General features: G+C 42.0%; 2 protein-coding genes across 4 annotated transcripts; both read right to left on the reverse strand.

Moving 5' to 3' along the window:
• Positions 1 to 7,345: 7,345 nt before the first annotated feature.
• On the reverse strand, positions 7,346 to 18,175 carry LOC140521138 (mucin-16-like). Of its 3 annotated transcripts, XM_072635894.1 has the most exons (7): positions 16,788 to 18,173; positions 15,687 to 15,814; positions 15,501 to 15,568; positions 14,897 to 15,066; positions 12,635 to 12,976; positions 10,904 to 10,983; positions 7,346 to 7,696 (listed from the first exon to the last, which is right to left on the reverse strand). In XM_072635894.1, the coding sequence occupies exons 2-6, from the start codon at positions 15,795 to 15,797 to the stop codon at positions 10,913 to 10,915; spliced, it is 762 nt and encodes a 253-aa protein (XP_072491995.1). In that variant the 5' UTR covers positions 15,798 to 15,814; positions 16,788 to 18,173; the 3' UTR covers positions 7,346 to 7,696; positions 10,904 to 10,912. The 3 variants fall into 3 exon arrangements, with proteins under 3 accessions (XP_072491995.1, XP_072491980.1, XP_072491987.1); XM_072635879.1 differs by having other exon boundaries at positions 15,687 to 18,173; XM_072635886.1 differs by lacking the exon at positions 10,904 to 10,983 and having other exon boundaries at positions 15,687 to 18,175.
• A 33,940-nt stretch (positions 18,176 to 52,115) lies between these two features.
• On the reverse strand, positions 52,116 to 58,589 carry LOC140508364 (mucin-16-like). Its single transcript, XM_072616240.1, has 4 exons — positions 58,357 to 58,589; positions 53,395 to 53,519; positions 52,672 to 52,712; positions 52,116 to 52,305 (listed from the first exon to the last, which is right to left on the reverse strand). The coding sequence occupies exons 1-4, from the start codon at positions 58,523 to 58,525 to the stop codon at positions 52,116 to 52,118; spliced, it is 525 nt and encodes a 174-aa protein (XP_072472341.1). The 5' UTR covers positions 58,526 to 58,589.
• Between the last annotated feature and the right edge of the window lie 13,500 nt (positions 58,590 to 72,089).

Raw genomic sequence — 72,089 nt, forward strand, 5'->3', positions numbered from 1 at the left:
CCATAATGGCGAAATGAGCGTTTGGGAATGTGTTCATTGAAAATACCCCTAAGAAATTGCCAACCTTGTATTGTGCTCATTGCTGCAGATAAGTCATCTGGAGTTTTACCTTTTTCCTCTATTTCTTCAAAGTTGTATGTGAAGGTACCTTGTGTAAATGTGTTTCTTTCGATTCTTGGGTCCTCTAATGGAGACATGTAACATTGTGAGATAACCACCAGGAAATTTGTGGAAGGTGGAATCACATATTGTCCATGAAGAGAGTAATGAACCCATGCTGCTAATTGAACATCTTCTTTGTGTTGAATGTATGTCTTTAGATACCGTCAAGTATATCTACCATATTGGCCAATGGAGAAATTTCCAATGGGTTATTTTCAAATATCTCCCAGATAACTAGTGACTCTATTATGAGGTCATTGCATCAGCTGCGAAACGTGGAGGTTTACCCTGTGCATGTATTACGTCAAATTTTCAACTTCCCTTATTTGCCACAATGTGTTTTTTTGAACTACTAAGGTCCTCAAATGAAGGACTCTTACAGAGTGAGAAAACACCAGGAAACTTGTAGAAGGTTCAAGCTCATGTTGTCCCTGAAGAGAGTAACGAAACCAGTGCTGCTCAAGTAGTGCCTTTCTTGTGTTGATTGTAGGTCTTGAGATACCTTCAGATATTTCTACCCTATTGACGAATGGAGAAATTTCGAATGGGATATTGGAAATGTCCCAGATAACTACAAACTCTATACTCAGGACATTGCTGCAGGTATAAAAGTGGAGCTTTACCCTTTACATATATAGATCTAAGTTTTCCATTTAGATGTCTTCCCAAAATGTGTTTATTTGCTTTCCTGTGGCCTTCATTTAAAGAAGTCTTATATCTAGAAAAAACCCCAGGAAATTTGTAGAAGTTTCAAGCTCATGTTGTCCCTGAAGAGAGTAAAGGGAAACAATGCTGTTAAGGTTATATCTTCCTTGTGTTTAATGTATGTGTTGACGCAAACCAAAACTCAAGCACTTGCTGTATATATTGCAGTGGTAATTTCATTTGGATTATGGGACTAAGTGACTCCATGTGGAGGTCCCTTCACAATTTAAAATTCAGATTCATTAATTTTGCAGATGACTGAATTGCTCAATGCTGTGTAATCTTAAGAATAGAATTCAAAATATATTTCACAAATTTTTTAAAAGCTCAATTGTCAGCAAAATTGCCATTAATAAGAACGTAAAAGTTTAGTGTCTCATGGTCTTCTCCTTTAATTTAGTTAAAAACAGTCCAACAAAGATACGTTCATTGGAAAGAAGAAACGTTTTTGAGTCATAATGATACAAACAAAATGAAAGTATCACATTGAGTAAATCATGTGACCATGAAAAAATTCACATAATCCTATGCCAAAATTAAATTGCTTCAAAGTACAAAGAATGAATTTATAAGTCCATGTTCACTGGAGAATGAAGTGTATGTATTTGCCTCCGAACACAGTAACTCCATGTTGAAGTATGTAAACCACTTCCATTAAAGCACAGAAAAAGGAAAAACATTGAGAAGTTGAAAGCAGTTCTTATCAGAGACCTGGAAAAGAAAAATAAGCAATAAAAATAGGCAGAAAGTACAAAAGAATAAAAGCCAAAATATAAAATGACCAAATTTGGGACATTCTACCTCATGGGAATGACTGCGATAAAGGAAGGAAACTTTGATTTCTGCGTTTTTCCTAGTGAGAGATTTTGTGATATCAGAGGGGAAACTGCCACAACAGGAAAGAGCAATTCTTACGGTACTTCTTCTTTCTATATCCAAGGCTTGGGGCAAGGCAAAGGTATATTTCTACAACTCTTTACCTTTTACGAAATAGCAGGATCCTCTGCTAATATACTTACCTCCAATATTTTCTTAATACGTGCTTGAATCTGCTCCTAAGGCTAAGTATGACTCCAGTAATTTGAGTGTCAACTTAATATAAGAGCGTGATTAGTGTGATATGAAGTATGAAGGCCACTAAATTAGGAAAAACTCCTAAAAGTATGAACTGTTTCTCAATGAAGACTTCAAAATTCATTTGAAAAGTGCTCTAAATCATTACCGATTAGAAAAAGGAAAATTAAAACCACATGGAGACATCATCTCAAATCTATCAAAATGAAGGAAAGGGAAAATGAGACATGTTAGAGCGGATGTGGAAAATTTGGGTCTTGAATACACTGTTGGTGGAACTGTGAACTCATCTAATCATTTTGTAGCACATTCTGGAATTATGCCCAAAGGGCGATAAAACTCTATATACCATGTGAGCCAGTAATAGCACTTGTAGATGTGTCACAAGGTGATCAGTTTAAAAAGAAAAGAATCTATATGTTCTAAAATATTTATACCAGCTCTGTTTGTGGTGGCAAAGAACTAGAAATTGAGGGGATTCTCATCAATTGGGGAATTGCTAAAGAAGCTCTTATGTATGGTTGTGAAGGAATACTTACATTCTCTACGACATGATGAGCTGTTGGAGTTTGAGAAAAACATGGAAAACTTGCATGAAATAATGGAAAGTGAAGAGAGCAGAACCAAGAAAACACTGTATATAATAATAGCAATAGATTGAAGAATAATTGTGAACAACCACGTTATTTTGAGTACTGTAATTAATCAAATCATCTATAAAGGAGCTAGGAAGTAATAGGCACTCTCACCTCCAGAGAAAGAACTCAGAAATGGAGACGCACATAGTCTAATTTACATATGTTTATGGTGTATAGTTCTACACCATATTTATAATTGGTAGCCTTCACTAGTTCAGGGTAAGAAAGGAGGAAGGGAGACAGTTTGGAAATTGAAATATAACAAAAATTGCGTCAATAAAACTAATTTTGAAAAAAAAAATTTCCTGTTTGCTCCACCTGTTTTCATTTTGCAAATTGCTGTGGCCAGGAGAATATGATGAGACTAGGTTAGCACCACAGGTGTCGTTGCTTGCTACTGCTATCTTGCACGTGTTATTTTCTGGGTCCAGAACAGCTCAGTGACATTTTTATGTTAATAGAGTTTTGACTTTTATTTATAAACTCTACTCAGTTTGAATCATGTTTCTAGACTATATCTTTAGCAGATCCTGAGGCCAACAGGGCAAATTTGTGTTACGGCCTATATTTCTGTTTTGTATTTAGATATATATTTGATATAATGATATATCAATAATTTTCCTTGGTATAGCGTTCTCCTTTTTTCTGCAATGTCCAAGACACAGATAGCTACTAATAATGTCATGACTCTTCCATCATTCACAGGATCATTTGCTAAAAGGAAGGTGCTTTCAAGGTTATTTATCTAGCTTAAACCCTCTCATTTTAGAGAGGAGGAAACTCAGACCCAGAGATATACAATTATTTGCCGACAGTTATTCAATGAGTAAACTGTAAAAGCAGGATTGGAACCCCAGGTTCTCAGATTCCAAATCAATCCATCTCCCTTTCCATTGTGCCACACTGCCCTCCGTCCATAAAATAAAAGAGTATTTGAACAAAGAAAACCCCCAGTCCTCTGGTAAGGAAGCTAACAAGTGTTAGAGTACTGGAAGCAAGGGATGAAGACTGTACTTTGATATAGCTACAGCCCATGCAATCCCTGAAGACTCTTATGCCGACTCCCACTCTGACAGATCAATCAAAGAGCAATGGTGTCTACATCTCCTCCTTGGATTTTGACCATATCTACAGCGAGTCAGTTGGTGATTGTCTAATTGCATTGGGTCAAAATCCCTACAATCTGCTTTCTCCCAAGTTTCTCAATTGAGAATCCTATATTGAACTAGCCATAAAGTGCCTTTTAGAAAAGAATATTTACTACTGTTGTAGAATAAAAAGAGGTCCTTTAAAACGCTCCCCCCAAAACTCTGTTACATACTTTCCTACCATTACATAGAGAGAGTCAAGGAAAGTGGACTGAAGCTAAGAGGTCACATGTGGCAAAAAGATAACTCACCATTCCCATTTGCTGGAAACGCCTTTTCCTTCTATTTTTGTCAGGATCAAGAAGTCTTCCACTGAGAATGGGAATCATTTGTATTCATCTGTTATTGACTCGCCTTATGGCTAGCATACCAGTGGACATAGCTTCAAAGACAGGAGCAGTCTGTAGGGGAGACCTGACCAAGGCCAAATTGAGCTTTTTCCTCATTCCCATGTAGTTCCTGCTTAGGGTATTCAGGAAAAATATCTCATTTTCTTTACTTTCTGGATATCAATCTCTTCTCATCTCACCGCATAATTATGAAACGTAATTGGAGTTTATTGGTCAGTTTATAGGGAGCAGAAATTAAGTGGTAAAAGTGATAGTGCAATGCTAATCCCTGATACTGTTGATATTGAGGAGGTGGTAAGTATCACTAGGTGATTGATATTTAGGAGGAGCATATAAGAATTATCCCAATTTCTTGAGGGTTACTTCTAGAACTCAGAGAGAGAGGGGAGAGAGAGGGGGGAGGGAGGGAGGGAGGGAGGGAGAGAGAGAGAGACAGAGACAGAGACAGAGACAGAGACAGAGAGACAGAGAGATGTAGCCATGTTCTGGCCATTTTACTTACCAATTCTTATGAAGTTAGTGTGGGGAAAACGAGCCTGAGAGCCAATTAAAGGGCTATACTAAGCAGACACCCAAAGAAATGGTTTTTGACATGGGAGTTATTTAAGAATTACTTGTCCATGTGCAGTCAGATATTTAGCTGATTAAGGAGATGGTCAGAAAGAAGTGGCAGGTGATGCAGTAGCTAAAATCTGGCCTTAGATACTTAGTAGCTATGTAACCCTGGGCAAGCCACTTACCGCATTGTGCCTCAGTTTCCTCATTTGTAAAATGATATGGAAATGGAAATGGCAAGCCACTCCAAGATCTTTCCAAGAAAATCCCGAATGGGGTCAAGAAGACTCAGACATGATTGAAACGACTGAATAACAAGAACAACGACAAAATCAACAGAAATTAGAAGAAATGATACAGACGATGAGACTGTGCATCGAATTACAAGAGCTCTAACTTGGACTATTCAAAGGAATGATTGCAGTTGTAAATGAACAAAGAATAGATTGACTCTGATTTTTATAATAAAAATATTTAACCAATAATAAGAACAAAAGAGCCTAGAGATTGTGTTAGAAGCAAATACTTAATCTTTCTGACAAGCAGCGAATATCAGCAAACATTTAATCTTTTTATCAAGCAGTGAAACGCTACTGCCAAGAAAATTGCCAATCTAGTTACACAGTTTGGAGGATGGTAGGAGTTTATGAGCATTACTGTCTAAAAATTCATATGAGAGATGAAAAGAAGCTTGCAGAAAACTTGGCATGTGACCCAACTAAACTAGATTTTCTCGAACAACATTTCCATAAGAATCCAGAGGCACCAAAGAAAGATAGCTTTGATGAAACAGATTTTACAGCGTTTTTTTATTAATCTATTCTTGCCATCATTGGTGCCAGAGCTACTGAATACCAGACGTGCTGGTCTGTCCAAATGGCAATGAAACAGAGGATTAAGTGGAAAAAAGCATATGGATAGGATTAAATTCCTATTATAATCTCAGTTCTGGGGGTGACATTTGTTTTCTTTTCAAAATTTAATATTTTATTTTTTTCCCCATTACATGTAAAACAATTTTAAGATTCTTTTTTATTTCAAATCCCCAAACTCTCCCTTCTTCTCTCCCTTCCTTCCCCAGCCTCAGTGAGTAGGCAAACAATTTGATAAAAGTTGTATACGTGTAGTGGAAGGGGAATAAGTTGGAACGTTAGGGAATACTCACCCACACTTAGGGAGAAGACTGTGGACTAGGAAGCCAGTTAAGGCCTTGGAGAGGGAGGTGTCAGATTGGTAGGAGGTAAACAAGAGGTGATGTCACAGAATCCAAAGAGAGAACAGGAAGGAGGAGGGGTTGGCTTTTAGAGCCACAAATGATTCAACAAACAATTATTAATATCTCATTATGTGCCTGGCACTGTGCTAAGCACTGCGAATGCAAAGAAAGAGACACAAACTGTCCTTGTTCTCCAGGAGCTCCATAGTTTAAGGGCCTAAGAGGGAGGGACATGATAGAAGACAGGGAAGACTAGGGAGGGGTGATCAGAAGCAAACAGCTTTGAGGAGGGACAGAGTCAAAGGAGAGATCAGAATGAAAGGGACACAGATGGCTCTGGAAGACAAAGTGATGTTGGTGAGCTTGCACAGCTGACTCAAAACAAAGCCAAGTGTAAAACATGTCATCATTTCAATGATATCATCGATGTTCTTAGAAAACGAAATTCCCACACAAACCAATACAAAAATCTCCCACTAACTACTGCAACTGTTTTTCTAAGGGATTTTTTTTGGAAATTAACCATAACAAATCACAAATTTCCCAGGCCGCTACCCTCCTGATCGAGCTTTCTCATGATGTTGAGTTTGGGTAGAATGGTGTGAGGAGGTGAAGTGTGGCTTATTCGGGCTGGCCGCTTTGTTAATATGTTATTCTAGGGTTCAAGAGGACCTAGATCAAAGAAGACAGCCAGAATTCTGCACTGATGCTAGTGTCTTAATACATTCCCCTTCATCTGCACCAGAAACAATGATTCCTGAGCAGGACAGAGACTAAAATGCCAAAGTTTGTTTTGGCAAGTCGACCTAACATGCTTATGAGTGCAGTCTGCAGGGACCGTGTTTCTCTCCTTGGATACAATGGTTTCATGTGGCTGGGTAAGACTGACCTGATGTCAATTTGAGGTCTAAACCTCAGACTGTTACAGCCAAAGGTGGCAGTGGAGATCCTTCTTATCTCATCTCTGAACAGCCTGCCAAGGGCAGAAGAATCCAGTAACCCAAACTGGAAACTAGCCAAGCTATAGCGCCCTATACGACCCCTCGCCATGCTTTGCCCAGCTCTCCCTTTCCTTTCTCTTCCTCCCTCCTATGCATCACCCTCATCCTGCCAATTGGCTTCTTTTTTCTCTGATTCGGAGGGGACCTCAGGACTTTATGGACCCTCTGGTGACAGGTCCCCCATGCTTCACTTGGGAACTTTTGGTGCTTGAGCCTGGGTGAGGGTGGTTGCTCCTAAAGAAGGAGAAGCACTGTCCACTTTGTAAAAAAGCTAAGCCAGAATGGTGTTGGAAAAAGGCTCAAAACATTTCACAGAGTCACATTTGTGTTGCAAATATACAGACAAAAAAAAAATCATTTTTCGAAAAGCCAGACCTACACTGCTCTGCTTCTCTAAATAATCTATATACAAAATTCTCTAAGAGCAGACATAAATATGGCAAGGAGACAGAAGAACAAAAAAGGACAATCGAAGTAAATTGAAAAAGACATGAGGTTATTTTGTAACAATTACATGGTTTTATTTTTACTAGTTATACTCATCCAACTACAGGACGTATGTATTTTAAAATAAATTAAAATATCCAGTACAAATGTTTTCTTCTTTTCAGGATAATAAAGTTTATAAAGGCCCAGAGTCATTCTTCCAATACTGAATAGGTGTGGACAGGCTGGTTCTCTTCCTTTGGGTTAATGCTGGAGTGTTTGTGACCCCTAGAGGGAACACAAAGGCAGGTAACTGAGTGTCCTTTAAGTGACTTTCCATCTAGGCGTCCACGAAGCCATCGATTCCTACGTTGTGATCCTGTGTTCTTTCATTTGTTGCGGAATCCTAGCCATTACTTGGCTTTAAGAGAAGAAAGAGGTCAAAGGAATAAATACTGTATCAAAAGAATGCAATCCAGGAGGAGCAGAAAGAGGTATCGTAAGTTTCTACAAATTATACATGTACATTAAAATATTGCCTTCAAGGCAAACCAAAACCTCTCATGAACAACGGAATGTGGATAAAAAGAAACTTGGCTTCCCAACCTTAAGAGGATATATCAACATAAGTTTCTGCAAGGTCAAAAGGTTAACCATTTTGAAAGAAAGTGAGATGAAATTGAGATGATACATCAAGATTTTTCATGTGTTGAGAAGATGATATGGTAGAACATAAAAACCTCACACTTCACACCCCTACACCCTTACACGTCACAAATAACCGGAACTCAAAGAAAAACTGCAGAGACAAAATACTCTCAGGAAGTGCAATCTAATGGAATATAACATTTTTAAATGATACAAATATTCAAAGGAAACACTCACCCCCTAAGGGATCAAAGGTGATCTGTCAACAGACAGCCGACAAACAATACACCAATCACAAATCATCTCTGGGAAACCACCAAGAAGCTCTGAGTTCTGAAGACCTCAGCATACACACAGGCCAACACACCCTTGAACAGCAAGCAATAGGCCTAACTCTGCATTCCCTCAGGGCCTGTCAGCTAGCTTCTGCCCAAATCTCTGCTGGGATGGAGAACTCTCCATCTCTTCCAGCTTGAAGTGTGATGACTTTGCTAATTCCTTTGTTTGGGATTCTGCTACATGGAGTTTAGATCCTTTTCTTGTGACTGCCTTTCAAAGACTTGAAAACAGACATAATTCCTGCAAATATCCTTTTTACCGGGCTCATCCGGCCCTTGTCCTCCTCCAGATCAGGTGGCCAGGCCTGAAGAAACTTGGTCATTGTCACTGAACATTCCAACTTACCAATGAGCTTCACCTTAGCCCTGGCATGTGCGCTATTGCCCTCCTAGGCCTGGCCACATTATTTTCTTACTGCAGCAAAGACCGCTCTAACTCTCTTGGATGCCATATTACACTACTGACTCAACTGGAGCTGGAGAGCCCTAAAAGCCCAGATTCTTTCAACTACATCACTCTCTCATCATACCTTCCCCTAGAGGTTAGTAGTGAAGCTGATTTTTGATCTTTGATTATTTCATTCTCAGTCAATTATTTCATACTCCACAGATTGAAATATGCAAAAATATGGCAGCACTTTTTGCTAAGGCAAAGAACTGAAGGCCGACAGCATGTCCAGCAATGAGAAGATGGCTGAAAAATTGTGGTATGTGAACGTAAATGAATAGTATGGAATTATAAAAGTCATTAAGAAAAATTTAGGGAAACAAATGAGCAGATGGAGTAAAGCACACTCATATTCAATGGCAAAAATGATGTAAAGGAAAAGTATTCTGAGGTCTTCACTTCTCCAGAAGACGATTAGTGAACCAGGCCAACATCCTGTTGGTAGAGAGTACAAGAGCAGAAGCAAACTATCTTTAGAGATGACACATGTTTGCATCCCAACCCCCAATTTTATTTGTCTCTTAGAAGGGTGGCAGATTTCATTTCTTGGGGAGGAAAAGAGGGAAGGAGATGATTACTTGAGATGGATGGGTACCCATAATAGCCTGATGGAAGAAAGAGTTTAAAAATCACATTTTAAAATATCCAGCAAGAACAGAACCAAGTTCAGAAAGGGGACATAGACAAATAATTCTATGGGGTTCATATAAATTAAGTATCTACTTTGAAATGACCAAAACTATATGTAAGAGATTCTCGGTTTCCTGTGCAATCCTCTTCTTCACTATTTCTAAATTAATGTGACCGACATAGTTATATTTATTGAAGCTTGTGTAATACACAATCAAAGAGACACCAGTTTCTTCCTACGAGAATCGACCTAATACTTGTTGCCTTTTAGATCTTTTGTAATCCTGACTACTAAAATGGTTAGCTCTTTTTGAAAAGCATTCAGTCTTAGCCTTCACTGACGTCACTTAGAAAAACTTTAGATCCAGGTCACATCCAGATCCTTATGGTGCTCTGCCAGGAACCAATTTTCATGCTGATACTGAAAGGTGAAGGACCGACTACGGTTTGGGACTGATCCTTCCTCTCATTCTACATCCACCAGATCCTTTTACTTGCTAGCCCACATCACTCTTATTTTGGAAAAGACTGCACGGGAAACTCGGTCATATCATTTGCAAAAATCTTGTTAAATGATAACCGCAGCATTTGCCATACTGAGCAATCTAAACACATGGAGAACATGGGAGATGAAATGAGCTGGGGGGGGGTGACATTGGGAACGCTAGCACCAGGCCTACGACCTGTTTTTCTATCACTTTGCTACCCAAACCTTTCATAACCTAATGTTTAACTTTTCAGTAACAGAAATCAAGCTCCTTATTCTCCATGTGCAGATTTTTTTCTCTTCCCTTTTTTGAAGATGAGGACATTCGCCCTCCTTTGATCCTCTTCCATGCCACACCATTTTCCCCAAATGGCTGATTCTGGCTTCTCCAATGGCATCTGCCTCATTTCTCTCAGTATCCACTGTGCTTGGTGCCCTGGAACTCATCTCAGTTAGGTGCCTTTTTTTAACTCAGGTATCACCTTCTTAAACAGCGATTTTACTACAAAGAGAATTCTCCTTGGTAAAAAAAAAAACAACAACAACAAAACTGGAATAATAGGGACTGCCTCTTGGCTCTCAATAAGATCGTCCAAACTGAGCCACAGTACTCACCCTTGTTCATATTTCTCTTTCCTCACCATCGAATTAAAAACTTTTTAGAAGTTCTAAAACCTGAAAGTCTTTTCCTGTGTTCACCTTCCCTCATAATGAAAAATATGCCAATTAAAAGAATTCAAAAACAATCCAACAATTCGGAAAAGAAGAGAAGTGACCAAGTGATTTTGGGTTGTAAGATTGAGTCTTACCCATGGGGGGGGGGGGGCGCTTGATGATGGTGACATACTTGATGAGGATTTGAACACAGGTCTTTTGGCTCCAGATACCACAATCGTCTTTCCACTGTGCAACCACAAAGTCTCTCTCCCTCTCTCCCTCCCTCCCTCCCTCCCTCTCTCCCTCCCTCCCTCCCTTACTCTCTCTCTCTCTCTCACTTTCACACACACACACACACACACACACACACACATGCACACAGTACTAACAGGCTCTTAGGGGTTCCCCAGTTTCTCTTACTGTGAAGTATCACATAAGGTTAACCAGGAGCACCAGGAGTAGTGCCAGGCCGAAAAAGCTGATGGTCCAGTAGGGCATGTCTGGGGAGAAACAGAGATGATGCTAAGGGGCCATCATAGGGATGTGAGGACAGCACAGTGTGTGGAGCGTTCCCAACAGGATTAGCCCCCACATGTAACAGGCACACAAGATGTGGAAGCCCAGCTCCAATATCACTTTCTCTTCAAGTCCAAGAGCCACGAAAAGTCAATCCACTAGGTTCTCACAGAGTTGTCTGTCACACTCAGATCTATTGCATTGCTAATGCAAGTCTGTCTTATCCACAGCCAACTCTCCAACTCTCCTAAGTCTCAAGTGAATTTAAAATCTGTTCTGTTAAAGGAAGCTTTTCCTCCAAGTGCTGCGTTCACACAGGAAATCACAGGTCCAGTCTCGAATCTTATCTCCTCCATTATGCCCTTGAGAGGAAATGTGGAGAAGAGGGTAGATAGCTGAATTCGGAGACAGGAAGATATAACTACAAGTCCAGTGGCTTCGGGCACATGTTGTCTCCTTGACCCTGGGCAAATCACTTTGCCTCTCAATGTCACTCTCGAAGATATTAAGATAAAAGTATGTATGGGTGTGCACTGGAAACATGAGTTCCCTAAAAGGAGTTCTCCGTGTCTATGAAATGCCATGCATGAACCTCTGCAGAAGAGAGGAAGGGAGTGGAAGGGATGGGAGTGAAAGGAAGAGCAGAGTGTGGAGGGAGGAGGAGGGGCTAGAGGAAAGAATGAACGAAGAATGCATGGCATAGTTTGTATATTTCTATCCATCTGTCTGTGGCTTTCTCTACGCGGTGGTGGGGAAGAAGGGAGACAATTGGGAACTTACCATCCAACAAAATATTCATTAATTTTTTTTTTTTTAAAAAGGAACAAGCATTCACTTAAGTACATGTTACATAATAATTACTTCAGAAATAATATCTCATTTGAGATGCTAATAAATGTTTTCTAAGTGAAAGAGGTTTGAAGATCCACAGAGGAAAAGATGGGAGGAGCAGCCTGAAGGGGTAAATGGCAACAAGGTTTGTGTGTCTTGTGGCTCTTTGGAGGACTCCCTTTGTCCTCAGGGAGGCCCTCATGACTGGGGCTCTCAGAAGGCATTTGCAAAGGTCATAAGTTTCTGCCCTGAAAAGAGACCCCTGTCAGCTCCTTGCTTGGGTTTGGGGGAGTGTAGGGATGGTCTGGCATTGGAATTGTTTTTTCTCACCTCTGACACTAACTTTCAGTGACTTTGGGCAAATTCAAGTCTGTTCCCTGGATCTGACTTTGCTCAATCTCAAATTTATAGGGTTGGAAGCTCTGAGGCCCTTCCCAGATCAAACCTTCTCCATTCTGTATGTTAATACTGCTCTCCAATGTCCGACATCCTGGCTTCTAAGGGCCCTCCCAGCACCGACATCTTGGCTTCTGTGTGCTGCACCCAAAACTCTGACAATCTCAATTCTAAAGGCTTTCCAAGTCCTGACATTGTAGGTCCTAAGAACCTTCCTGTTGTTAACCTGTTATGCGTTCTGTTGTAGGGAACTTCCTTGCTCTGCAGTGTTTCAGAATCATCAGTCTTAATTTCACCCCCAATTGCTGGATTCCAAGCCTCCTAAGCTTTCCTTCTGCCTCAAGGCCCCTTCCCATCTCCTCTTCCCACTGCAGTTTCCCCACCCTGACTCGATTCTATTTTCCCTACTTGTCATGTGGAGGTTATCCAGCTTGAATAGGCCCCTGGGGCAGTGGCCTGTGGTCTTCCTGGTCCCGTCCAGAAAACCTTGTCCAATGGAGTTCGAACCCAGGTTGGAGGAGAAGCTGCAGTTCCAGTTGACCCTCACGAAGGGCATCTGATGAAGAGCACATTCAGTCAAGGGCCTGGCACAGATGGGGACCCAATTGCTCATCGCACTGTGGCCTTCTCCTTCCAAGGCCACAGCCCTGGGGTGAATTGAGGAGGTCTTCTTCCCTGTAGCCCAGGGAGGTAGCATGAGAGGACTCCACAAAACCTCAGTAGATTGGACCATGCTTTCTTCCTTGTAACCTGGAAAACAAAGGATGGACAGTCAAGCAAGAGAGTTACTTAGAGACTCAGCTGAAGTAAGGCCTTAGTTTATCACCCCTGAGGAACCAAGGGATTTGCATCCTGGAGAAAGAGAGAATCCTCCCTTGCACTGCCTAACTCACGCTTTTGTCTGAGACCCAGCCAGGAAGGGTGAGAGACAAAACAGGGTTGTATCTTTATGTGATTTCCTGTGGGAGCAAATGTCGACTTGTACCGGACCCCCCATTTTCTTCTCTGGCCTCAGCAATCATTCATTGCTCCTAATTCTGCCTTATGGGATTCAGCAGAATGAAAACCTCTTGCTCATGATAGGCTCCTGAAAAATCAAAGAATGTGATCATGATGTCTCCTGGCTAAACATGAACAGTTCTTTCTAGCTGTCGCCATCATCATCAGTAGTATATCTCTGCAAGATGATTTAAGGTTTTCACAGTACTTTAGAAATGTGGTCCCATTTCTCCTCACTGTCGAATTTTGAGATTGGTATTACTATGATTATCCCCATTTTTCAGACGAGCAAATGGAGCATGAAAGCTGTTCCCTTAAGTGACGTCCCTATGTCACACAGCCAGTGAGCTTGTCAGGCAAGACTGGAACTCGGTTTTCCCTGGCTCTAGGATCAGGACACTAGCTACTGCACTGCCTCTCTGCCTTTACCCCATACTTTCATGATGCCTCGCCATCCTGGGGCTCCTCAAAATGAACTAGCTTCAACTTGTAAAGGCAGAGGAAGATAGAACTGTCACCTCCCTCCTTTCAAGCTACTACACTTCTGTTGTTGTAGATTCAACTACGATTCCTTGTAGTCAGCTAAATGCAGACAGAATTGTGACAAGAAATCATATGGCAAACTGGTTTGAAATGGCTATTCAGAATTCAGAAGTTCTGAAATCAGAACCCATCCCTTAAAACTGAATGAATGCTCTGATCCTGTCAAATCACTTAACGTCTCAGGCTCAGGAAAGTCCTTAAAATGATAGGTTTTGGACAGCTAGCACTTTGCCTCCCGGGAGGGAATTTCCACCCTCAAGGAAGACCAAGAGACATATTAGCACACCAGTGTGTTTCTGTTGGGGTTTTTGGCATGCATGCCCTGTCACTTTGATGGCTCTTATTAAGCTTACTCTCAAGATAATCTCCAAGGTCACTTTCCAATGACTTGTTATAGAGTTCTGTCTCCCCAAAACTATATACTTCTGTTTCATTAATATAGAAGTGGATTGGATTTCAAAAGCACTAAAGAGCCGTTTGAATCAGAATCACATATTGAGACCTGGCCAAGACCACATCTGGGCCAACATTATAATTTACAGAAGACACAGCTGAGGCTCATCTAGGGTAATTTGTTAGTCAGCTGTCAAACTGAGAGGAATTAGAAAGTTAGGAGTAGAACCCAGGCCCTCTTCCTTCAAATCCACTTTCTTCCACTTCAGTACATGTCAATTCTTATTAAATTTCACTTGATTGGTACAGAGCCATCATTGTCGTAGGTGGAAACCTTTTGTCCTCCTGATTCCATCCTACTCTTAGATACTTATCCTTCCTTACTTCACCTCATCCATCCTTCTCCTTGCTGACCTCTAGTCTCCAACCAAAGAATTACTTCAAAGTTTGCATTTTCAAAGACCAAAAAATGGACAGAACAACAATTATCTCCAGCTACCACAGATAACACCAGAGATGGCACCAAGTAGTGGGCAGTCTAGCAACTCAGTTATACGTAGGTTCTATCTTTTGGACCTGGATGAAAAAATGGGACATTGGAATAAAGGATTCTGGGCAGGGGTGGAATAAGGGATAAAAGAATAAGGCTTAAAATGAAGAGAAAATAATACTGAGGTTATATCAGAAGACTGGTCGGGAGAGTGGCCAAGATGATGGCTCAGTTAGGTAGCTCACCATCAAGGTAATGACTGTCCTTGGCCAGGGTGAAGAGGCACAGAATGGTAATGCCATGTGTTTCCCTGCTCATCTCCCAGTACACTTCACTGTCCATGACAGGCTTGACAGGGACAACGCGATGGGTACACAGGAAATCCACTCTGGTTGCAAATCCATTCATCATAGCTCTAGATAAAAACAACAATGGGAGGTGATATGAACATCTGTGAAATTGGTGCTGAGAAATGTGTTGGGATTCTGGGTAGAGAGGGGCTTAAATATATGCCAGAAGTGACCTGAGAAAGGCTGACAGTGGCCTTGGAATGGTCCGTGAGCTAGCATTACCTGTCTGGGTAGCAGTGGTGAGAAGCCGTAGGACCGCAACTGGAGAAGACATTCTTGACATTAGACTGTTTCTTACAAATCAGTACTTATGAATGAACGCACTTTTATTTCCTGCACTTTCTGGGATTAGAGGCACTGGGATAAAGTTGTTTGGGAATTTGAACATAGAGAAAATGAGACTAAAGGTAAGTGTATAATCGAGTTGACTATCTTTTACATATAGCAGTCCATTAGAGGTTTATCCTCAAGGGTGTGCGGAAAGTGTTACAATTCTTACCTCAAAGAAGTCACCTTGCATTCAGGGAAATAGGGCCCAATGGTAGTTTCCCTAAACAAGAGGCCAATCTGGCAAAGCAAGGAAAGAGTCAAGTAAACTTGGGGTAAGAGAAGATGGATCCCAGTCAAGGAATGGGGAAATCAGCTGTGTAGTTGGCGGATGGGGTCGGATATGGGGAAGACTAACCATGTGTTGCATGACATTCTCAGCAGAGTTGAATGTGTCAGAACTGGGCTGCCCCATATCTTCTGAGCAGATGAAGTTCGTAACGGTAAAGTTTGCAACAAGAGATTCCATGCTGGACGTGCCACTAACTGAAATATGAGTCAGAGAGGAACATCTGTGTGTGAGCATTATCCACTCTACTAGCATGCCCAAGGTCACCCAGTTCCTATTCTATTCCTTTCTGCAAGGGAAACCCATTAACCTGGCTGCACTGATATCTCTGGGTAGGTACGATTTCTCACTCTCCCAGTTCCGCTTTATTCAGCTTTTCTTCAAGTCCTAATCTAATGACAAAAGCCGTAAAGACAGTCCACCAAAGGATCCCGAGATGCTAGCACTTTGGTAAGTGGTAAGGCTGGTGCTAAGGAATGGTAATGGACTGGAAGATGTTCCTGGAGCAAAAGTGGTTGACAAAGGAGCTCAAACTAAATCAAGGTGAAAGAAAACCGTTGATAGAACCACAACTGAGAAACTAGAGAACCAAGAGAAGTTCGTTGGATGGGGAAAGGGTTCTGCTTGATTTGGTCAAGATTGATCAGGAAAGCACTTATTCATCATTTGCCATATACAATGCATTGTAATAAGTGCTAGACATACCAACAGAAGCAAAAGAAGGCCCTGCTTTCAAAGAGCTCCCAAGCTATGTCCAGATGACTATGTGGGGACCCACAATCTCGAAGAGAATGAAGTTCAACATGAAGCTGAATTATCACAAGAGGTACCAGGTTCTGGGCAAATGCTAACTCTGGTCAGACAAGGTGGGGGGCTGTTCGAGGGGCCTTTCTTTTTCCTCATCTTTGGCATGAGATGCAACAATTTGTGCCACGTGCCTGCAGGGATCTCTCTGGCAAATTACCAGATATTTAAATCTTCTCTGGAATTGCTTACAAGGGACTTCAGAAGTCATGCCAAATCCCCACTCCTGTCTTGCCCAGCCTCTGCATCATAGAGTTAGTAGGGTTTGTTTGGAAACTCTACGTTCCCTTCCTTTTCTCCTTCTTTCCAGAACTTTGAAAAGCCTACTGAGCCCTTTCCAGAACGCTAAAGTCCTAACAATTCTACCTGTGTAGGCTTCAGGTCCTGTTGATCCCACGGAATATGGGAAGGTTGCTATAGTGGCTACCCCAGAAGCTGCAAAAGAAGAGTCTTATTAAAATGAGGACATAAAGTGGGAGAAAGTTAAGTTGGCTAACACCTTAAGGGCAGGGACTGAGTATTTTTATGTCATTCTTTGCATTCCGAGGACATAGTACATTCCTTGGCATATAGTAGGAGATGAAGGAATGATTCCACACTGGGCACCATCTCTGGGTTCTCTATGCAGGAAATGACAAAGTAAATACATGACTGTCATCAAACTCATTTGACTGGTGTTTAAGTAACCACAGAACGGCTTTCAGGGGCTAAGGTTATTTTCACTGCTGGTAATGTCTCTGGCAGAAATAGAATGAAGCTCTCAAGGAAGATTCTCAACACGTAATTCCTGCTCCAGGAACATTTTTCCATCTGAGCTTCATATGGAACATTATGTCCATAACCCGGATTGTCCTGTGAGGGCAACCTTTTCACCATGGAATCTTGGAGAGAGGACATGAGAATCCCAGAGTCTGATTCAATGTCTCTTATCCGAAAGATCCAGTAGGAGGGAGATATCCTACTTTTCCACATAGAATTTCAGCCTTGGAAGCCTCCTAGATGGCATCGAAACAGGACTTCCCAAAGAACCCCGGGAAAAGAAAGGATAATCACCCTCTGCCCAAAGAGTTACAGTGAGAGGAAAGTCATTCCATATTGAGGTAGCTGATTCTAATACTAGGAGTCCTTTCTAACAAGGCTCAAGTGAGTTACAGAGGCACAGATTTGAGAGAAAGTCATGCCAATTTCACTGTTCTGGTTCTGAGCACCAACTCCCCTTGTGAAGACATTTCTGAAATCACAATTGCCTGCGACTCAACGGATATCTGTGAAACAAGGCATTTAGTTTTCATGAATTGAAATGGATGGTGTTCATGACAAACTGGGAAACAAAGGACAGAAAATGAATGTAAATATCAAAGGAGTTGGGAATAGAAGGCAAAGAACACTTGAGAGGCTACATTGAGAAAAGAAGACCTGGTGGCTCAGCTTGCTGTCTTTTCGTATGTGGAGGATGTGATCGCTGAACAAAGGGACAAGAGAATTCTCCTGGGAACCTGTCAGCTCTCTACCGTGACAAACATAACAAAGGATCTTGACTTGCTCTCCTCTGCTCTAAAGAGACACAGACAACAACACACTTTCCCATGGGTTGCCTTGGATTGTCACCAGGCTCTTCTCCATAGTCTTCTGACTTCTAGGAGAAAATCAACACATCAGGATGAAGGACGAACAGAAATGTGACACCTCAGGCATGGCCTGGTCCAACCCTTAACTGACCAGGAATACCCTCCACCACATCCCCAAGAAGTGGTGATCGACCATTTATTTGACATTCCTCCGGGAAGGCAAACCTTCTCCTTCCTGAAGTAGACCATCCCACCACATGATACGAAATTTTTCTTCACTTCTAGTGGATATTTGCTTCTTTGTAACGTGACACTGTATTGCTCGTTCTACCTTCTGGGTCAAAGCAGAACAAGTCCAGGCCCATTTCCCTGTGACAGCCCTTTAACCCCCTTAAGACAATTGAATACTGTGTCTCTTTCATATACCCTAAGGTTTTCCTTAAACTTTGTTATTTGACACACCACACTGTTGATCCATGTCGAGCTTCAGTCCATTAAATGTCCCAATATTTGTTCAGAAAATTCCAGCCTCCGCTTGTCCATCTTGGACTCATAAAAGGGTTTTGAGAGTACAGACGCAAAATTCTACTATGTCTATTAAATTTCACCTTACTACATCTGAGCCCACCATTCTAGCCTATGATTTGGAATTCCAAATCTGTCATCCAATATATCCATTGGTTCTATCTTAAACCCTTGGGGTTAGATGTAAAATCAGTAAACGTGTTTTCTACCTATTCTCTAGCTGTTTTCCTTCCCTAGGTAGCACAGAGACCAAGAAATATCCCTGGGACAATTCACTACACACCTCCTTCCAGGAATAATTACTGACTATTCTTTGGGTCCAGCCATTCTTCCAGTTGTCAACTACTTAGCTGTGATGCCATCTAGTCACCATTTGTCCATACTGTCCATAACATTAGCATGGCAACATTTGACAAACCAATTCCTCTTCTGCTTACTACAAATGTCTTCCACCCTTAAGGGGAGAAAAATACCTTTCACTTGATCCTGTCCTCACCTTCCCCTATTCCTACATGTCTTCTCCCTTTTACAGTCAATCGAGAAAAAAGCTGCTTCTCCCTCTCCTCCTCACTTCTCACCCTCTTGCAATCTGCCTTCTGATCCTACCATTTAACTGAAACTCCCTGAGTTTGACCAATCATCTCTTCATGGCTAAATTCAGTGGCTTTTAAGCAGTCCTTATTCCTTTGGAAATTTCTATGATACAGACACTGCTGATCACACCGTTTCTCCTCCAGACTCTCTCTTTCATAGCGTTATATGATTTAATTCTTCTCTTGAGGGACACGATGACTGGACATTTCCACACAAAGGTTGCAAACTCATCTTAAACACAACCTGTCCAGAGGGTGATTCAGATGTCTTTCTAAACCCACATCTCAGCATCATCTACCTATTGCTGCTGATGGCACCATGGTGACCCGGTTCACAACACTCACCCTCAGCCTTGCTCCCTTGCCTCCAGTTTCCAAAATTAACATCTATTCTATTTCTACAGCACCGCACACATTAACTCACCCAGACACTACCTTCATTCAAGTCCTCATCCCCACTAGCTGGCATGGCCTAGCACAATAGCCTCCACAAACTGGCCTCTCAGATTCTGCCCTCTCGACTTCAGCCCATCTTCCACACACTTGTTAAATTCAAGTTCCCAAAGCCCCGGTCTGGCCATGCCACTCACATCCTTAAGAACCTTCACTGGTCTAAAATTTGCAGACTCCCTTCTTTAAGATTAGCCATGGAATAAAATAGAAGTGTCCCTATTTCATATTTTAAGCCAACAACAAATCCAGTTAAAGCCCAATGATCTCTATCCATTTCATTTACATGTCTCACAGTCATACACTATACATTCTAGCTGTTGTATTTTACCCGTACCTGACATTCCATCTTCTGGCCTTACATAAGTGCTCACACACCCCTGGAAAGCTGTCCATCCTCACTTCCACTGCTAGGAACCCCTCATCCTCTCACTGGTTCACCTGAAACCCTGTCTCCTCGAACTGTTTTCTTGATGTACCCCACTAGAAAGAGAGGTCGTGTATTTGCTGTAAATATATTTCATGTTTTGCTCTTTCTGGATACATGCAAGCTGCTTAAGTTCAAATGCTATTTGAATTTATGAGCTCAGCAAAATGAATGACACTCAATAGACAACCATCCAAAAGATAATTGGTTTGACCTGAATGGAAGTCCACTCCATTTTCACCCTGTTCCTCAGTGAGCCCCTCCCTGCCCAACACCCTCCTCAATTGTAACTGAGAGATTAAACTCGGTATTCAGATGTACTCTGATGCATCCAAAGCATGGTAGGACTAACACTTCTAAAGCTCTGCATGTGAAAATAGTCTCTGTAAATATATGCACGATACTTTTCAACTAACTTGTGCCATTGTCATTGTACTTGTCATTCATTATGGAGTTTGAAGTATGTGAGAACCCCCACAAAATGCTGTCTAGCCATGTCTCCTCCATTCTGAACTCAATCCATTGATTGAAAGAAACCTAATTCCAAAATCCTATATTCGTCTTCACTCAATTTATTTTGTTAAATGTAACAGCCTGTTTGTCGAGTGAGTTGAGTCCTTACTAGATCCTGATTCTTTGCCGTATGGTAGCTACCTACCAAACAACTTTGTGTCATCTATACATTTGCTTCCTTTTATGTATGGCTTCCTTGAAGTTGTTTAGAAATCTGTAGAACCAAACAGCTACTTCCTCAGAGATTGGTGACTGAAACTGACTGAAAAGAAGAAAAGCCAGAACCCACTCTCTGGGGAACTAGGTATGTGTAACATGACTTTGGTGCAATTGTATCGACAAGGGATGAATGAGAAGAAAGTTTGGGCTGCCTGAGGGGCCAAAGCATAATGAAAATGAGAAAAGAGGTAATGTTGGGATTAGAACAAAGAAAAAATGCATGGGTGCGAAACCTTGCTTCAGTTAGGTAGCTCACCATTTAGGTAGAGGATGTCATTCTTCAGAATATACACGCCCAGCCTGGTGGTGCCATAGGTCTGGTAGTTCAGCTCGCAGGAAAACTTCTCTCTGATCAGAAAGGGTGTAGTAGGATCTTGCCAGCAGTGGCATACAACAGCCACTCTAGTCATGGATCTACACGTCATTGGTCTAGGAAAGGAAATTTTGATACAATCTCCTAAGACTGGTGCTGACTGCGGTGACAGAGACTTGTGTATTGGGGCAGTGAAACTGGGACGTCAGAGACGTCTGCATAATAGTTGATAGTGCCCCCGAGAGGACCTACAAACCTACAACTGTTCTGGAGAAAGCACTGTGGAAGACACAAAGATCTCCATTCCTGACACTCCATGGCCAAGACAGAGAGGCATGAAACAACTGAGGAATGGGGAAATGCAGGAAAAGGTCACTTTGTGGAGACTTTATATGTATATTGTCTACCGTGAGCCCTATTTATGTGAGTGTAGCCCCAGGACAGAAACCTAGACCTCCAAGTCTTAGCTTCCCAGGTCTCACCTCAGTGAAGTTAGTGTGCTTCCCGAGGAGAAGGGATTCAGCTGCAAGGAAAGGAAAATGTGAGTGAACAAATGGGCCTTGTAAAGATGACGCCCAAAGAATGGAGTAGACTATTGAGGAGGAGGAGGGGGCTTGACATCATAAATCTGGAGCTCCCAAACACCTTAGAAGCTGTCTTCTGACTTGCCTACATACTAAACTGCTTACACTCTGCTCCTGACTCGTTCTATCATACCTCTCCCCAACACAATCATCGCCACCGAAATATAAGCTTTCACCTTATCATCCCCGGAACCAGAGCCTTAGGACATTTCTCAAACACTGTGACACAATGCAATCTGGAATATATAATCTGCTGATTTTCCACATTGCCTTAATGTGCTGTCTTCAACCCCTTCCGGGCCCCTTAGAATTCAAGCTCCTTGAAGGCTTGGATGGTCTTCTTCACTTGTATCTGTATTCCCAGTACTTAGCAAACTGTCCAGCACACAGTATGCACTTGATTATGAAAGACTCATTCATTCATTAGTTTATTCTTACTTTGCTATCCTAATTTCACAGATGGGGAAACCTGAGGCTCAGGGAGATTAGATAATTAGCCCAAGGTAAGAAGCACCAGACAACGTATTTGAACCCAGTGTCCTATCTCTCCAGAACCAATGCTTTTGTCCATTAGAGCATCCCAAGGTCAGGGTAGGGACTGAGAAATCTCACCAGCTGCTGCAAGGTCCTTTTGATGGAACACAAATAGGCAGAACCAGGGTGATCCATGTGGTCTTGGTAGGACAAGCTGGTCCTGATGAAGTTGAATGGTAAAGGCTGCAGGCTGTTTACACCAGCTATTGTAGAAGAGGAAAAAATATCCATGTCTGAACTCTGGGCACATCGAACAAATAGATGTACTGACAAATCTATTCTTATCTTGTCATGGAAGGAAAACTGGTAATCCCTGGCCTCAATAACATCCATTTCAAGGTACCCCTACCATTTCCTCAACCTCCCTTGCCTATGCCTCTCATCTGCTAGGAAAATACAGTAAGACACTCCTGAGGAAATGCATACTAAGCTTGCCCTTTGTACCTGAATAATCGTAATTTAAACGAAAACATCTTTGCCATCATGTGTATTGACTTCTTTGTTACTATACATGGCGTTGCTTGGTGGTTTGGGAACGTGGCTTTCTGAAGTCCCAATCAATGTTTTTTTTCTACCTTCTCTATGGAGCATCTGTTACACTTTGCAATTGACAACTATGCCAGTATATTCACAGTTACCCCCAGTACCGTAAACACTGCCTTAGCGATTCATTTGGCACCATGGACAGGATTCCAGGGGATAAAATTTGGAAATTAACCGTGCAAAGTTTCAAGAGCTAACTGAACTTGGAAGATTTGAGGGGTACATAAAGGAAAAGGGGGTTGACACCTCCCACAAACCTGACAAGAGATTCAGAATTTTTCCATCTGCACCAATAAGATAGAGGCCCAAAAGTTTCAAGGATTATTTGGATATTGGGGACATCATGTACCACATCAAGAACAAAATTTGAACCCTTATAGAAGATTACAATAAAAAACACTGAAATGGCGCTTGGTCACTTGAACAAAGTAAAGCTTTTGTGGAAGCATAGACCACGATCCAATTGATCCTTGATTTATGGCATATTCAACCTGTCTGAAATGTGCCCTTTGAATTTTTATCTAAGAAACTCCTTTCATCTGGCATTCAATACACCCCTTTTGAAAAGCAGTAGTTAGCTGCCTCTTGGGCTTTGGTAGAGACTGGACAACTGACTTTGACTCATGGGGTAACATTAATGCTGGCAAATGGATTGAAGACCTGGGTAATGATTACACCAGCTTCTCAAAGAATTGGACAAGTCATTGGAAATGCTATGTTCAAAATACATTTAAATCAACCCTCTATGAATGAATAGCAAACATACCCACTAAGGGAAATGATATACCCTCCGAACCATAGCAAAAGTTGGTATAACCCTTGGCAAAATGGAATGAGGGATTAGAAGGATTAACTGAAGAAAAGGGAAAGGAAGAGTTTACTGATGGTGCAGCAGAATATTAGGGCCTCAGAATACACTGGAAAGCGGTAGCCTCTAAGCCAAGTACTAGGTGGATATTGGAAAGTCCTTGCATAGGTGGAAGGCGTCAATATGCTGAATTTGTGGCAGTGCATCAAGCTGTCAAAACATTCCAAGGAGGACAGAGTGACATATTGACTGATTCATGAATGGTAGCTAATTGCTTAGATACATGGATGCCCATGTGGAAACAAATCACATGTATATATACATATATATAGATATATACATAGATATAGATATAAATATATATAAATATATCTATCTTTATCTATAAATATATATGTATGTTATATATATAAAGATGTAAATGATATACACATGTGTGTGTGTGTGTATATATATATGTATATATATGTATATATATGTATATGTACTTAGTCATTCACTCCACAGCAGGAAATTTATGTCCTGTCTTCTGTGTGGGTATATGTGCACATGCGTTTGGGAGGAGGTCTTTGAGGGTCACCCTCCCCCACACAAGATGTGGAGGATGTGATCGTTGAACAAAGGGACAAGAGAATTCTCCTGGGAACCTGTCAGCTCTCTACCGTGACAAACATAACAAAGGATCTTGACTTGCTCTCCTCTGCTCTAAAGAGACACAGACAACAGCACACTTTCCCATGGGTTGCCTTGGATTGTCACCAGGCTCTTCTCCATAGTCTTCTGACTTCTAGGAGAAAATCAACACATCAGGATGAAGGACGAACAGAAATGCGACACCTCAGGCATGGCCTGGTCCAACCCTTACCTGACCAGGAATACCCTCCACCACATCCCCAAGAAGTGGTGATCGACCATTTATTTGACATTCCTCAGGGAAGGCAAACCTTCTCCTTCCTGAAGTAGACCATCCCACCACATGATACGAAATTTTTCTTCACTTCTAGTGGATATTTGCTTCTTTGTAACGTGACACTGTATTGTTCGTTCTACCTTCTGGGTCAAAGCAGAACAAGTCCAGGCACATTTCCCTGTGACAGCCCTTTAACTCCCTGAAGACACTTGAATACTCTGTCTCTTTCATGTACCCTAAGGTTTTCCTTAACCTTTGTTATTTAACACATCACACTGTTGAACCATGTTGAGCTTCAGTCCATTAAATGTCCCAATATTTGTTCAGAAATTCCCAGCCTCTGCTTGTCCATCTTGGACTCATAAAAGGGTTTTGAGAGTACAGACGCAAAATTCTACTATGTCTATTAAATTTCACCTTACTACATCTGAGCCCACCATTCTAGCCTAAGATTTGGAATTCCAAATCTGTCATCCAGTAGATCTATTGGTTCTATCTCAAACCCTTGGGGTTAGATGTAAAATCAGTAAACGTGTTTTCTACCTATTCTCTAGCTGTTTTCCTTCCCTAGGTAGCACAGAGACCAAGAAATATCCCTGGGACAATTCACTACACACCTCCTTCCAGGAATAATTACTGACTATTCTTTGGGTCCAGCCATTCTTCCAGTTGTCAACTACTTAGCTGTGATGCCATCTAGTCACCATTTGTCCATACTGTCCATAACATTAGCATGGCAACATTTGACAAACCAATTCCTCTTCTGCTTACTACAAATGTCTTCCACCCTTAGGGGGAGAAAAATACCTTTCACTTGATCCTGTCCTCACCTTCCCCTATTCCTACATGTCTTCTCCCTTTTACAGTCAATCGAGAAAAAAGCTGCTTCTCCCTCTCCTCCTCACTTCTCACCCTCTTGCAATCTGCCTTCTGATCCTACCATTTAACTGAAACTCCCTGAGTTTGACCAATCATCTCTTCATCGCTAAATTCAGTGACTTTTACGCAGTCCTTATTCCTTTGGAAATTTCTATGATACAGACACTGCTGATCACACCGTTTCTCCTCCAGACTCTCTCTTTCATAGCGTTATATGATTTAATTCTTCTCTTGAGGGACACGATGACTGGACATTTCCACACAAAGGTTGCAAACTCATCTTAAACACAACCTGTCCAGAGGGTGATTCAGATGTCTTTCTAAACCCACATCTCAGCATCATCTACCTATTGCTGCTGATGGCACCATGGTGACCCGGTTCACAACACTCACCCTCAGCCTTGCTCCCTTGCCTCCAGTTTCCAAAATTAACATCTATTCTATTTCTACAGCACCGCACACATTAACTCACCCAGACACTACCTTCATTCAAGTCCTCATCCCCACTAGCTGGCATGGCCTAGCACAATAGCCTCCACAAACTGGCCTCTCAGATTCTGCCCTCTAAACTTCAACCATCTTCCACACACTTGTTAAATTCAAGTTCCCAAAGCCCCGGTCTGGCCATGCCACTCACATCCTTAAGAACCTTCACTGGTCTAAAATTTGCAGACTGCCTTCTTTAAGATTACCCATGGAATAAAATAGAAGTGTCCCTATTTCATATTTTAAGCCAACAACAAATCCAGTTAAAGCCCAATGATCTCTATCCATTTCATTTACATGTCTCACAGTCATACACTATACATTCTAGCTGTTGTATTTTACCCGTACCTGACATTCCATCTTCTGGCCTTACATAAGTGCTCACACACCCCTGGAAAGCTGTCCATCCTCACTTCCACTGCTAGGAACCCCTCATCCTCTCACTGGTTCACCTGAAACCCTGTCTCCTCGAACCGTTTTCTTGATGTACCCCACTAGAAAGAGAGGTCGTGTATTTGCTGTAAATATATTTCATGTTTTGCTCTTTCTGGATACATGCAAGCTGCTTAAGTTCAAATGCTATTTGAATTTATGAGCTCAGCAAAATGAATGACACTCAATAGACAACCATCCAAAAGATAATTGGTTTGACCTGAATGGAAGTCCACTCCATTTTCACCCTGTTCCTCAGTGAGCCCCTCCCTGCCCAACACCCTCCTCAATTGTAACTGAGAGATTAAACTCGGTATTCAGATGTACTCTGATGCATCCAAAGCATGGTAGGACTAACACTTCTAAAGCTCTGCATGTGAAAAGAGTCTCTGTAAATATATGCACGATACTTTTCAACTAACTTGTGCCATTGTCATTGTACTTGTCATTCATTATGGAGTTTGAAGTATGTGAGAACCCCCACAAAATGCTGTCTAGCCATGTCTCCTCCATTCTGAACTCAATCCATTGATTGAAAGAAACCTAATTCCAAAATCTTATATTCGTCTTCACTCAATTTATTTTGTTAAATGTAACAGCCTGTTTGTCGAGTGAGTTGAGTCCTTACTAGATCCTGTTTCTTTGCCGTATGGTAGCTACCTACCAAACAACTCTGTGTCATCTATACATTTGCTTCCTTTTATGTATGACTTCCTTGAAGTTGTTTAGAAATCTGTAGAACCAAACAGCTACTTCCTCAGAGATTGGTGACTGAAACTGACTGAAAAGAAGAAAAGCCAGAACCCACTCTCTGGGGAACTAGGTATGTGTAACATGACTTTGGTGCAATTGTATCGACAAGGGATGAATGAGAAGAAAGTTTGGGCTGCCTGAGGGGCCAAAGCATAATGAAAATGAGAAAAAAGGTAATGTTGGGATTAGAACAAAGAAAAAAGGCATGGGTGCGAAACCTTGCTTCAGTTAGGTAGCTCACCATTTAGGTAGAGGATGTCATTCTTCAGAATATACACGCCCAGCCTAGTGGTGCCATAGGTCTGGTAGTTCAGCTCGCAGGAAAACTTCTCTCTGATCAGAAAGGGTGTGGTAGGATCTTGCCAGCAGTGGCATACAACAGCCACTCTAGTCATGGATCTACACGTCATTGGTCTAGGAAAGGAAATTTTGAAACAATCTCCTAAGACTGGTGCTGACTGCGGTGACAGAGACTTGTGTATTGGGGCAGTGAAACTGGGACGTCAGAGACGTCAGGATAATAGTTGATAGTGTCCCCGAGAGGACCTACAAACCTACAACTGTTCTGGAGAAAGCACTGTGGAAGACACAAAGATCTCCATTCCTGACACTCCATGGCCAAGACAGAGAGGCATGAAACAACTGAGGAATGGGGCAATGCAGGAAAAGGTCACTTTGTGGAGACTTTATATGTATATTGTCTACCGTGAGCCCTACTTATGTGAGTGTAGCCCCAGGACAGAAACCTAGACCTCCAAGTCTTAGCTTCCCAGGTCTCACCTCAGTGAAGTTAGTGTGCTTCCCGAGGAGAAGGGATTCAGCTGCAAGGAAAGGAAAATGTGAGTGAACAAATGGGCCTTGTAAAGATGACGCCCAAAGAATGGAGTAGACTATTGAGGAGGAGGAGGGGGCTTGACATCATAAATCTGGAGCTCCCAAACACCTTAGAAGCTGTCTTCTGACTGGCCTACATACTAAACTGCTTACACTCTGCTCCTGACTCGTTCTATCATACCTCTCCCCAACACAATCATCGCCACCGAAATATAAGCTTTCACCTTATCATCCCCGGAACCAGAGCCTTAGGACATTTCTCAAACACTGTGACACAATGCAATCTGGAATATATAATCTGCTGATTTTCCACATTGCCTTAATGTGCTGTCTTCAACCCCTTCCGGGCCCCTTAGAATTCAAGCTCCTTGAAGGCTTGGATGGTCTTCTTCACTTGTATCTGTATTCCCAGTACTTAGCAAACTGTCCAGCACACAGTATGCACTTGATTATTAAAGACTCATTCATTCATTCGTTTATTCTTACTTTGCTATCCTAATTTCACAGATGGGGAAACCTGAGGCTCAGGGAGATTAGATAATTAGCCCAAGGTAACACAGGCAAGAAGCACCAGAGAACGTATTTGAACCCAGCGTCCTATCTCTCCAGAACCAATGCTTTTGTCCATTAGAGCATCCCAAGGTCAGGGTAGGGACTGAGAAATCTCACCAGCTGCTGCAAGGTCCTTTTGATGGAACACAAATAGGCAGAAACAGGGTGATCCATGTGGTCTTGGTAGGACAAGCTGGTCCTGATGAAGTTGAATGGTAAAGGCTGCAGGCTGTTTACACCAGCTATTGTAGAACAGGAAAAAATATCCATGTCTGAACTCTGGGCACATCGAACAAATAGATGTACTGACAAATCTATTCTTATCTTGTCATGGAAGGAAAACTGGTAATCCCTGGCCTCAATAACATCCATTTCAAGGTACCCCTACCATTTCCTCAACCTCCCTTGCCTATGCCTCTCATCTGCTAGGAAAATACAGTAAGATACTCCTGAGGAAATGCATACTAAGCTTGCCCTTTGTACCTGAATAATCGTAATTTAAACGAAAACATCTTTGCCATCATGTGTATTGACTTCTTGGTTACTATACATGGTGTTGCTTGGTGGTTTGGGAACGTGGCTTTCTGAAGTCCCAATCAATGTTTTTTTTCTACCTTCTCTATGGAGCATCTGTTACACTTTGCAATTGACAACTATGCCAGTATATTCACAGTTACCCCCAGTACCGTAAACACTGCCTTAGCGATTCATTTGGCACCATGGACGGGATTCCAGGGGATAAAATTTGGGAATTAACCGTGCAAAGTTTCAAGAGCTAACTGAACTTGGAATATTTGAGGGGTACATAAAGGAAAAGGGGGTTGACACCTCCCACAAACCTGACAAGAGATTCAGAATTTTTCCATCTGCACCAATAAGATAGAGGCCCAAAAGTTTCAAGGATTATTTGGATATTGGGGACATCATGTACCACATCAAGAACAAAATTTGAACCCTTATAGAAGATTACAATAAAAAACACTGATTTGGCGCTTGGTCACTTGAACAAAGTAAAGCTTTTGTGGAAGCATAGACCACGATCCAATTGAGCCTTGATTTATGGCATATTCAACCTGTCTGAAATGTGCCCTTTGAATTTTTATCTAAGAAACTCCTGTCATCTGGCATTCAATACACCCCTTTTGAAAAGCAGTAGTTAGCTGCCTGTTGGGCTTTGGTAGAGACTGGACAACTGACTTTGACTCATGGGGTAACATTAATGCTGGCAAATGGATTGAAGACCTGGGTAATGATTACACCAGCTTCTCAAAGAATTGGACAAGTCATTGGAAATGCTATGTTCAAAATACATTTAAATCAATTCTCTATGAATGAATAGCAAACATACCCACTAAGGGAAATGATATACCCTCCGAACCATAGCAAAAGTTGGTATAACCCTTGGCAAAATGGAATGAGGGATTAGAAGGATTAACTGAAGAAAAGGGAAAGGAAGAGTTTACTGATGGTGCAGCAGAATATTAGGGCCTCAGAATACACTGGAAAGCGGTAGCCTCTAAGCCAAGTACTAGGTGGATATTGGAAAGTCCTTGCACAGGTGGAAGGGGTCAATATGCTGAATTTGTGGCAGTGCATCAAGCTGTCAAAACATTCCAAGGAGGACAGAGTGACATATTGACTGATTCATGAATGGTAGCTAATTGCTTAGATACATGGATGCCCATGTGGAAACAAATCACATGTATATATACATATATATAGATATATACATAGATATAGATATAAATATATATAAATATATCTATCTTTATCTATAAATATATATGTATGTTATATATATAAAGATGTAAATGATATACACATGTGTGTGTGTGTATATATATGTATGTATATGTATATATATGTATATGTACTTAGTCATTCACTCCACAGCAGGAAATTTATGTCCTGTCTTCTGTGTGGGTATATGTGCACATGCGTTTGGGAGGAGGTCTTTGAGGGTCACCCTCCCCCACACAAGATGTGGAGGATGTGATCGTTGAACAAAGGGACAAGAGAATTCTCCTGGGAACCTGTCAGCTCTCTACCGTGACAAACATAACAAAGGATCTTGACTTGCTCTCCTCTGCTCTAAAGAGACACAGACAACAGCACACTTTCCCATGGGTTGCCTTGGATTGTCACCAGGCTCTTCTCCATAGTCTTCTGACTTCTAGGAGAAAATCAACACATCAGGATGAAGGACAAACAGAAATGCGACACCTCAGGCATGGCCTGGTCCAACCCTTTCCTGACCAGTAATACCCTCCACCACATCCCCAAGAAGTGGTGATCGACCATTTATTTGACATTCCTCAGGGAAGGCAAACCTTCTCCTTCCTGAAGTAGACCATCCCACCACATGATACGAAATTTTTCTTCACTTCTAGTGGATATTTGCTTCTTTGTAACGTGACACTGTATTGCTCGTTCTACCTTCTGGGTCAAAGCAGAACAAGTCCAGGCACATTTCCCTGTGACAGCCCTTTAACTCCCTGAAGACACTTGAATACTCTGTCTCTTTCATGTACCCTAAGGTTTTCCTTAACCTTTGTTATTTAACACATCACACTGTTGAACCATGTTGAGCTTCAGTCCATTAAATGTCCCAATATTTGTTCAGAAATTCCCAGCCTCTGCTTGTCCATCTTGGACTCATAAAAGGGTTTTGAGAGTACAGACGCAAAATTGTACTATGTCTATTAAATTTCACCTTACTACATCTGAGCCCACCATTCTAGATTAAGATTTGGAATTCCAAATCTGTCATCCAGTAGATCTATTGGTTCTATCTCAAACCCTTGGGGTTAGATGTAAAATCAGTAAACGTGTTTTCTACCTATTCTCTAGCTGTTTTCCTTCCCTAGGTAGCACAGAGACCAAGAAATATCCCTGGGACAATTCACTACACACCTCCTTCCAGGAATAATTACTGACTATTCTTTGGGTCCAGCCATTCTTCCAGTTGTCAACTACTTAGCTGTGATGCCATCTAGTCACCATTTGTCCATACTGTCCATAACATTAGCATGGCAACATTTGACAAACCAATTCCTCTTCTGCTTACTACAAATGTCTTCCACCCTTAAGGGGAGAAAAATACCTTTCACTTGATCCTGTCCTCACCTTCCCCTATTCCTACATGTCTTCTCCCTTTTACAGTCAATCGAGAAAAAAGCTGCTTCTCCCTCTCCTCCTCACTTCTCACCCTCTTGCAATCTGCCTTCTGATCCTACCATTTAACTGAAACTCCCTGAGTTTGACCAATCATCTCTTCATCGCTAAATTCAGTGACTTTTACGCAGTCCTTATTCCTTTGGAAATTTCTATGATACAGACACTGCTGATCACACCGTTTCTCCTCCAGACTCTCTCTTTCATAGCGTTATATGATTTAATTCTTCTCTTGAGGGACACGATGACTGGACATTTCCACACAAAGGTTGCAAACTCATCTTAAACACAACCTGTCCAGAGGGTGATTCAGATGTCTTTCTAAACCCACATCTCAGCATCATCTACCTATTGCTGCTGATGGCACCATGGTGACCCGGTTCACAACACTCACCCTCAACCTTGCTCCCTTGCTTCCAGTTTCCAAAATTGACATCTATTCTATTTCTACAGCACCGCACACATTAACTCACCCAGACACTACCTTCATTCAAGTCCTCATCCCCACTAGCTGGCATGGCCTAGCACAATAGCCTCCACAAACTGGCCTCTCAGATTCTGCCCTCTCGACTTCAGCCCATCTTCCACACACTTGTTAAATTCAAGTTCCCAAAGCCCCGGTCTGGCCATGCCACTCACATCCTTAAGAACCTTCACTGGTCTAAAATTTGCAGACTCCCTTCTTTAAGATTACCCATGGAATAAAATAGAAGTGTCCCTATTTCATATTTTAAGCCAACAACAAATCCAGTTAAAGCCCAATGATCTCTATCCATTTCGTTTACATGTCTCACAGTCATACACTATACATTCTAGCTGTTGTATTTTACCCGTACCTGACATTCCATCTTCTGGCCTTACATAAGTGCTCACACACCCCTGGAAAGCTGTCCATCCTCACTTCCACTGCTAGGAACCCCTCATCCTCTCACTGGTTCACCTGAAACCCTGTCTCCTCGAACCGTTTTCTTGATGTACCCCACTAGAAAGAGAGGTCGTGTATTTGCTGTAAATATATTTCATGTTTTGCTCTTTCTGGATACATGCAAGCTGCTTAAGTTCAAATGCTATTTGAATTTATGAGCTCAGCAAAATGAATGACACTCAATAGACAACCATCCAAAAGATAATTGGTTTGACCTGAATGGAAGTCCACTCCATTTTCACCCTGTTCCTCAGTGAGCCCCTCCCTGCCCAACACCCTCCTCAATTGTAACTGAGAGATTAAACTCGGTATTCAGATGTACTCTGATGCATCCAAAGCATGGTAGGACTAACACTTCTAAAGCTCTGCATGTGAAAAGAGTCTCTGTAAATATATGCACGATACTTTTCAACTAACTTGTGCCATTGTCATTGTACTTGTCCTTCATTATGGAGTTTGAAGTATGTGAGAACCCCCACAAAATGCTGTCTAGCCATGTCTCCTCCATTCTGAACTCAATCCATTGATTGAAAGAAACCTAATTCCAAAATCTTATATTCGTCTTCACTCAATTTATTTTGTTAAATGTAACAGCCTGTTTGTCCAGTGAGTTGAGTCCTTACTAGATCCTGATTCTTTGCCGTATGGTAGCTACCTACCAAACAACTCTGTGTCATCTATACATTTGCTTCCTTTGATGTATGACTTCCTTGAAGTTGTTTAGAAATCTGTAGAACCAAACAGCTACTTCCTCAGAGATTGGTGACTGAAACTGACTGAAAAGAAGAAAAGCCAGAACCCACTCTCTGGGGAACTAGGTATGTGTAACATGACTTTGGTGCAATTGTATCGACAAGGGATGAATGAGAAGAAAGTTTGGGCTGCCTGAGGGGCCAAAGCATAATGAAAATGAGAAAAGAGGTAATGTTGGGATTAGAACAAAGAAAAAAGGCATGGGTGCGAAACCTTGCTTCAGTTAGGTAGCTCACCATTTAGGTAGAGGATGTCATTCTTCAGAATATACACACCCAGCCTGGTGGTGCCATAGGTCTGGTAGTTCAGCTCGCAGGAAAACTTCTCTCTGATCAGAAAGGGTGTGGTAGGATCTTGCCAGCAGTGGCATACAACAGCCACCCTAGTCATGGATCTACACGTCATTGGTCTAGGAAAGGAAATTTTGATACAATCTCCTAAGACTGGTGCTGACTGCGGTGACAGAGACTTGTGTATTGGGGCAGTGAAACTGGGACGTCAGAGACGTCTGCATAATAGTTGATAGTGCCCCCGAGAGGACCTACAAACCTACAACTGTTCTGGAGAAAGCACTGTGGAAGACACAAAGATCTCCATTCCTGACACTCCATGGCCAAGACAGAGAGGCATGAAACAACTGAGGAATGGGGAAATGCAGGAAAAGGTCACTTTGTGGAGACTTTATATGTATATTGTCTACCGTGAGCCCTACTTATGTGAGTGTAGCCCCAGGACAGAAACCTAGACCTCCAAGTCTTAGCTTCCCAGGTCTCACCTCAGTGAAGTTAGTGTGCTTCCCGAGGAGAAGGGATTCAGCTGCAAGGAAAGGAAAATGTGAGTGAACAAATGGGCCTTGTAAAGATGACGCCCAAAGAATGGAGTAGACTATTGAGGAGGAGGAGGGGGCTTGACATCATAAATCTGGAGCTCCCAAACACCTTAGAAGCTGTCTTCTGACTTGCCTACATACTAAACTGCTTACACTCTGCTCCTGACTCGTTCTATCATACCTCTCTCCCCAACACAATCATCGCCACCGAAATATAAGCTTTCACCTTATCATCCCCGGAACCAGAGCCTTAGGACATTTCTCAAACACTGTGACACAATGCAATCTGGAATATATAATCTGCTGATTTTCCACATTGCCTTAATGTGCTGTCTTCAACCCCTTCCGGGCCCCTTAGAATTCAAGCTCCTTGAAGGCTTGGATGGTCTTCTTCACTTGTATCTGTATTCCCAGTACTTAGCAAACTGTCCAGCACACAGTATGCACTTGATTATGAAAGACTCATTCATTCATTCGTTTATTCTGACTTTGCTATCCTAATTTCACAGATGAGGAAACCTGAGGCTCAGGGAGATTAGATAATTAGCCCAAGGTAACACAGGCAAGAAGCACCAGACAACGTATTTGAACCCAGTGTCCTATCTCTCCAGAACCAATGCTTTTGTCCATTAGAGCATCCCAAGGTCAGGGTAGGGACTGAGAAATCTCACCAGCTGCTGCAAGGTCCTTTTGATGGAACACAAATAGGCAGAACCAGGGTGATCCATGTGGTCTTGGTAGGACAAGCTGGTCCTGATGAAGTTGAATGGTAAAGGCTGCAGGCTGTTTACACCAGCTATTGTAGAAGAGGAAAAAATATCCATGTCTGAACTCTGGGCACATCGAACAAATAGATGTACTGACAAATCTATTCTTATCTTGTCATGGAAGGAAAACTGGTAATCCCTGGCCTCAATAACATCCATTTCAAGATACCCCTACCATTTCCTCAACCTCCCTTGCCTATGCCTCTCATCTGCTAGGAAAATACAGTAAGACACTCCTGAGGAAATGCATACTAAGCTTGCCCTCTGTACCTGAATAATCGTAATTTAAACGAAAAATTCTTTGCCATCATGTGTATTGACTTCTTGGTTACTATACATGGTGTTGCTTGGTGGTTTGGGAACGTGGCTTTCTGAGGTCCCAATCAATGTTTTTTTTCTACCTTCTCTATGGAGCATCTGTTACACTTTGCAATTGACAACTATGCCAGTATATTCACAGTTACCCCCAGTACCGTAAACACTGCCTTAGCGAATCATTTGGCACCATGGACAGGATTCCAGGGGATAAAATTTGGAAATTAACCGTGCAAAGTTTCAAGAGCTAACTGAACTTGGAAGATTTGAGGGGTACATAAAGGAAAAGGGGGTTGACACCTCCCACAAACCTGACAAGAGATTCAGAATTTTTCCATCTGCACCAATAAGATAGAGGCCCAAAAGTTTCAAGGATTATTTGGATATTGGGGACATCATGTACCACATCAAGAACAAAATTTGAACCCTAATAGAAGATTACAATAAAAAACACTGAATTGTCGCTTGGTCACTTGAACAAAGTAACGCTTTTGTGGAAGCATAGACCACGATCCAATTGAGCCTTGATTTATGGCATATTCAACCTGTCTGAAATGTGCCCTTTGGATTTTTGTCTAGGAAACTCCTTTCTTCTGGCATTCAATACACCCCTTTTGAAAAGCAGTGGTTAGCTGCCTGTTGGGCTTTGGTAGAGACTGGACAACTGACTTTGACTCATGGGGTAACATTAATGCTGGCAAATGGATTCAAGACCTGGGTAATGATTACACCAGCTTCTCAAAGAATTGGACAAGTCATTGGAAATGCTATGTTCAAAATACATTTAAATCAACCCTCTATGAATGAATAGCAAACATACCCACTAAGGGAAATGATATACCCTCCGAACCATAGCAAAAGTTGGTATAACCCTTGGCAAAATGGAATGAGGGATTAGAAGGATTAACTGAAGAAAAGGGAAAGGAAGAGTTTACTGATGGTGCAGCAGAATATTAGGGCCTCAGAATACACTGGAAAGCGGTAGCCTCTAAGCCAAGTACTAGGTGGATATTGGAAAGTCCTTGCACAGGTGGAAGGGGTCAATATGCTGAATTTGTGGCAGTGCATCAAGCTGTCAAAACATTCCAAGGAGGACAGAGTGACATATTGACTGATTCATGAATGGTAGCTAATTGCTTAGATACATGGATGCCCATGTGGAAACAAATCACATGTATATATACATATATATAGATATATACATAGATATAGATATAAATATATATAAATATATCTATCTTTATCTATAAATATATATGTATGTTATATATATAAAGATGTAAATGATATACACATGTGTGTGTGTGTATATATATGTATGTATATGTATATATATGTATATGTACTTAGTCATTCACTCCACAGCAGGAAATTTATGTCCTGTCTTCTGTGTGGGTATATGTGCACATGCGTTTGGGAGGAGGTCTTTGAGGGTCACCCTCCCCCACACAAGATGTGGAGGATGTGATCGTTGAACAAAGGGACAAGAGAATTCTCCTGGGAACCTGTCAGCTCTCTACCGTGACAAACATAACAAAGGATCTTGACTTGCTCTCCTCTGCTCTAAAGAGACACAGACAACAGCACACTTTCCCATGGGTTGCCTTGGATTGTCACCAGGCTCTTCTCCATAGTCTTCTGACTTCTAGGAGAAAATCAACACATCAGGATGAAGGACAAACAGAAATGCGACACCTCAGGCATGGCCTGGTCCAACCCTTTCCTGACCAGTAATACCCTCCACCACATCCCCAAGAAGTGGTGATCGACCATTTATTTGACATTCCTCAGGGAAGGCAAACCTTCTCCTTCCTGAAGTAGACCATCCCACCACATGATACGAAATTTTTCTTCACTTCTAGTGGATATTTGCTTCTTTGTAACGTGACACTGTATTGCTCGTTCTACCTTCTGGGTCAAAGCAGAACAAGTCCAGGCACATTTCCCTGTGACAGCCCTTTAACTCCCTGAAGACACTTGAATACTCTGTCTCTTTCATGTACCCTAAGGTTTTCCTTAACCTTTGTTATTTAACACATCACACTGTTGAACCATGTTGAGCTTCAGTCCATTAAATGTCCCAATATTTGTTCAGAAATTCCCAGCCTCTGCTTGTCCATCTTGGACTCATAAAAGGGTTTTGAGAGTACAGACGCAAAATTGTACTATGTCTATTAAATTTCACCTTACTACATCTGAGCCCACCATTCTAGATTAAGATTTGGAATTCCAAATCTGTCATCCAGTAGATCTATTGGTTCTATCTCAAACCCTTGGGGTTAGATGTAAAATCAGTAAACGTGTTTTCTACCTATTCTCTAGCTGTTTTCCTTCCCTAGGTAGCACAGAGACCAAGAAATATCCCTGGGACAATTCACTACACACCTCCTTCCAGGAATAATTACTGACTATTCTTTGGGTCCAGCCATTCTTCCAGTTGTCAACTACTTAGCTGTGATGCCATCTAGTCACCATTTGTCCATACTGTCCATAACATTAGCATGGCAACATTTGACAAACCAATTCCTCTTCTGCTTACTACAAATGTCTTCCACCCTTAAGGGGAGAAAAATACCTTTCACTTGATCCTGTCCTCACCTTCCCCTATTCCTACATGTCTTCTCCCTTTTACAGTCAATCGAGAAAAAAGCTGCTTCTCCCTCTCCTCCTCACTTCTCACCCTCTTGCAATCTGCCTTCTGATCCTACCATTTAACTGAAACTCCCTGAGTTTGACCAATCATCTCTTCATCGCTAAATTCAGTGACTTTTACGCAGTCCTTATTCCTTTGGAAATTTCTATGATACAGACACTGCTGATCACACCGTTTCTCCTCCAGACTCTCTCTTTCATAGCGTTATATGATTTAATTCTTCTCTTGAGGGACACGATGACTGGACATTTCCACACAAAGGTTGCAAACTCATCTTAAACACAACCTGTCCAGAGGGTGATTCAGATGTCTTTCTAAACCCACATCTCAGCATCATCTACCTATTGCTGCTGATGGCACCATGGTGACCCGGTTCACAACACTCACCCTCAACCTTGCTCCCTTGCTTCCAGTTTCCAAAATTGACATCTATTCTATTTCTACAGCACCGCACACATTAACTCACCCAGACACTACCTTCATTCAAGTCCTCATCCCCACTAGCTGGCATGGCCTAGCACAATAGCCTCCACAAACTGGCCTCTCAGATTCTGCCCTCTCGACTTCAGCCCATCTTCCACACACTTGTTAAATTCAAGTTCCCAAAGCCCCGGTCTGGCCATGCCACTCACATCCTTAAGAACCTTCACTGGTCTAAAATTTGCAGACTCCCTTCTTTAAGATTACCCATGGAATAAAATAGAAGTGTCCCTATTTCATATTTTAAGCCAACAACAAATCCAGTTAAAGCCCAATGATCTCTATCCATTTCGTTTACATGTCTCACAGTCATACACTATACATTCTAGCTGTTGTATTTTACCCGTACCTGACATTCCATCTTCTGGCCTTACATAAGTGCTCACACACCCCTGGAAAGCTGTCCATCCTCACTTCCACTGCTAGGAACCCCTCATCCTCTCACTGGTTCACCTGAAACCCTGTCTCCTCGAACCGTTTTCTTGATGTACCCCACTAGAAAGAGAGGTCGTGTATTTGCTGTAAATATATTTCATGTTTTGCTCTTTCTGGATACATGCAAGCTGCTTAAGTTCAAATGCTATTTGAATTTATGAGCTCAGCAAAATGAATGACACTCAATAGACAACCATCCAAAAGATAATTGGTTTGACCTGAATGGAAGTCCACTCCATTTTCACCCTGTTCCTCAGTGAGCCCCTCCCTGCCCAACACCCTCCTCAATTGTAACTGGGAGATTAAACTCGGTATTCAGATGTACTCTGATGCATCCAAAGCATGGTAGGACTAACACTTCTAAAGCTCTGCATGTGAAAAGAGTCTCTGTAAATATATGCACGATACTTTTCAACTAACTTGTGCCATTGTCATTGTACTTGTCATTCATTATGGAGTTTGAAGTATGTGAGAACCCCCACAAAATGCTGTCTAGCCATGTCTCCTCCATTCTGAACTCAATCCATTGATTGAAAGAAACCTAATTCCAAAATCTTATATTCGTCTTCACTCAATTTATTTTGTTAAATGTAACAGCCTGTTTGTCGAGTGAGTTGAGTCCTTACTAGATCCTGATTCTTTGCCGTATGGTAGCTACCTACCAAACAACTCTGTGTCATCTATACATTTGCTTCCTTTTATGTATGACTTCCTTGAAGTTGTTTAGAAATCTGTAGAACCAAACAGCTACTTCCTCAGAGATTGGTGACTGAAACTGACTGAAAAGAAGAAAAGCCAGAACCCACTCTCTGGGGAACTAGGTATGTGTAACATGACTTTGGTGCAATTGTATCGACAAGGGATGAATGAGAAGAAAGTTTGGGCTGCCTGAGGGGCCAAAGCATAATGAAAATGAGAAAAAAGGTAATGTTGGGATTAGAACAAAGAAAAAAGGCATGGGTGCGAAACCTTGCTTCAGTTAGGTAGCTCACCATTTAGGTAGAGGATGTCATTCTTCAGAATATACACGCCCAGCCTGGTGGTGCCATAGGTCTGGTAGTTCAGCTCGCAGGAAAACTTCTCTCTGATCAGAAAGGGTGTGGTAGGATCTTGCCAGCAGTGGCATACAACAGCCACTCTAGTCATGGATCTACACGTCATTGGTCTAGGAAAGGAAATTTTGAAACAATCTCCTAAGACTGGTGCTGACTGCGGTGACAGAGACTTGTGTATTGGGGCAGTGAAACTGGGACGTCAGAGACGTCTGCATAATAGTTGATAGTGCCCCCGAGAGGACCTACAAACCTACAACTGTTCTGGAGAAAGCACTGTGGAAGACACAAAGATCTCCATTCCTGACACTCCATGGCCAAGACAGAGAGGCATGAAACAACTGAGGAATGGGGAAATGCAGGAAAAGGTCACTTTGTGGAGACTTTATATGTATATTGTCTACCGTGAGCCCTACTTATGTGAGTGTAGCCCCAGGACAGAAACCTAGACCTCCAAGTCTTAGCTTCCCAGGTCTCACCTCAGTGAAGTTAGTGTGCTTCCCGAGGAGAAGGGATTCAGCTGCAAGGAAAGGAAAATGTGAGTGAACAAATGGGCCTTGTAAAGATGACGCCCAAAGAATGGAGTAGACTATTGAGGAGGAGGAGGGGGCTTGACATCATAAATCTGGAGCTCCCAAACACCTTAGAAGCTGTCTTCTGACTTGCCTACATACTAAACTGCTTACACTCTGCTCCTGACTCGTTCTATCATACCTCTCTCCCCAACACAATCATCGCCACCGAAATATAAGCTTTCACCTTATCATCCCCGGAACCAGAGCCTTAGGACATTTCTCAAACACTGTGACACAATGCAATCTGGAATATATAATCTGCTGATTTTCCACATTGCCTTAATGTGCTGTCTTCAACCCCTTCCGGGCCCCTTAGAATTCAAGCTCCTTGAAGGCTTGGATGGTCTTCTTCACTTGTATCTGTATTCCCAGTACTTAGCAAACTGTCCAGCACACAGTATGCACTTGATTATGAAAGACTCATTCATTCATTCGTTTATTCTGACTTTGCTATCCTAATTTCACAGATGAGGAAACCTGAGGCTCAGGGAGATTAGATAATTAGCCCAAGGTAACACAGGCAAGAAGCACCAGACAACGTATTTGAACCCAGTGTCCTATCTCTCCAGAACCAATGCTTTTGTCCATTAGAGCATCCCAAGGTCAGGGTAGGGACTGAGAAATCTCACCAGCTGCTGCAAGGTCCTTTTGATGGAACACAAATAGGCAGAACCAGGGTGATCCATGTGGTCTTGGTAGGACAAGCTGGTCCTGATGAAGTTGAATGGTAAAGGCTGCAGGCTGTTTACACCAGCTATTGTAGAAGAGGAAAAAATATCCATGTCTGAACTCTGGGCACATCGAACAAATAGATGTACTGACAAATCTATTCTTATCTTGTCATGGAAGGAAAACTGGTAATCCCTGGCCTCAATAACATCCATTTCAAGGTACCCCTACCATTTCCTCAACCTCCCTTGCCTATGCCTCTCATCTGCTAGGAAAATACAGTAAGACACTCCTGAGGAAATGCATACTAAGCTTGCCCTCTGTACCTGAATAATCGTAATTTAAACGAAAAATTCTTTGCCATCATGTGTATTGACTTCTTGGTTACTATACATGGTGTTGCTTGGTGGTTTGGGAACGTGGCTTTCTGAGGTCCCAATCAATGTTTTTTTTCTACCTTCTCTATGGAGCATCTGTTACACTTTGCAATTGACAACTATGCCAGTATATTCACAGTTACCCCCAGTACCGTAAACACTGCCTTAGCGAATCATTTGGCACCATGGACAGGATTCCAGGGGATAAAATTTGGAAATTAACCGTGCAAAGTTTCAAGAGCTAACTGAACTTGGAATATTTGAGGGGTACATAAAGGAAAAGGGGGTTGACACCTCCCACAAACCTGACAAGAGATTCAGAATTTTTCCATCTGCACCAATAAGATAGAGGCCCAAAAGTTTCAAGGATTATTTGGATATTGGGGACATCATGTACCACATCAAGAACAAAATTTGAACCCTTATAGAAGATTACAATAAAAAACACTGAATTGGCACTTGGTCACTTGAACAAAGTAAAGCTTTTGTGGAAGCATAGACCACGATCCAATTGAGCCTTGATTTATGGCATATTCAACCTGTCTGAAATGTGCCCTTTGGATTTTTGTCTAGGAAACTCCTTTCTTCTGGCATTCAATACACCCCGTTTGAAAAGCAGTGGTTAGCTGCCTGTTGGGCTTTGGTAGAGACTGGACAACTGACTTTGACTCATGGGGTAACATTAATGCTGGCAAATGGATTCAAGACCTGGGTAATGATTACACCAGCTTCTCAAAGAATTGGACAAGTCATTGGAAATGCTATGTTCAAAATACATTTAAATGAACCCTCTATGAATGAATAGCAAACATACCCATTAAGGGAAATGATATACCCTCCGAACCATAGCAAAAGTTGGTATAACCCTTGGCAAAATGGAATGAGGGATTAGAAGGATTAACTGAAGAAAAGGGAAAGGAATAATTTACTGATGGTGCAGCAGAATATTAGGGCCTCAGAATACACTGGAAAGCGGTAGCCTCTAAGCCAAGTACTAGGTGGATATTGGAAAGTCCTTGCACAGGTGGAAGGGGTCAATATGCTGAATTTGTGGCAGTGCATCAAGCTGTCAAAACATTCCAAGGAGGACAGAGTGACATATTGACTGATTCATGAATGGTAGCTAATTGCTTAGATACATGGATGCCCATGTGGAAACAAATCACATGTATATATACATATATATAGATATATACATAGATATAGATATAAATATATATAAATATATCTATCTTTATCTATAAATATATATGTATGTTATATATATAAAGATGTAAATGATATACACATGTGTGTGTGTGTGTGTGTATATATATGTATATATATGTATATGTACTTAGTCATTCACTCCACAGCAGGAAATTTATGTCCTGTCTTCTGTGTGGGTATATGTGCACATGCGTTTGGGAGGAGGTCTTTGAGGGTCACCCTCCCCCACACAAGATGTGGAGGATGTGATCGTTGAACAAAGGGACAAGAGAATTCTCCTGGGAACCTGTCAGCTCTCTACCGTGACAAACATAACAAAGGATCTTGACTTGCTCTCCTCTGCTCTAAAGAGACACAGACAACAGCACACTTTCCCATGGGTTGCCTTGGATTGTCACCAGGCTCTTCTCCATAGTCTTCTGACTTGTAGGAGAAAATCAACACATCAGGATGAAGGACGAACAGAAATGCGACACCTCAGGCATGGCCTGGTCCAACCCTTACCTGACCAGGAATACCCTCCACCACATCCCCAAGAAGTGGTGATCGACCATTTATTTGACATTCCTCAGGGAAGGCAAACCTTCTCCTTCCTGAAGTAGACCATCCCACCACATGATACGAAATTTTTCTTCACTTCTAGTGGATATTTGCTTCTTTGTAACGTGACACTGTATTGCTCGTTCTACCTTCTGGGTCAAAGCAGAACAAGTCCAGGCACATTTCCCTGTGACAGCCCTTTAACTCCCTGAAGACACTTGAATACTCTGTCTCTTTCATGTACCCTAAGGTTTTCCTTAACCTTTGTTATTTAACACATCACACTGTTGAACCATGTTGAGCTTCAGTCCATTAAATGTCCCAATATTTGTTCAGAAATTCCCAGCCTCTGCTTGTCCATCTTGGACTCATAAAAGGGTTTTGAGAGTACAGACGCAAAATTCTACTATGTCTATTAAATTTCACCTTACTACATCTGAGCCCACCATTCTAGCCTAAGATTTGGAATTCCAAATCTGTCATCCAGTAGATCTATTGGTTCTATCTCAAACCCTTGGGGTTAGATGTAAAATCAGTAAACGTGTTTTCTACCTATTCTCTAGCTGTTTTCCTTCCCTAGGTAGCACAGAGACCAAGAAATATCCCTGGGACAATTCACTACACACCTCCTTCCAGGAATAATTACTGACTATTCTTTGGGTCCAGCCATTCTTCCAGTTGTCAACTACTTAGCTGTGATGCCATCTAGTCACCATTTGTCCATACTGTCCATAACATTAGCATGGCAACATTTGACAAACCAATTCCTCTTCTGCTTACTACAAATGTCTTCCACCCTTAGGGGGAGAAAAATACCTTTCACTTGATCCTGTCCTCACCTTCCCCTATTCCTACATGTCTTCTCCCTTTTACAGTCAATCGAGAAAAAAGCTGCTTCTCCCTCTCCTCCTCACTTCTCACCCTCTTGCAATCTGCCTTCTGATCCTACCATTTAACTGAAACTCCCTGAGTTTGACCAATCATCTCTTCATCGCTAAATTCAGTGACTTTTACGCAGTCCTTATTCCTTTGGAAATTTCTATGATACAGACACTGCTGATCACACCGTTTCTCCTCCAGACTCTCTCTTTCATAGCGTTATATGATTTAATTCTTCTCTTGAGGGACACGATGACTGGACATTTCCACACAAAGGTTGCAAACTCATCTTAAACACAACCTGTCCAGAGGGTGATTCAGATGTCTTTCTAAACCCACATCTCAGCATCATCTACCTATTGCTGCTGATGGCACCATGGTGACCCGGTTCACAACACTCACCCTCAGCCTTGCTCCCTTGCCTCCAGTTTCCAAAATTAACATCTATTCTATTTCTACAGCACCGCACACATTAACTCACCCAGACACTACCTTCATTCAAGTCCTCATCCCCACTAGCTGGCATGGCCTAGCACAATAGCCTCCATAAACTGGCCTCTCAGATTCTGCCCTCTAAACTTCAACCATCTTCCACACACTTGTTAAATTCAAGTTCCCAAAGCCCCGGTCTGGCCATGCCACTCACATCCTTAAGAACCTTCACTGGTCTAAAATTTGCAGACTCCCTTCTTTAAGATTACCCATGGAATAAAATAGAAGTGTCCCTATTTCATATTTTAAGCCAACAACAAATCCAGTTAAAGCCCAATGATCTCTATCCATTTCATTTACATGTCTCACAGTCATACACTATACATTCTAGCTGTTGTATTTTACCCGTACCTGACATTCCATCTTCTGGCCTTACATAAGTGCTCACACACCCCTGGAAAGCTGTCCATCCTCACTTCCACTGCTAGGAACCCCTCATCCTCTCACTGGTTCACCTGAAACCCTGTCTCCTCGAACCGTTTTCTTGATGTACCCCACTAGAAAGAGAGGTCGTGTATTTGCTGTAAATATATTTCATGTTTTGCTCTTTCTGGATACATGCAAGCTGCTTAAGTTCAAACGCTATTTGAATTTATGAGCTCAGCAAAATGAATGACACTCAATAGACAACCATCCAAAAGATAATTGGTTTGACCTGAATGGAAGTCCACTCCATTTTCACCCTGTTCCTCAGTGAGCCCCTCCCTGCCCAACACCCTCCTCAATTGTAACTGAGAGATTAAACTCGGTATTCAGATGTACTCTGATGCATCCAAAGCATGGTAGGACTAACACTTCTAAAGCTCTGCATGTGAAAATAGTCTCTGTAAATATATGCACGATACTTTTCAACTAACTTGTGCCATTGTCATTGTACTTGTCATTCATTATGGAGTTTGAAGTATGTGAGAACCCCCACAAAATGCTGTCTAGCCATGTCTCCTCCATTCTGAACTCAATCCATTGATTGAAAGAAACCTAATTCCAAAATCTTATATTCGTCTTCACTCAATTTATTTTGTTAAATGTAACAGCCTGTTTGTCGAGTGAGTTGAGTCCTTACCAGATCCTGTTTCTTTGCCGTATGGTAGCTACCTACCAAACAACTCTGTGTCATCTATACATTTGCTTCCTTTTATGTATGACTTCCTTGAAGTTGTTTAGAAATCTGTAGAACCAAACAGCTACTTCCTCAGAGATTGGTGACTGAAACTGACTGAAAAGAAGAAAAGCCAGAACCCACTCTCTGGGGAACTAGGTATGTGTAACATGACTTTGGTGCAATTGTATCGACAAGGGATGAATGAGAAGAAAGTTTGGGCTGCCTGAGGGGCCAAAGCATAATGAAAATGAGAAAAAAGGTAATGTTGGGATTAGATCAAAGAAAAAATGCATGGGTGCGAAACCTTGCTTCAGTTAGGTAGCTCACCATTTAGGTAGAGGATGTCATTCTTCAGAATATACACGCCCAGCCTGGTGGTGCCATAGGTCTGGTAGTTCAGCTCGCAGGAATACTTCTCTCTGATCACAAAGGGTGTGGTAGGATCTTGCCAGCAGTGGCATACAACAGCCACTCTAGTCATGGATCTACACGTCATTGGTCTAGGAAAGGAAATTTTGAAACAATCTCCTAAGACTGGTGCTGACTGCGGTGACAGAGACTTGTGTATTGGGGCAGTGAAACTGGGACGTCAGAGACGTCAGGATAATAGTTGATAGTGTCCCCGAGAGGACCTACAAACCTACAACTGTTCTGGAGAAAGCACTGTGGAAGACACAAAGATCTCCATTCCTGACACTCCATGGCCAAGACAGAGAGGCATGAAACAACTGAGGAATGGGGCAATGCAGGAAAAGGTCACTTTGTGGAGACTTTATATGTATATTGTCTACCGTGAGCCCTACTTATGTGAGTGTAGCCCCAGGACAGAAACCTAGACCTCCAAGTCTTAGCTTCCCAGGTCTCACCTCAGTGAAGTTAGTGTGCTTCCCGAGGAGAAGGGATTCAGCTGCAAGGAAAGGAAAATGTGAGTGAACAAATGGGCCTTGTAAAGATGACGCCCAAAGAATGGAGTAGACTATTGAGGAGGAGGAGGGGGCTTGACATCATAAATCTGGAGCTCCCAAACACCTTAGAAGCTGTCTTCTGACTTGCCTACATACTAAACTGCTTACACTCTGCTCCTGACTCGTTCTATCATACCTCTCCCCAACACAATCATCGCCACCGAAATATAAGCTTTCACCTTATCATCCCCGGAACCAGAGCCTTAGGACATTTCTCAAACACTGTGACACAATGCAATCTGGAATATATAATCTGCTGATTTTCCACATTGCCTTAATGTGCTGTCTTCAACCCCTTCAGGGCCCCTTAGAATTCAAGCTCCTTGAAGGCTTGGATGGTCTTCTTCACTTGTATCTGTATTCCCAATACTTAGCAAACTGTCCAGCACACAGTATGCACTTGATTATGAAAGACTCATTCATTCATTCGTTTATTCTGACTTTGCTATCCTAATTTCACAGATGAGGAAACCTGAGGCTCAGGGAGATTAGATAATTAGCCCAAGGTAACACAGGCAAGAAGCACCAGACAACGTATTTGAACCCAGTGTCCTATCTCTCCAGAACCAATGCTTTTGTCCATTAGAGCATCCCAAGGTCAGGGTAGGGACTGAGAAATCTCACCAGCTGCTGCAAGGTCCTTTTGATGGAACACAAATAGGCAGAACCAGGGTGATCCATGTGGTCTTGGTAGGACAAGCTGGTCCTGATGAAGTTGAATGGTAAAGGCTGCAGGCTGTTTACACCAGCTATTGTAGAAGAGGAAAAAATATCCATGTCTGAACTCTGGGCACATCGAACAAATAGATGTACTGACAAATCTATTCTTATCTTGTCATGGAAGGAAAACTGGTAATCCCTGGCCTCAATAACATCCATTTCAAGGTACCCCTACCATTTCCTCAACCTCCCTTGCCTATGCCTCTCATCTGCTAGGAAAATACAGTAAGACACTCCTGAGGAAATGCATACTAAGCTTGCCCTCTGTACCTGAATAATCGTAATTTAAACGAAAAATTCTTTGCCATCATGTGTATTGACTTCTTGGTTACTATACATGGTGTTGCTTGGTGGTTTGGGAACGTGGCTTTCTGAGGTCCCAATCAATGTTTTTTTTCTACCTTCTCTATGGAGCATCTGTTACACTTTGCAATTGACAACTATGCCAGTATATTCACAGTTACCCCCAGTACCGTAAACACTGCCTTAGCGATTCATTTGGCACCATGGACAGGATTCCAGGGGATAAAATTTGGAAATTAACCGTGCAAAGTTTCAAGAGCTAACTGAACTTGGAAAATTTGAGGGGTACATAAAGGAAAAGGGGGTTGACACCTCCCACAAACCTGACAAGAGATTCAGAATTTTTCCATCTGCACCAATAAGATAGAGGCCCAAAAGTTTCAAGGATTATTTGGATATTGGGGACATCATGTACCACATCAAGAACAAAATTTGAACCCTTATAGAAGATTACAATAAAAAACACTGAATTGGCACTTGGTCACTTGAACAAAGTAAAGCTTTTGTGGAAGCATAGACCACGATCCAATTGAGCCTTGATTATGGCATATTCAACCTGTCTGAAATGTGCCCTTTGGATTTTTGTCTAGGAAACTCCTTTCTTCTGACATTCAATACACCCCGTTTGAAAAGCAGTGGTTAGCTGCCTGTTGGGCTTTGGTAGAGACTGGACAACTGACTTTGACTCATGGGGTAACATTAATGCTGGCAAATGGATTCAAGACCTGGGTAATGATTACACCAGCTTCTCAAAGAATTGGACAAGTCATTGGAAATGCTATGTTCAAAATACATTTAAATCAACCCTCTATGAATGAATAGCAAACATACCCATTAAGGGAAATGATATACCCTCCGAACCATAGCAAAAGTTGGTATAACCCTTGGCAAAATGGAATGAGGGATTAGAAGGATTAACTGAAGAAAAGGGAAAGGAATAATTTACTGATGGTGCAGCAGAATATTAGGGCCTCAGAATACACTGGAAAGCGGTAGCCTCTAAGCCAAGTACTAGGTGGATATTGGAAAGTCCTTGCACAGGTGGAAGGGGTCAATATGCTGAATTTGTGGCAGTGCATCAAGCTGTCAAAACATTCCAAGGAGGACAGAGTGACATATTGACTGATTCATGAATGGTAGCTAATTGCTTAGATACATGGATGCCCATGTGGAAACAAATCACATGTATATATACATATATATAGATATATACATAGATATAGATATGAATATATATAAATATATCTATCTTTATCTATAAATATATATGTATGTTATATATATAAAGATGTAAATGATATACACATGTGTGTGTGTGTGTGTGTATATATGTATATATATGTATATATATGTATATGTACTTAGTCATTCACTCCACAGCAGGAAATTTATGTCCTGTCTTCTGTGTGGGTATATGTGCACATGCGTTTGGGAGGAGGTCTTTGAGGGTCACCCTCCCCCACACAAGATGTGGAGGATGTGATCGTTGAACAAAGGGACAAGAGAATTCTCCTGGGAACCTGTCAGCTCTCTACCGTGACAAACATAACAAAGGATCTTGACTTGCTCTCCTCTGCTCTAAAGAGACACAGACAACAGCACACTTTCCCATGGGTTGCCTTGGATTGTCACCAGGCTCTTCTCCATAGTCTTCTGACTTCTAGGAGAAAATCAACACATCAGGATGAAGGACGAACAGAAATGCGACACCTCAGGCATGGCCTGGTCCAACCCTTACCTGACCAGGAATACCCTCCACCACATCCCCAAGAAGTGGTGATCGACCATTTATTTGACATTCCTCAGGGAAGGCAAACCTTCTCCTTCCTGAAGTAGACCATCCCACCACATGATACAAAATTTTTCTTCACTTCTAGTGGATATTTGCTTCTTTGTAACGTGACACTGTATTGTTCGTTCTACCTTCTGGGTCAAAGCAGAACAAGTCCAGGCACATTTCCCTGTGACAGCCCTTTAACTCCCTGAAGACACTTGAATACTCTGTCTCTTTCATGTACCCTAAGGTTTTCCTTAACCTTTGTTATTTAACACATCACACTGTTGAACCATGTTGAGCTTCAGTCCATTAAATGTCCCAATATTTGTTCAGAAATTCCCAGCCTCTGCTTGTCCATCTTGGACTCATAAAAGGGTTTTGAGAGTACAGACGCAAAATTGTACTATGTCTATTAAATTTCACCTTACTACATCTGAGCCCACCATTCTAGCCTAAGATTTGGAATTCCAAATCTGTCATCCAGTAGATCTATTGGTTCTATCTCAAACCCTTGGGGTTAGATGTAAAATCAGTAAACGTGTTTTCTACCTATTCTCTAGCTGTTTTCCTTCCCTAGGTAGCACAGAGACCAAGAAATATCCCTGGGACAATTCACTACACACCTCCTTCCAGGAATAATTACTGACTATTCTTTGGGTCCAGCCATTCTTCCAGTTGTCAACTACTTAGCTGTGATGCCATCTAGTCACCATTTGTCCATACTGTCCATAACATTAGCATGGCAACATTTGACAAACCAATTCCTCTTCTGCTTACTACAAATGTCTTCCACCCTTAAGGGGAGAAAAATACCTTTCACTTGATCCTGTCCTCACCTTCCCCTGTTCCTACATGTCTTCTCCCTTTTACAGTCAATCGAGAAAAAAGCTGCTTCTCCCTCTCCTCCTCACTTCTCACCCTCTTGCAATCTGCCTTCTGATCCTACCATTTAACTGAAACTCCCTGAGTTTGACCAATCATCTCTTCATCGCTAAATTCAGTGACTTTTACGCAGTCCTTATTCCTTTGGAAATTTCTATGATACAGACACTGCTGATCACACCGTTTCTCCTCCAGACTCTCTCTTTCATAGCGTTATATGATTTAATTCTTCTCTTGAGGGACACGATGACTGGACATTTCCACACAAAGGTTGCAAACTCATCTTAAACACAACCTGTCCAGAGGGTGATTCAGATGTCTTTCTAAACCCACATCTCAGCATCATCTACCTATTGCTGCTGATGGCACCATGGTGACCCGGTTCACAACACTCACCCTCAGCCTTGCTCCCTTGCCTCCAGTTTCCAAAATTGACATCTATTCTATTTCTACAGCACCGCACACATTAACTCACCCAGACACTACCTTCATTCAAGTCCTCATCCCCACTAGCTGGCATGGCCTAGCACAATAGCCTCCACAAACTGGCCTCTCAGATTCTGCCCTCTAAACTTCAACCATCTTCCACACACTTGTTAAATTCAAGTTCTCAAAGCCCCGGTCTGGCCATGCCACTCACATCCTTAAGAACCTTCACTGGTCTAAAATTTGCAGACTGCCTTCTTTAAGATTACCCATGGAATAAAATAGAAGTGTCCCTATTTCATATTTTAAGCCAACAACAAATCCAGTTAAAGCCCAATGATCTCTATCCATTTCATTTACATGTCTCACAGTCATACACTATACATTCTAGCTGTTGTATTTTACCCGTACCTGACATTCCATCTTCTGGCCTTACATAAGTGCTCACACACCCCTGGAAAGCTGTCCATCCTCACTTCCACTGCTAGGAACCCCTCATCCTCTCACTGGTTCACCTGAAACCCTGTCTCCTCGAACCATTTTCTTGATGTACCCCACTAGAAAGAGAGGTCGTGTATTTGCTGTAAATATATTTCATGTTTTGCTCTTTCTGGATACATGCAAGCTGCTTAAGTTCAAATGCTATTTGAATTTATGAGCTCAGCAAAATGAATGACACTCAATAGACAACCATCCAAAAGATAATTGGTTTGACCTGAATGGAAGTCCACTCCATTTTCACCCTGTTCCTCAGTGAGCCCCTCCCTGCCCAACACCCTCCTCAATTGTAACTGAGAGATTAAACTCGGTATTCAGATGTACTCTGATGCATCCAAAGCATGGTAGGACTAACACTTCTAAAGCTCTGCATGTGAAAAGAGTCTCTGTAAATATATGCACGATACTTTTCAACTAACTTGTGCCATTGTCATTGTACTTGTCATTCATTATGGAGTTTGAAGTATGTGAGAACCCCCACAAAATGCTGTCTAGCCATGTCTCCTCCATTCTGAACTCAATCCATTGATTGAAAGAAACCTAATTCCAAAATCTTATATTCGTCTTCACTCAATTTATTTTGTTAAATGTAACAGCCTGTTTGTCGAGTGAGTTGAGTCCTTACTACATCCTGTTTCTTTGCCGTATGGTAGCTACCTACCAAACAACTCTGTGTCATCTATACATTTGCTTCCTTTGATGTATGACTTCCTTGAAGTTGTTTAGAAATCTGTAGAACCAAACAGCTACTTCCTCAGAGATTGGTGACTGAAACTGACTGAAAAGAAGAAAAGCCAGAACCCACTCTCTGGGGAACTAGGTATGTGTAACATGACTTTGGTGCAATTGTATCGACAAGGGATGAATGAGAAGAAAGTTTGGGCTGCCTGAGGGGCCAAAGCATAATGAAAATGAGAAAAGAGGTAATGTTGGGATTAGAACAAAGAAAAAAGGCATGGGTGCGAAACCTTGCTTCAGTTAGGTAGCTCACCATTTAGGTAGAGGATGTCATTCTTCAGAATATACACGCCCAGCCTGGTGGTGCCATAGGTCTGGTAGTTCAGCTCGCAGGAAAACTTCTCTCTGATCAGAAAGGGTGTGGTAGGATCTTGCCAGCAGTGGCATACAACAGCCACTCTAGTCATGGATCTACACGTCATTGGTCTAGGAAAGGAAATTTTGATACAATCTCCTAAGACTGGTGCTGACTGCGGTGACAGAGACTTGTGTATTGGGGCAGTGAAACTGGGACGTCAGAGACGTCAGGATAATAGTTGATAGTGCCCCCGAGAGGACCTACAAACCTACAACTGTTCTGGAGAAAGCACTGTGGAAGACACAAAGATCTCCATTCCTGACACTCCATGGCCAAGAGAGAGAGGCATGAAACAACTGAGGAATGGGGAAATGCAGGAAAAGGTCACTTTGTGGAGACTTTATATGTATATTGTCTACCGTGAGCCCTACTTATGTGAGTGTAGCCCCAGGACAGAAACCTAGACCTCCAAGTCTTAGCTTCCCAGGTCTCACCTCAGTGAAGTTAGTGTGCTTCCCGAGGAGAAGGGATTCAGCTGCAAGGAAAGGAAAATGTGAGTGAACAAATGGGCCTTGTAAAGATGACGCCCAAAGAATGGAGTAGACTATTAAGGAGGAGGAGGGGGCTTGACATCATAAATCTGGAGCTCCCAAACACCTTAGAAGCTGTCTTCTGACTTGCCTACATACTAAACTGCTTACACTCTGCTCCTGACTCGTTCTATCATACCTCTCCCCAACACAATCATCGCCACCGAAATATAAGCTTTCACCTTATCATCCCCGGAACCAGAGCCTTAGGACATTTCTCAAACACTGTGACACAATGCAATCTGGAATATATAATCTGCTGATTTTCCACATTGCCTTAATGTGCTGTCTTCAACCCCTTCCGGGCCCCTTAGAATTCAAGCTCCTTGAAGGCTTGGATGGTCTTCTTCACTTGTATCTGTATTCCCAGTACTTAGCAAACTGTCCAGCACACAGTATACACTTGATTATGAAAGACTCATTCATTCATTCGTTTATTCTGACTTTGCTATCCTAATTTCACAGATGAGGAAACCTGAGGCTCAGGGAGATTAGATAATTAGCCCAAGGTAACACAGGCAAGAAGCACCAGACAACGTATTTGAACCCAGTGTCCTATCTCTCCAGAACCAATGCTTTTGTCCATTAGAGCATCCCAAGGTCAGGGTAGGGACTGAGAAATCTCACCAGCTGCTGCAAGGTCCTTTTGATGGAACACAAATAGGCAGAACCAGGGTGATCCATGTGGTCTTGGTAGGACAAGCTGGTCCTGATGAAGTTGAATGGTAAAGGCTGCAGGCTGTTTACACCAGCTATTGTAGAAGAGGAAAAAATATCCATGTCTGAACTCTGGGCACATCGAACAAATAGATGTACTGACAAATCTATTCTTCTCTTGTCATGGAAGGAAAACTGGTAATCCCTGGCCTCAATAACATCCATTTCAAGGTACCCCTACCATTTCCTCAACCTCCCTTGCCTATGCCTCTCATCTGCTAGGAAAATACAGTAAGACACTCCTGAGGAAATGCATACTAAGCTTGCCCTCTGTACCTGAATAATCGTAATTTAAACGAAAAATTCTTTGCCATCATGTGTATTGACTTCTTGGTTACTATACATGGTGTTGCTTGGTGGTTTGGGAACGTGGCTTTCTGAGGTCCCAATCAATGTTTTTTTTCTACCTTCTCTATGGAGCATCTGTTACACTTTGCAATTGACAACTATGCCAGTATATTCACAGTTACCCCCAGTACCGTAAACACTGCCTTAGCGATTCATTTGGCACCATGGACAGGATTCCAGGGGATAAAATTTGGAAATTAACCGTGCAAAGTTTCAAGAGCTAACTGAACTTGGAAAATTTGAGGGGTACATAAAGGAAAAGGGGGTTGACACCTCCCACAAACCTGACAAGAGATTCAGAATTTTTCCATCTGCACCAATAAGATAGAGGCCCAAAAGTTTCAAGGATTATTTGGATATTGGGGACATCATGTACCACATCAAGAACAAAATTTGAACCCTTATAGAAGATTACAATAAAAAACACTGAATTGGCGCTTGGTCACTTGAACAAAGTAAAGCTTTTGTGGAAGCATAGACCATGATACAATTGAGCCTTGATTTATGGCATATTCAACCTGTCTGAAATGTGCCCTTTGGATTTTTGTCTAGGAAACTCCTTTCTTCTGGCATTCAATACACCCCTTTTGAAAAGCAGTGGTTAGCTGCCTGTTGGGCTTTGGTAGAGACTGGACAACTGACTTTGACTCATGGGGTAACATTAATGCTGGCAAATGGATTCAAGACCTGGGTAATGATTACACCAGCTTCTCAAAGAATTGGACAAGTCATTGGAAATGCTATGTTCAAAATACATTTAAATGAACCCTCTATGAATGAATAGCAAACATACCCACTAAGGGAAATGATATACCCTCCGAACCATAGCAAAAGTTGGTATAACCCTTGGCAAAATGGAATGAGGGATTAGAAGGATTAACTGAAGAAAAGGGAAAGGAAGAGTTTACTGATGGTGCAGCAGAATATTAGGGCCTCAGAATACACTGGAAAGCGGTAGCCTCTAAGCCAAGTACTAGGTGGATATTGGAAAGTCCTTGCACAGGTGGAAGGGGTCAATATGCTGAATTTGTGGCAGTGCATCAAGCTGTCAAAACATTCCAAGGAGGACAGAGTGACATATTGACTGATTCATGAATGGTAGCTAATTGCTTAGATACATGGATGCCCATGTGGAAACAAATCACATGTATATATACATATATATAGATATATACATAGATATAGATATGAATATATATAAATATATCTATCTTTATCTATAAATATATATGTATGTTATATATATAAAGATGTAAATGATATACACATGTGTGTGTGTGTGTGTGTATATATGTATATATATGTATATGTACTTAGTCATTCACTCCACAGCAGGAAATTTATGTCCTGTCTTCTGTGTGGGTATATGTGCACATGCGTTTGGGAGGAGGTCTTTGAGGGTCACCCTCCCCCACACAAGATGTGGAGGATGTGATCGTTGAACAAAGGGACAAGAGAATTCTCCTGGGAACCTGTCAGCTCTCTACCGTGACAAACATAACAAAGGATCTTGACTTGCTGTCCTCTGCTCTAAAGAGACACAGACAACCGCACACTTTCCCATGGGTTGCCTTGGATTGTCACCAGGCTCTTCTCCATAGTCTTCTCACTTCTAGGAGAAAATCAACACATCAGGATGAAGGACGAACAGAAATGCGACACCTCAGGCATGGCCTGGTCCAACCCTTACCTGACCAGGAATACCCTCCACCACATCCCCAAGAAGTGGTGATCGACCATTTATTTGACATTCCTCAGGGAAGGCAAACCTTCTCCTTCCTGAAGTAGACCATCCCACCACATGATACGAAATTTTTCTTCACTTCTAGTGGATATTTGCTTCTTTGTAACGTGACACTGTATTGCTCGTTCTACCTTCTGGGTCAAAGCAGAACAAGTCCAGGCACATTTCCCTGTGACAGCCCTTTAACTCCCTGAAGACACTTGAATACTCTGTCTCTTTCATGTACCCTAAGGTTTTCCTTAACCTTTGTTATTTAACACATCACACTGTTGAACCATGTTGAGCTTCAGTCCATTAAATGTCCCAATATTTGTTCAGAAATTCCCAGCCTCTGCTTGTCCATCTTGGACTCATAAAAGGGTTTTGAGTACAGACGCAAAATTCTACTATGTCTATTAAATTTCACCTTACTACATCTGAGCCCACCATTCTAGCCTATGATTTGGAATTCCAAATCTGTCATCCAGTAGATCTATTGGTTCTATCTCAAACCCTTGGGGTTAGATGTAAAATCAGTAAACGTGTTTTCTACCTATTCTCTAGCTGTTTTCCTTCCCTAGGTAGCACAGAGACCAAGAAATATCCCTGGGACAATTCACTACACACCTCCTTCCAGGAATAATTACTGACTATTCTTTGGGTCCAGCCATTCTTCCAGTTGTTAACTACTTAGCTGTGATGCCATCTAGTCACCATTTGTCCATACTGTCCATAACATTAGCATGGCAACATTTGACAAACCAATTCCTCTTCTGCTTACTACAAATGTCTTCCACCCTTAAGGGGAGAAAAATACCTTTCACTTGATCCTGTCCTCACCTTCCCCTATTCCTACATGTCTTCTCCCTTTTACAGTCAATCGAGAAAAAAGCTGCTTCTCCCTCTCCTCCTCACTTCTCACCCTCTTGCAATCTGCCTTCTGATCCTACCATTTAACTGAAACTCCCTGAGTTTGACCAATCATCTCTTCATCGCTAAATTCAGTGACTTTTACGCAGTCCTTATTCCTTTGGAAATTTCTATGATACAGACACTGCTGATCACACCGTTTCTCCTCCAGACTCTCTCTTTCATAGCGTTATATGATTTAATTCTTCTCTTGAGGGACACGATGACTGGACATTTCCACACAAAGGTTGCAAACTCATCTTAAACACAACCTGTCCAGAGGGTGATTCAGATGTCTTTCTAAACCCACATCTCAGCATCATCTACCTATTGCTGCTGATGGCACCATGGTGACCCGGTTCACAACACTCACCCTCAGCCTTGCTCCCTTGCCTCCAGTTTCCAAAATTAACATCTATTCTATTTCTACAGCACCGCACACATTAACTCACCCAGACACTACCTTCATTCAAGTCCTCATCCCCACTAGCTGGCATGGCCTAGCACAATAGCCTCCACAAACTGGCCTCTCAGATTCTGCCCTCTAAACTTCAACCATCTTCCACACACTTGTTAAATTCAAGTTCCCAAAGCCCCGGTCTGGCCATGCCACTCACATCCTTAAGAACCTTCACTGGTCTAAAATTTGCAGACTCCCTTCTTTAAGATTAGCCATGGAATAAAATAGAAGTGTCCCTATTTCATATTTTAAGCCAACAACAAATCCAGTTAAAGCCCAATGATCTCTATCCATTTCATTTACATGTCTCACAGTCATACACTATACATTCTAGCTGTTGTATTTTACCCGTACCTGACATTCCATCTTCTGGCCTTACATAAGTGCTCACACACCCCTGGAAAGCTGTCCATCCTCACTTCCACTGCTAGGAACCCCTCATCCTCTCACTGGTTCACCTGAAACCCTGTCTCCTCGAACCGTTTTCTTGATGTACCCCACTAGAAAGAGAGGTCGTGTATTTGCTGTAAATATATTTCATGTTTTGCTCTTTCTGGATACATGCAAGCTGCTTAAGTTCAAATGCTATTTGAATTTATGAGCTCAGCAAAATGAATGACACTCAATAGACAACCATCCAAAAGATAATTGGTTTGACCTGAATGGAAGTCCACTCCATTTTCACCCTGTTCCTCAGTGAGCCCCTCCCTGCCCAACACCCTCCTCAATTGTAACTGAGAGATTAAACTCGGTATTCAGATGTACTCTGATGCATCCAAAGCATGGTAGGACTAACACTTCTAAAGCTCTGCATGTGAAAAGAGTCTCTGTAAATATATGCACGATACTTTTCAACTAACTTGTGCCATTGTCATTGTACTTGTCATTCATTATGGAGTTTGAAGTATGTGAGAACCCCCACAAAATGCTGTCTAGCCATGTCTCCTCCATTCTGAACTCAATCCATTGATTGAAAGAAACCTAATTCCAAAATCTTATATTCGTCTTCACTCAATTTATTTTGTTAAATGTAACAGCCTGTTTGTCGAGTGAGTTGAGTCCGTACTAGATCCTGTTTCTTTGCCGTATGGTAGCTACCTACCAAACAACTCTGTGTCATCTATACATTTGCTTCCTTTTATGTATGACTTCCTTGAAGTTGTTTAGAAATCTGTAGAACCAAACAGCTACTTCCTCAGAGATTGGTGACTGAAACTGACTGAAAAGAAGAAAAGCCAGAACCCACTCTCTGGGGAACTAGGTATGTGTAACATGACTTTGGTGCAATTGTATCGACAAGGGATGAATGAGAAGAAAGTTTGGGCTGCCTGAGGGGCCAAAGCATAATGAAAATGAGAAAAGAGGTAATGTTGGGATTAGAACAAAGAAAAAAGGCATGGGTGCGAAACCTTGCTTCAGTTAGGTAGCTCACCATTTAGGTAGAGGATGTCATTCTTCAGAATATACACGCCCAGCCTGGTGGTGCCATAGGTCTGGTAGTTCAGCTCGCAGGAAAACTTCTCTCTGATCAGAAAGGGTGTGGTAGGATCTTGCCAGCAGTGGCATACAACAGCCACTCTAGTCATGGATCTACACGTCATTGGTCTAGGAAAGGAAATTTTGATACAATCTCCTAAGACTGGTGCTGACTGCGGTGACAGAGACTTGTGTATTGGGGCAGTGAAACTGGGACGTCAGAGACGTCTGCATAATAGTTGATAGTGCCCCCGAGAGGACCTACAAACCTACAACTGTTCTGGAGAAAGCACTGTGGAAGACACAAAGATCTCCATTCCTGACACTCCATGGCCAAGACAGAGAGGCATGAAACAACTGAGGAATGGGGCAATGCAGGAAAAGGTCACTTTGTGGAGACTTTATATGTATATTGTCTACCGTGAGCCCTACTTATGTGAGTGTAGCCCCAGGACAGAAACCTAGACCTCCAAGTCTTAGCTTCCCAGGTCTCACCTCAGTGAAGTTAGTGTGCTTCCCGAGGAGAAGGGATTCAGCTGCAAGGAAAGGAAAATGTGAGTGAACAAATGGGCCTTGTAAAGATGACGCCCAAAGAATGGAGTAGACTATTGAGGAGGAGGAGGGGGCTTGACATCATAAATCTGGAGCTCCCAAACACCTTAGAAGCTGTCTTCTGACTTGCCTACATACTAAACTGCTTACACTCTGCTCCTGACTCGTTCTATCATACCTCTCCCCAACACAATCATCGCCACCGAAATATAAGCTTTCACCTTATCATCCCCGGAACCAGAGCCTTAGGACATTTCTCAAACACTGTGACACAATGCAATCTGGAATATATAATCTGCTGATTTTCCACATTGCCTTAATGTGCTGTCTTCAACCCCTTCCGGGCCCCTTAGAATTCAAGCTCCTTGAAGGCTTGGATGGTCTTCTTCACTTGTATCTGTATTCCCAGTACTTAGCAAACTGTCCAGCACACAGTATGCACTTGATTATGAAAGACTCATTCATTCATTCGTTTATTCTGACTTTGCTATCCTAATTTCACAGATGAGGAAACCTGAGGCTCAGGGAGATTAGATAATTAGCCCAAGGTAACACAGGCAAGAAGCACCAGACAACGTATTTGAACCCAGTGTCCTATCTCTCCAGAACCAATGCTTTTGTCCATTAGAGCATCCCAAGGTCAGGGTAGGGACTGAGAAATCTCACCAGCTGCTGCAAGGTCCTTTTGATGGAACACAAATAGGCAGAACCAGGGTGATCCATGTGGTCTTGGTAGGACAAGCTGGTCCTGATGAAGTTGAATGGTAAAGGCTGCAGGCTGTTTACACCAGCTATTGTAGAAGAGGAAAAAATATCCATGTCTGAACTCTGGGCACATCGAACAAATAGATGTACTGACAAATCTATTCTTATCTTGTCATGGAAGGAAAACTGGTAATCCCTGGCCTCAATAACATCCATTTCAAGGTACCCCTACCATTTCCTCAACCTCCCTTGCCTATGCCTCTCATCTGCTAGGAAAATACAGTAAGACACTCCTGAGGAAATGCATACTAAGCTTGCCCTCTGTACCTGAATAATTGTAATTTAAACGAAAAATTCTTTGCCATCATGTGTATTGACTTCTTGGTTACTATACATGGTGTTGCTTGGTGGTTTGGGAACGTGGCTTTCTGAGGTCCCAATCAATGTTTTTTTTCTACCTTCTCTATGGAGCATCTGTTACACTTTGCAATTGACAACTATGCCAGTATATTCACAGTTACCCCCAGTACCGTAAACACTGCCTTAGCGATTCATTTGGCACCATGGACAGGATTCCAGGGGATAAAATTTGGAAATTAACCGTGCAAAGTTTCAAGAGCTAACTGAACTTGGAAAATTTGAGGGGTACATAAAGGAAAAGGGGGTTGACACCTCCCACAAACCTGACAAGAGATTCAGAATTTTTCCATCTGCACCAATAAGATAGAGGCCCAAAAGTTTCAAGGATTATTTGGATATTGGGGACATCATGTACCACATCAAGAACAAAATTTGAACCCTTATAGAAGATTACAATAAAAAACACTGAATTGGCGCTTGGTCACTTGAACAAAGTAAAGCTTTTGTGGAAGCATAGACCACGATACAATTGAGCCTTGATTTATGGCATATTCAACCTGTCTGAAATGTGCCCTTTGGATTTTTGTCTAGGAAACTCCTTTCTTCTGGCATTCAATACACCCCTTTTGAAAAGCAGTGGTTAGCTGCCTGTTGGGCTTTGGTAGAGACTGGACAACTGACTTTGACTCATGGGGTAACATTAATGCTGGCAAATGGATTCAAGACCTGGGTAATGATTACACCAGCTTCTCAAAGAATTGGACAAGTCATTGGAAATGCTATGTTCAAAATACATTTAAATCAACCCTCTATGAATGAATAGCAAACATACCCACTAAGGGAAAGGATATACCCTCCGAACCATAGCAAAAGTTGGTATAACCCTTGTCAAAATGGAATGAGGGATTAGAAGGATTAACTGAAGAAAAGGGAAAGGAAGAGTTTACTGATGGTGCAGCAGAATATTAGGGCCTCAGAATACACTGGAAAGCGGTAGCCTCTAAGCCAAGTACTAGGTGGATATTGGAAAGTCCTTGCACAGGTGGAAGGGGTCAATATGCTGAATTTGTGGCAGTGCATCAAGCTGTCAAAACATTCCAAGGAGGACAGAGTGACATATTGACTGATTCATGAATGGTAGCTAATTGCTTAGATACATGGATGCCCATGTGGAAACAAATCACATGTATATATACATATATATAGATATATACATAGATATAGATATAAATATATATAAATATATCTATCTTTATCTATAATTATATATGTATGTTATATATATAAAGATGTAAATGATATACACATGTGTGTGTGTGTATATATATGTATATATATGTATATATATGTATATGTACTTAGTCATTCACTCCACAGCAGGAAATTTATGTCCTGTCTTCTGTGTGGGTATATGTGCACATGCGTTTGGGAGGAGGTCTTTGAGGGTCACCCTCCCCCACACAAGATGTGGAGGATGTGATCGTTGAACAAAGGGACAAGAGAATTCTCCTGGGAACCTGTCAGCTCTCTACCGTGACAAACATAACAAAGGATCTTGACTTGCTCTCCTCTGCTCTAAAGAGACACAGACAACAGCACACTTTCCCATGGGTTGCCTTGGATTGTCACCAGGCTCTTCTCCATAGTCTTCTGACTTCTAGGAGAAAATCAACACATCAGGATGAAGGACGAACAGAAATGCGACACCTCAGGCATGGCCTGGTCCAACCCTTACCTGACCAGGAATACCCTCCACCACATCCCCAAGAAGTGGTGATCGACCATTTATTTGACATTCCTCAGGGAAGGCAAACCTTCTCCTTCCTGAAGTAGACCATCCCACCACATGATACGAAATTTTTCTTCACTTCTAGTGGATATTTGCTTCTTTGTAACGTGACACTGTATTGCTCGTTCTACCTTCTGGGTCAAAGCAGAACAAGTCCAGGCACATTTCCCTGTGACAGCCCTTTAACTCCCTGAAGACACTTGAATACTCTGTCTCTTTCATGTACCCTAAGGTTTTCCTTAACCTTTGTTATTTAACACATCACACTGTTGAACCATGTTGAGCTTCAGTCCATTAAATGTCCCAATATTTGTTCAGAAATTCCCAGCCTCTGCTTGTCCATCTTGGACTCATAAAAGGGTTTTGAGAGTACAGACGCAAAATTCTACTATGTCTATTAAATTTCACCTTACTACATCTGAGCCCACCATTCTAGCCTAAGATTTGGAATTCCAAATCTGTCATCCAGTAGATCTATTGGTTCTATCTCAAACCCTTGGGGTTAGATGTAAAATCAGTAAACGTGTTTTCTACCTATTCTCTAGCTGTTTTCCTTCCCTAGGTAGCACAGAGACCAAGAAATATCCCTGGGACAATTCACTACACACCTCCTTCCAGGAATAATTACTGACTATTCTTTGGGTCCAGCCATTCTTCCAGTTGTCAACTACTTAGCTGTGATGCCATCTAGTCACCATTTGTCCATACTGTCCATAACATTAGCATGGCAACATTTGACAAACCAATTCCTCTTCTGCTTACTACAAATGTCTTCCACCCTTAAGGGGAGAAAAATACCTTTCACTTGATCCTGTCCTCACCTTCCCCTATTCCTACATGTCTTCTCCCTTTTACAGTCAATCGAGAAAAAAGCTGCTTCTCCCTCTCCTCCTCACTTCTCACCCTCTTGCAATCTGCCTTCTGATCCTACCATTTAACTGAAACTCCCTGAGTTTGACCAATCATCTCTTCATCGCTAAATTCAGTGACTTTTACGCAGTCCTTATTCCTTTGGAAATTTCTATGATACAGACACTGCTGATCACACCGTTTCTCCTCCAGACTCTCTCTTTCATAGCGTTATATGATTTAATTCTTCTCTTGAGGGACACGATGACTGGACATTTCCACACAAAGGTTGCAAACTCATCTTAAACACAACCTGTCCAGAGGGTGATTCAGATGTCTTTCTAAACCCACATCTCAGCATCATCTACCTATTGCTGCTGATGGCACCATGGTGACCCGGTTCACAACACTCACCCTCAGCCTTGCTCCCTTGCCTCCAGTTTCCAAAATTAACATCTATTCTATTTCTACAGCACCGCACACATTAACTCACCCAGACACTACCTTCATTCAAGTCCTCATCCCCACTAGCTGGCATGGCCTAGCACAATAGCCTCCACAAACTGGCCTCTCAGATTCTGCCCTCTAAACTTCAACCATCTTCCACACACTTGTTAAATTCAAGTTCCCAAAGCCCCGGTCTGGCCATGCCACTCACATCCTTAAGAACCTTCGCTGGTCTAAAATTTGCAGACTCCCTTCTTTAAGATTACCCATGGAATAAAATAGAAGTGTCCCTATTTCATATTTTAAGCCAACAACAAATCCAGTTAAAGCCCAATGATCTCTATCCATTTCATTTACATGTCTCACAGTCATACACTATACATTCTAGCTGTTGTATTTTACCCGTACCTGACATTCCATCTTCTGGCCTTACATAAGTGCTCACACACCCCTGGAAAGCTGTCCATCCTCACTTCCACTGCTAGGAACCCCTCATCCTCTCACTGGTTCACCTGAAACCCTGTCTCCTCGAACCGTTTTCTTGATGTACCCCACTAGAAAGAGAGGTCGTGTATTTGCTGTAAATATATTTCATGTTTTGCTCTTTCTGGATACATGCAAGCTGCTTAAGTTCAAATGCTATTTGAATTTATGAGCTCAGCAAAATGAATGACACTCAATAGACAACCATCCAAAAGATAATTGGTTTGACCTGAATGGAAGTCCACTCCATTTTCACCCTGTTCCTCAGTGAGCCCCTCCCTGCCCAACACCCTCCTCAATTGTAACTGAGAGATTAAACTCGGTATTCAGATGTACTCTGATGCATCCAAAGCATGGTAGGACTAACACTTCTAAAGCTCTGCATGTGAAAAGAGTCTCTGTAAATATATGCACGATACTTTTCAACTAACTTGTGCCATTGTCATTGTACTTGTCATTCATTATGGAGTTTGAAGTATGTGAGAACCCCCACAAAATGCTGTCTAGCCATGTCTCCTCCATTCTGAACTCAATCCATTGATTGAAAGAAACCTAATTCCAAAATCTTATATTCGTCTTCACTCAATTTATTTTGTTAAATGTAACAGCCTGTTTGTCGAGTGAGTTGAGTCCGTACTAGATCCTGTTTCTTTGCCGTATGGTAGCTACCTACCAAACAACTCTGTGTCATCTATACATTTGCTTCCTTTTATGTATGACTTCCTTGAAGTTGTTTAGAAATCTGTAGAACCAAACAGCTACTTCCTCAGAGATTGGTGACTGAAACTGACTGAAAAGAAGAAAAGCCAGAACCCACTCTCTGGGGAACTAGGTATGTGTAACATGACTTTGGTGCAATTGTATCGACAAGGGATGAATGAGAAGAAAGTTTGGGCTGCCTGAGGGGCCAAAGCATAATGAAAATGAGAAAAGAGGTAATGTTGGGATTAGAACAAAGAAAAAAGGCATGGGTGCGAAACCTTGCTTCAGTTAGGTAGCTCACCATTTAGGTAGAGGATGTCATTCTTCAGAATATACACGCCCAGCCTGGTGGTGCCATAGGTCTGGTAGTTCAGCTCGCAGGAAAACTTCTCTCTGATCAGAAAGGGTGTGGTAGGATCTTGCCAGCAGTGGCATACAACAGCCACTCTAGTCATGGATCTACACGTCATTGGTCTAGGAAAGGAAATTTTGATACAATCTCCTAAGACTGGTGCTGACTGCGGTGACAGAGACTTGTGTATTGGGGCAGTGAAACTGGGACGTCAGAGACGTCTGCATAATAGTTGATAGTGCCCCCGAGAGGACCTACAAACCTACAACTGTTCTGGAGAAAGCACTGTGGAAGACACAAAGATCTCCATTCCTGACACTCCATGGCCAAGACAGAGAGGCATGAAACAACTGAGGAATGGGGCAATGCAGGAAAAGGTCACTCTGTGGAGACTTTATATGTATATTGTCTACCGTGAGCCCTACTTATGTGACTGTAGCCCCAGGACAGAAACCTAGACCTCCAAGTCTTAGCTTCCCAGGTCTCACCTCAGTGAAGTTAGTGTGCTTCCCGAGGAGAAGGGATTCAGCTGCAAGGAAAGGAAAATGTGAGTGAACAAATGGGCCTTGTAAAGATGACGCCCAAAGAATGGAGTAGACTATTGAGGAGGAGGAGGGGGCTTGACATCATAAATCTGGAGCTCCCAAACACCTTAGAAGCTGTCTTCTGACTTGCCTACATACTAAACTGCTTACACTCTGCTCCTGACTCGTTCTATCATACCTCTCCCCAACACAATCATCGCCACCGAAATATAAGCTTTCACCTTATCATCCCCGGAACCAGAGCCTTAGGACATTTCTCAAACACTGTGACACAATGCAATCTGGAATATATAATCTGCTGATTTTCCACATTGCCTTAATGTGCTGTCTTCAACCCCTTCCGGGCCCCTTAGAATTCAAGCTCCTTGAAGGCTTGGATGGTCTTCTTCACTTGTATCTGTATTCCCAGTACTTAGCAAACTGTCCAGCACACAGTATGCACTTGATTATGAAAGACTCATTCATTCATTCGTTTATTCTGACTTTGCTATCCTAATTTCACAGATGAGGAAACCTGAGGCTCAGGGAGATTAGATAATTAGCCCAAGGTAACACAGGCAAGAAGCACCAGACAACGTATTTGAACCCAGTGTCCTATCTCTCCAGAACCAATGCTTTTGTCCATTAGAGCATCCCAAGGTCAGGGTAGGGACTGAGAAATCTCACCAGCTGCTGCAAGGTCCTTTTGATGGAACACAAATAGGCAGAACCAGGGTGATCCATGTGGTCTTGGTAGGACAAGCTGGTCCTGATGAAGTTGAATGGTAAAGGCTGCAGGCTGTTTACACCAGCTATTGTAGAAGAGGAAAAAATATCCATGTCTGAACTCTGGGCACATCGAACAAATAGATGTACTGACAAATCTATTCTTATCTTGTCATGGAAGGAAAACTGGTAATCCCTGGCCTCAATAACATCCATTTCAAGGTACCCCTACCATTTCCTCAACCTCCCTTGCCTATGCCTCTCATCTGCTAGGAAAATACAGTAAGACACTCCTGAGGAAATGCATACTAAGCTTGCCCTCTGTACCTGAATAATCGTAATTTAAACGAAAAATTCTTTGCCATCATGTGTATTGACTTCTTTGTTACTATACATGGTGTTGCTTGGTGGTTTGGGAACGTGGCTTTCTGAGGTCCCAATCAATGTTTTTTTTCTACCTTCTCTATGGAGCATCTGTTACACTTTGCAATTGACAACTATGCCAGTATATTCACAGTTACCCCCAGTACCGTAAACACTGCCTTAGCGATTCATTTGGCACCATGGACAGGATTCCAGGGGATAAAATTTGGAAATTAACCGTGCAAAGTTTCAAGAGCTAACTGAACTTGGAAAATTTGAGGGGTACATAAAGGAAAAGGGGGTTGACACCTCCCACAAACCTGACAAGAGATTCAGAATTTTTACATCTGCACCAATAAGATAGAGGCCCAAAAGTTTCAAGGATTATTTGGATATTGGGGACATCATGTACCACATCAAGAACAAAATTTGAACCCTTATAGAAGATTACAATAAAAAACACTGAATTGGCGCTTGGTCACTTGAACAAAGTAAAGCATTTGTGGAAGCATAGACCACGATACAATTGAGCCTTGATTTATGGCATATTCAACCTGTCTGAAATGTGCCCTTTGGATTTTTGTCTAGGAAACTCCTTTCTTCTGGCATTCAATACACCCCTTTTGAAAAGCAGTGGTTAGCTGCCTGTTGGGCTTTGGTAGAGACTGGACAACTGACTTTGACTCATGGGGTAACATTAATGCTGGCAAATGGATTCAAGACCTGGGTAATGATTACACCAGCTTCTCAAAGAATTGGACAAGTCATTGGAAATGTTATGTTCAAAATACATTTAAATCAACCCTCTATGAATGAATAGCAAACATACCCACTAAGGGAAATGATATACCCTCCGAACCATAGTAAAAGTTGGTATAACCCTTGGCAAAATGGAATGAGGGATTAGAAGGATTAACTGAAGAAAAGGGAAAGGAAGAGTTTACTGATGGTGCAGCAGAATATTAGGGCCTCAGAATACACTGGAAAGCGGTAGCCTCTAAGCCAAGTACTAGGTGGATATTGGAAAGTCCTTGCACAGGTGGAAGGGGTCAATATGCTGAATTTGTGGCAGTGCATCAAGCTGTCAAAACATTCCAAGGAGGACAGAGTGACATATTGACTGATTCATGAATGGTAGCTAATTGCTTAGATACATGGATGCCCATGTGGAAACAAATCACATGTATATATACATATATATAGATATATACATAGATATAGATATAAATATATATAAATATATCTATCTTTATCTATAAATATATATGTATGTTATATATATAAAGATGTAAATGATATACACATGTGTGTGTGTGTATATATATATGTATATATATGTATATATATGTATATGTACTTAGTCATTCACTCCACAGCAGGAAATTTATGTCCTGTCTTCTGTGTGGGTATATGTGCACATGCGTTTGGGAGGAGGTCTTTGAGGGTCACCCTCCCCCACACAAGATGTGGAGGATGTGATCGTTGAACAAAGGGACAACAGAATTCTCCTGGGAACCTGTCAGCTCTCTACCGTGACAAACATAACAAAGGATCTTGACTTGCTCTCCTCTGCTCTAAAGAGACACAGACAACCGCACACTTTCCCATGGGCTGCCTTGGATTGTCACCAGGCTCTTCTCCATAGTCTTCTGACTTCTAGGAGAAAATCAACACATCAGGATGAAGGACGAACAGAAATGCGACACCTCAGGCATGGCCTGGTCCAACCCTTACCTGACCAGGAATACCCTCCACCACATCCCCAAGAAGTGGTGATCGACCATTTATTTGACATTCCTCAGGGAAGGCAAACCTTCTCCTTCCTGAAGTAGACCATCCCACCACATGATACGAAATTTTTCTTCACTTCTAGTGAATATTTGCTTCTTTGTAACGTGACACTGTATTGCTCGTTCTACCTTCTGGGTCAAAGCAGAACAAGTCCAGGCACATTTCCCTGTGACAGCCCTTTAACTCCCTGAAGACACTTGAATACTCTGTCTCTTTCATGTACCCTAAGGTTTTCCTTAACCTTTGTTATTTAACACATCACACTGTTGAACCATGTTGAGCTTCAGTCCATTAAATGTCCCAATATTTGTTCAGAAATTCCCAGCCTCTGCTTGTCCATCTTGGACTCATAAAAGGGTTTTGAGAGTACAGACGCAAAATTCTACTATGTCTATTAAATTTCACCTTACTACATCTGAGCCCACCATTCTAGCCTAAGATTTGGAATTCCAAATCTGTCATCCAGTAGATCTATTGGTTCTATCTCAAACCCTTGGGGTTAGATGTAAAATCAGTAAACGTGTTTTCTACCTATTCTCTAGCTGTTTTCCTTCCCTAGGTAGCACAGAGACCAAGAAATATCCCTGGGACAATTCACTACACACCTCCTTCCAGGAATAATTACTGACTATTCTTTGGGTCCAGCCATTCTTCCAGTTGTCAACTACTTAGCTGTGATGCCATCTAGTCACCATTTGTCCATACTGTCCATAACATTAGCATGGCAACATTTGACAAACCAATTCCTCTTCTGCTTACTACAAATGTCTTCCACCCTTAAGGGGAGAAAAATACCTTTCACTTGATCCTGTCCTCACCTTCCCCTATTCCTACATGTCTTCTCCCTTTTACAGTCAATCGAGAAAAAAGCTGCTTCTCCCTCTCCTCCTCACTTCTCACCCTCTTGCAATCTGCCTTCTGATCCTACCATTTAACTGAAACTCCCTGAGTTTGACCAATCATCTCTTCATCGCTAAATTCAGTGACTTTTACGCAGTCCTTATTCCTTTGGAAATTTCTATGATACAGACACTGCTGATCACACCGTTTCTCCTCCAGACTCTCTCTTTCATAGCGTTATATGATTTAATTCTTCTCTTGAGGGACACGATGACTGGACATTTCCACACAAAGGTTGCAAACTCATCTTAAACACAACCTGTCCAGAGGGTGATTCAGATGTCTTTCTAAACCCACATCTCAGCATCATCTACCTATTGCTGCTGATGGCACCATGGTGACCCGGTTCACAACACTCACCCTCAGCCTTGCTCCCTTGCCTCCAGTTTCCAAAATTAACATCTATTCTATTTCTACAGCACCGCACACATTAACTCACCCAGACACTACCTTCATTCAAGTCCTCATCCCCACTAGCTGGCATGGCCTAGCACAATAGCCTCCACAAACTGGCCTCTCAGATTCTGCCCTCTCGACTTCAACCATCTTCCACACACTTGTTAAATTCAAGTTCCCAAAGCCCCGGTCAGGCCATGCCACTCACATCCTTAAGAACCTTCACTGGTCTAAAATTTGCAGACTGCCTTCTTTAAGATTACCCATGGAATAAAATAGAAGTGTCCCTATTTCATATTTTAAGCCAACAACAAATCCAGTTAAAGCCCAATGATCTCTATCCATTTCATTTACATGTCTCACAGTCATACACTATACATTCTAGCTGTTGTATTTTACCCGTACCTGACATTCCATCTTCTGGCCTTACATAAGTGCTCACACACCCCTGGAAAGCTGTCCATCCTCACTTCCACTGCTAGGAACCCCTCATCCTCTCACTGGTTCACCTGAAACCCTGTCTCCTCAAACCGTTTTCTTGATGTACCCCACTAGAAAGAGAGGTCGTGTATTTGCTGTAAATATATTTCATGTTTTGCTCTTTCTGGATACATGCAAGCTGCTTAAGTTCAAATGCTATTTGAATTTATGAGCTCAGCAAAATGAATGACACTCAATAGACAACCATCCAAAAGATAATTGGTTTGACCTGAATGGAAGTCCACTCCATTTTCACCCTGTTCCTCAGTGAGCCCCTCCCTGCCCAACACCCTCCTCAATTGTAACTGAGAGATTAAACTCGGTATTCAGATGTACTCTGATGCATCCAAAGCATGGTAGGACTAACACTTCTAAAGCTCTGCATGTGAAAAGAGTCTCTGTAAATATATGCACGATACTTTTCAACTAACTTGTGCCATTGTCATTGTACTTGTCATTCATTATGGAGTTTGAAGTATGTGAGAACCCCCACAAAATGCTGTCTAGCCATGTCTCCTCCATTCTGAACTCAATCCATTGATTGAAAGAAACCTAATTCCAAAATCTTATATTCGTCTTCACTCAATTTATTTTGTTAAATGTAACAGCCTGTTTGTCCAGTGAGTTGAGTCCTTACTAGATCCTGATTCTTTGCCGTATGGTAGCTACCTACCAAACAACTTTGTGTCATCTATACATTTGCTTCCTTTTATGTATGGCTTCCTTGAAGTTGTTTAGAAATCTGTAGAACCAAACAGCTACTTCCTCAGAGATTGGTGACTGAAACTGACTGAAAAGAAGAAAAGCCAGAACCCACTCTCTGGGGAACTAGGTATGTGTAACATGACTTTGGTGCAATTGTATCGACAAGGGATGAATGAGAAGAAAGTTTGGGCTGCCTGAGGGGCCAAAGCATAATGAAAATGAGAAAAAAGGTAATGTTGGGATTAGAACAAAGACAAAAGGCATGGGTGGGAAACCTTGCTTCAGTTAGGTAGCTCACCATTTAGGTAGAGGATGTCATTCTTCAGAATATACACGCCCAGCCTGGTGGTGCCATAGGTCTGGTAGTTCAGCTCGCAGGAAAACTTCTCTCTGATCAGAAAGGGTGTGGTAGGATCTTGCCAGCAGTGGCATACAACAGCCACCCTAGTCATGCATCTACACGTCATTGGTCTAGGAAAGGAAATTTTGATACAATCTCCTAAGACTGGTGCTGACTGCGGTGACAGAGACTTGTGTATTGGGGCAGTGAAACTGGGACGTCAGAGACGTCTGCATAATAGTTGATAGTGCCCCCGAGAGGACCTACAAACCTACAACTGTTCTGGAGAAAGCACTGTGGAAGACACAAAGATCTCCATTCCTGACACTCCATGGCCAAGACAGAGAGGCATGAAACAACTGAGGAATGGGGAAATGCAGGAAAAGGTCACTTTGTGGAGACTTTATATGTATATTGTCTACTGTGAGCCCTACTTATGTGAGTGTAGCCCCAGGACAGAAACCTAGACCTCCAAGTCTTAGCTTCCCAGGTCTCACCTCAGTGAAGTTAGTGTGCTTCCCGAGGAGAAGGGATTCAGCTGCAAGGAAAGGAAAATGTGAGTGAACAAATGGGCCTTGTAAAGATGACGCCCAAAGAATGGAGTAGACTATTGAGGAGGAGGAGGGGGCTTGAGATCATAAATCTGGAGCTCCCAAACACCTTAGAAGCTGTCTTCTGACTTGCCTACATACTAAACTGCTTACACTCTGCTCCTGACTCGTTCTATCATACCTCTCCCCAACACAATCATCGCCACCGAAATATAAGCTTTCACCTTATCATCCCCGGAACCAGAGCCTTAGGACATTTCTCAAACACTGTGACACAATGCAATCTGGAATATATAATCTGCTGATTTTCCACATTGCCTTAATGTGCTGTCTTCAACCCCTTCCGGGCCCCTTAGAATTCAAGCTCCTTGAAGGCTTGGATGGTCTTCTTCACTTGTATCTGTATTCCCAGTACTTAGCAAACTGTCCAGCACACAGTATGCACTTGATTATGAAAGACTCATTCATTCATTCGTTTATTCTGACTTTGCTATCCTAATTTCACAGATGAGGAAACCTGAGGCTCAGGGAGATTAGATAATTAGCCCAAGGTAACACAGGCAAGAAGCACCAGACAACGTATTTGAACCCAGTGTCCTATCTCTCCAGAACCAATGCTTTTGTCCATTAGAGCATCCCAAGGTCAGGGTAGGGACTGAGAAATCTCACCAGCT

The sequence above is a fragment of the Notamacropus eugenii genome, chromosome 1 (assembly GCF_028372415.1).
Source record: "Notamacropus eugenii isolate mMacEug1 chromosome 1, mMacEug1.pri_v2, whole genome shotgun sequence".
In the NCBI taxonomy this organism is placed as follows: domain Eukaryota; kingdom Metazoa; phylum Chordata; class Mammalia; order Diprotodontia; family Macropodidae; genus Notamacropus; species Notamacropus eugenii.

Bases quoted from the DNA above. Each gene is read 5' to 3' on its own strand.
- LOC140521138 (XM_072635879.1), bottom strand. From the start codon at position 15,872: ATGCTAGTAGAGTGGATAATGCTCACACACAGATGTTCCTCTCTGACT. The intron at 15,569-15,686 runs GTTAGTCTTCCC...TTGCTTTGCCAG, and splicing joins AGAATGTCATGCAACACATG to ATTGGCCTCTTGTTTAGGGA. The intron at 15,067-15,500 runs GTAAGAATTGTA...GTTTTTATCTAG, and splicing joins TGCAAGGTGACTTCTTTGAG to AGCTATGATGAATGGATTTG.
- LOC140508364 (XM_072616240.1), bottom strand. From the start codon at position 58,525: ATGACGTGTAGATCCATGACTAGAGTGGCTGTTGTATGCCACTGCTGG. The intron at 52,713-53,394 runs GTGAGATTTCTC...CTTTCCTTGCAG, and splicing joins AAAGGACCTTGCAGCAGCTG to CTGAATCCCTTCTCCTCGGG. The intron at 52,306-52,671 runs GTGAGACCTGGG...TTCCTTTCCTAG, and splicing joins AGCACACTAACTTCACTGAG to ACCAATGACGTGTAGATCCA.